The sequence below is a fragment of the Zootoca vivipara genome, chromosome 5, assembly GCF_963506605.1.
Source record: "Zootoca vivipara chromosome 5, rZooViv1.1, whole genome shotgun sequence".
Taxonomy (NCBI): domain Eukaryota; kingdom Metazoa; phylum Chordata; class Lepidosauria; order Squamata; family Lacertidae; genus Zootoca; species Zootoca vivipara.
This window is the reverse complement of record NC_083280.1, coordinates 56,419,269-56,491,357: the sequence shown is the minus strand read 5'-3', so window position 1 is coordinate 56,491,357 and position 72,089 is coordinate 56,419,269. Positions and strand designations below refer to the sequence as shown.

At 43.0% G+C, this 72,089-nt stretch overlaps 8 non-coding genes across 8 annotated transcripts; 5 read left to right on the top strand and 3 right to left on the bottom strand.

The window, feature by feature from the left end:
• The first annotated feature begins 28,776 nt into the window (after positions 1 to 28,776).
• Positions 28,777 to 28,850, top strand: TRNAT-AGU (transfer RNA threonine (anticodon AGU)). The gene has a single exon. It is a non-coding gene; the product is annotated as a tRNA-Thr (tRNA).
• An 808-nt stretch (positions 28,851 to 29,658) lies between these two features.
• TRNAT-UGU (transfer RNA threonine (anticodon UGU)) lies at positions 29,659 to 29,732 on the top strand. Its single transcript has one exon. It is a non-coding gene; the product is annotated as a tRNA-Thr (tRNA).
• Positions 29,733 to 30,117: 385 nt separating this feature from the next.
• TRNAP-GGG (transfer RNA proline (anticodon GGG)) lies at positions 30,118 to 30,189 on the bottom strand. The gene has a single exon. It is a non-coding gene; the product is annotated as a tRNA-Pro (tRNA).
• Positions 30,190 to 31,225: 1,036 nt separating this feature from the next.
• Positions 31,226 to 31,297, bottom strand: TRNAH-GUG (transfer RNA histidin (anticodon GUG)). The gene has a single exon. It is a non-coding gene; the product is annotated as a tRNA-His (tRNA).
• A 7,069-nt stretch (positions 31,298 to 38,366) lies between these two features.
• On the bottom strand, positions 38,367 to 38,440 carry TRNAT-CGU (transfer RNA threonine (anticodon CGU)). Its single transcript has one exon. It is a non-coding gene; the product is annotated as a tRNA-Thr (tRNA).
• A 119-nt stretch (positions 38,441 to 38,559) lies between these two features.
• TRNAH-GUG (transfer RNA histidin (anticodon GUG)) lies at positions 38,560 to 38,631 on the top strand. Its single transcript has one exon. It is a non-coding gene; the product is annotated as a tRNA-His (tRNA).
• A 923-nt stretch (positions 38,632 to 39,554) lies between these two features.
• TRNAH-GUG (transfer RNA histidin (anticodon GUG)) lies at positions 39,555 to 39,626 on the top strand. Its single transcript has one exon. It is a non-coding gene; the product is annotated as a tRNA-His (tRNA).
• Positions 39,627 to 40,908: 1,282 nt separating this feature from the next.
• TRNAP-UGG (transfer RNA proline (anticodon UGG)) lies at positions 40,909 to 40,980 on the top strand. The gene has a single exon. It is a non-coding gene; the product is annotated as a tRNA-Pro (tRNA).
• The last annotated feature ends 31,109 nt before the right edge of the window (positions 40,981 to 72,089 follow it).

Sequence of the window (72,089 nt, the reverse complement as noted above, 5' to 3'; positions counted from 1 at the left end):
TAAGTGTGAGAGGGAGGGAAAGTATGTTCTGTGAAGGGATGCTACTTATGGTATATGCTTTTGAAAAAGCTCAATTCCATGAATGACAAAAAAGAGGAAACTGCAGTCGTGATCCCCGCCCCCTTCTCAAGATCGAGATCAGGTTCCTGATATAGGGATAGGGGCTTTAACACTTTGTTCCCAACTCCAGTCCAGATCACACACACACAAGCTTGTGTTTTGCATTAAATTTTTTACTCTCACTGTATGCAACCAGCCTCAGAATTTCCTTCACTAGGAGGACACTTGCTCAGTGCTTAGAAATGCAGGTGAGATCAGCTATGCAGTTGAGGGGTGTAACTTGTGATTCCATCTCCAGTTCTTTTCGTCCTTTGGCCAGAAAATTAGCAGCTTGAAATGTTTCCCTGCCATTTCCATTTTTCTTAGTCACATCTCTGGGCTGCCACTTGTTGATATGGTTGCTGCCAGAATTGCATATAAAATGGCCTCCCCCTCCTTTTTTTTTTCTTGCAGTGTGGTCATGGGACAGCCTGATGTGTGAAGCTGAGGTAATTTCAAGTGGCTTCCATAAGAAGGCAGCTGTTAGTTTTTTGCCATCTTTTCTCTTTTGTGTAGTGCTAGATTGGTTTTTGTGGTGGTGGGGGAAAGAAGAGGGGAAGAAACCACCAAACCTTTATAGAAGGCATTTATAGGTTTCATTTCAGCTCTACATGGAGACATTAATTCTGTAAAAAGGACATTACTATGAAGGAAAGGGTCCTTGCTCCCTTGGACAAATATGTTTCTGGCCTGTCTGGAAAAATTCCCATAGTCTGGCCCAATTGCACAGGCTGCCAGGACCATCCCTAGAGAGAATGTTTTCCACCAAGCTGCAATAGGCTCGCTGGCTTTTAAATGAGCCTCATTTGAACCCATCAAAAATGTGTAGAATTCTAGCACTGAAAATTCTCTGTTCTTAAGCAATATTTATTTCTCTACATGAGCTACATGCCTTTTTGATCTGCCATGGGACACATTTCAGGTCCTTGTTTTTGAAAACGTGAAATGTCTTCCCTCTTGCTGGCTGAGCTTTCCAGCTGGTCAAGTTGATCCGGAAGAGCCTAAAATAGCTAAGTCCCCATGTTTTAATTAGGTATTCAGCACCTTCAAATTCTAAGATGGGCTTACAAACATGATGCATGCTAAATTCTTACTACTTGCTTTGTGCTCTTTAGCCATTGCGACCCACAAACTGTAAATTCCACAACCAGGCCCTGTCCAAGGCCAAACTTTTAGGAGCTCTTGACATGGCGGTAATGATGGTCCCATCTGTGAACATGCAACAGCGCAACGGCACTTTCCCTCCTGGCACCGTTGGGCCCACCCTCACTTCAATATAGTGCACCCACTTCACAGAACACCAATTCCATGAATTCCCACAAACTACCTCAGATTATCATGTGGGGGACTTGTGTGAGGGAAAATGTAATGCATCCGTTCTGGATGTCCATTCTTAAACCGAAACCGTTCTTAAACTGAGGCGCACTTTCCCTAATGAGGCCTCCCGCTGCTGGTGCCCTTCCACCGTTCGGATTACGTTCTTAGACTGAGGTAAAGTTTGCAAACCGGGACACTACTTCCAGTTTTGTGGAGTTCGTAAACCGAATCGTTCATAAACAGAACTGTTTTTAAACAGAGGTACCACTGAAATTTGGAGTCTTAGGCAGGATTTGCAGATTGAGGGCACTAGGAGAAGGGGACGACAGAGGATGAGATGGTTGGACAGTGTTCTCGAAGCTACGAACATGAGTTTGACCAAACTGCGGGAGGCAGTGCAAGACAGGAGTGCCTGGCGTGCTATGGTCCATGGGGTCATGAAGAGTCGGACACGACTAAACGACTAAACAACAACAAGAAGCTGGCATGCTCCAGCAGTGGACAGGCAGCAGCGCCTCTGAAAGAGATTTAAGCTCACCTTCCATCTGTAGTGGCCTGCCCTCCACATTAGGTTGCCCTAAACTCAGCGCCCTGGCCCATAGATCAGTAGTATTTCCCCCCTTGTATAAGACAGTACCCTAAGTTATTTCTGGAATGAATGTGTGCCCAAGGCAGTGTTTGAAACTGTTATTGCAGAATATTAAGAGCCTACGATTGCTTCTTATTTGCAAATTACCAAATTCTAAAACAGACAATTAACATTGAAAGCACATCCTGACAACATGGATGTCCTTTAGTAGCCCATATTGCTCTATTCCCCAGCCACAATCTTGCAATTAATACAGCATGATGGCAATTCAAACATCTGTTCCCAAAAATATATCTGAGAATATTTAAACATTTTCCTTTGCTTGCATATAAGCTGAGGGATTTGCATGGAGGCAGGGGTAGAAAAAGCAATTTCACATTTTAACTGCACTAGATGAGCATATAAATTGAAATCCAAGGTAGAGAGGATGGTCATAGGCCATCGGTGGGAAAACAAACTTCTCTCGTACTGTTATTTTCTTTTGCCAGATCTTTCCAAAATGCATTCAAAAATAATTTTTCAACACCATGGCCTGCAATTAATGAATAGATATATTTACTGTCTACTTTTATTTCCTCCCAAACTGGGAAAATAATAACAGAAAATAATTCTAGTTACAGGTAGGTAGCTGTGGGGAATCCCATCACCCCCCACCCACCCTCTGAATATACATAAGGGTCTGGTTACTTCTGTTTCAGTGTATCTGAAGAAGTGTGCATGCACACGAAAGCTCATACCAAAATAAAAACTTAGTTGGTCTTTAAGGTGCTACTGAAGGATTTTTTTTTATTTTGAACAGAAAATAATGTTTCATTTTCAGTGTTTCAATATTGATGTGCTTATCAGCTCTTTATAGTCATTTTTTGTCTCTCAAATGTTTACATTAATTCACGAACAATAACTGTACAAGCAATGGAATAGTACAGTGGTCCCCTGGTTTAAGAACAGCCCTGTTTATGAACTATTCAGTATACGAACGCCGCAAAACCAGAAGTAGTGTTCCGGTTAGCGAACATTACCTCGAGATATCACTTTCTTGGGCTCCATGATGGCTGTAGATGGTGGCAGCAGTCATGAAATTAAAAGACACCTGCTTCTTGAGAGAAAAGCGATGACAAACCTAGACAGCATCTTTAAAAGCAGAGACGTCACCTTGCCGACAAAGGTCCGTATAGTTAAAGCTATGGTTTTCCCAGTAGTGATGTATGGAAGCGACAGCTGGACCATAAAGAAGGCTGATCGCCGAAGAATTGATGCTTTTGAATTATGGTGCTGGAGGAGATGCTTGAGAGTCCCATGGACTGCAAGAAGATCACACCTATCCATTCTGAAGGAAATCAGCCCCGAGTGCTCACTGGAAGGACAGATCCTGAAGCTGAGGCTCCAATACTTTGGCCACCTCATGAGAAGAGAAGTCTCCCTAGAAAAGACCCTGATGTTGGGAAAGGGGACGACAGGGGATGAGATGGTTGGACAGTGCTCTGGTCCATGGGGTCATGAAGAGTCGGACACGACTAAACAACAACAAAGAATGGAAGCTGAACAGTGGAAGGGCACCAACGGTGGGAGGCCTCATTAGGTAAAGCGCGCCTCGGTTTAAGAACGGCTTTGGTTTAAGAACAGATTTCCGTAGCGGATCAAGTTTGTAAACAGAGGTACCAATGTACTTGGTATTTTTTTTTTACATATGTTCCTTAGATTGGCAGAAATGCTAAATACAATTTAGGAAAAACAACAACCCTGTTCTATAATGAACATCACAGATTATCTGCAAGTGTACCACTAATGCAAAATAAAAATCTTCCGAGAAAGAAGGAGGGGAAATATATTGCAGCTCCATCTGCCCAGTGGGTTCCATCTTCTGAGCAAAACTGTGGGGGAGTTTTTCTGAGACAAGCTGCTGGCAAGCAAAAATAGATTTCTGGGTGATTTGAAAGGCCATGAACAATTTGATACAGGTCAGTGGGAAGTAAAAGAGGGGTTATTAGGATTTTATATTCTCTGCGTCAATGCTATTGCTGAGAGGAGAGAGAGAGAAAGAAACGTTGCTTGGTATGAGGGAGAGCTCAAGCTCACAGTCTGTAGTAACCTTAAAATGGAAGCAGTTGGTGGAAATGTTATGTGGACTAACATTAGGTTCAGCTATGCCTAGTGCCAAAAATATTTCAGGTTGCAGCAAGGCTTACTAGGGTGAAGAAGCAATGGCTGCTCTCCAAAAGCCAGTAGTTATCCATATCTTTCTTGTCCTGGGTCAACCCTGTCATACAGCAGTGTGAAGAAAATGTGTGCTTCAGGTGGCAGTCTGGGGGTGGGATGGATGAAGGCAGGAATAATACAGCAGCCAGCAAGCTGGAGAGAGGGTCAGAGCACAATGGCTGTTCTCTTTCTTGAGTTTTCTTGAACTCAAAGCTGCAGCTGTGGGAGAAGCAAGGCCTTCTTGGAATGTTGTTGCTGTGAACCCCTCCGTCATGGGCGCAGGTTGTATATATGTGCAAGTAAACCATCTGTCATAAAGACACCACAGTCTCTGCTGTGCCTGATTCCCAAAAGGAAATGCAGACTCTGGATAAGCATGTCTGGAACCCCCCTGGGATCTTGTACTGCTCAGAGATTGCAGGTGGCATTCAACTCTGGTGTCAGAAGCTGAGATCTGTGTTTCCTAAAGGAGGGCTTGTGAGTGAGGTGCGCTAGAGTTGAAATTGAGGGAAGAACAGCAACACTCTTTGAGTGGCTTAAGATAGAGAAGCAGATGACAGTGGACATTTCTGACGGTAAGAGTTGTTTGACAGTGGAACAGACTCCCTTGGAAGGTGGTGGACTCTCCTTCACTGGGTGTTTTTAAGACAAGATGGGTAGCCATCTGCCATGGATGCTTTAGTTGAGATTCCCTCAGAGTCCCTTCTAGCTCTACATTTCTATGAAAGTATAAGCAGCTGTGATTTCAGTGAGACAAAGGAATAGGTCCCACTGGGTGCTTCAGGTAGTAAAATCTCTCAGGCCAACAAAGTTCTCAATGATCAGAACTCAGAAGAGACCACGAACAGGTTAAATATATGGCAGAAAGTGCAAAATACAAGGACTGCAGGAGATCTGTAACCACACTTTTTTAAAAAAATACTTTTTAAGCAGCTGCATGAGGCTGTAAGGTATTTCACTGTGTGAAACCTGTACTGAAGCACACATCCAAACTTTTTTTTTTTTAAAAAAGAAAGTACTGAATAAGAGCAGCAGGGTGACAATCGACCTGAGGAGATTATTCAAGAAGCTGTCCTTTCCTGCCTTATCTGCTGTGTTGGGGATGGGATAGGTTTTTATTTGTGTAGTGCCATCACTGAACATGGTGATTTAGCGAGTAACATATGTCAACAGCTCCAAAGAGTTGGCAGTCTAAATCTTGACCAAGGAAGAGATGACATGGGAGGGGTCAGAAGCCAGGCTGTTGCATTACTCCAACAAAAGTGTTGGCAATAAAGATAAAGCCTATTTTAGAAAGGCTCAGAGATGGGTTAAATTGGAGTAAACAGGATGGTTTGGACAACTGGAGCTGGAAAACCTCATATAATACTACCCTAAATACACCACAGTGGGTTATTTTTCAGGTTACCTGTCTGAGTTCTTCCCATTAAAGCTCTGTTCTGACATTTGTTCTTTCTTTTTTTAGAGAAGAATGCCCTGGAGGAAAAGATAAGCTGTGGAGGATTTTACAAACTCAAAGGATGCTATTCATTTGGAAAGAGCAATTGTTCAAAAATGGCAGCTAGCCTAAATTGACTGGCAGCAAGGCTACCCATTCTCCAAAGGACCCATAGGAAAGCACCTCTCTTTCTTTCCCCACTTGTTATCATACTGTGCCTCGGCTGCAGTAAACGTGGTTTGAGTACAAGCCATGGCAAACTTACTACGTTTTCTTCCCAACAATGGAAAGAAGTGGCTGATGTCTTGGGGTGGTGCAAGGTTTGGTGCACCCCAGATTGAGGCTGAATTCAGTAGGGCTTATTCCCAGGAAAGTGTGCATACAATCTAGGGTTGCCATGTTTCAAAAAGTAAAAACCAGGACATTATGAAAGTGGTTGAACTTTTTTTTTTTAAGGAAACCAATCAAATTGTTGAAAATGAAAAAAAATGTGATTTTTCGATTGACTTGTCTAAAATGCAGGACAAGGTGCTGCCTTTTGGAATCCCCCCCCCAGGACATCAATTCTGCCTTTGAAATCTCAGTAATGTATGGGAAAATCCAGATGTATGGCAGCTCTATTATCACCTAATTCAATAAATGGCTCTGCTGGCTAAGGTGGACAGATGTAAAAGAGGACAGAATTCCCGCATCTTTAACAGTTGGGTAGAAGAGACGATCTCATTTATTTATTTGGAATATTTATGCAAAGTCATTGCCAACTTCCAAAATGTTACTGCTGTTACACAAGCCCACCACATAAAACCGCCTTCCTTTTCATTACAGATCCAACTATTCCCTTTCCCATATAGTTTGAACGCTTTATGTGCTATGCACTAGGATGGAGATCAATGGGGAAGGGGGAAAATCACAGTTAGCTACAGGGCTGCACCAGCTCTCTGTGTATAAGACATAAAAATAGTAGCGAAACCTTTAACTTGAATATACAGTAAAGCCAGCATTTCACACCCAGCACAAGAGAACCACATTTACAACTGTTAAGAGTTCTTCTCAAATTATAATCGGGAGAGGGGAAGAGGTGTGGAAATTGGTTAAAGGCAGAATATGTAGAATAAGTGTAGACAGAACTCTCACAAGGGAGTTGTATATGTCCAAACACTGCTTAAGAAACCTGGATTGTTTCCAAAATCACCAGATTCGATAACACAATGCCTGGCTTTGTAACCATGGCCTTAGTAAATGAAGTAAATTTGACCAGACAAGGTAAAAGTATTTAAAAACCCCAAAACCATTCTTAAGCTCTGTTCTTGCCCAATAGAAGTAGATATGTGAATTGAAGGAAATAATATTCTCTAGTTTAACCAGAAGTCAAACTATTTTTTCTTCTGTTTTCCTGAGCCATGCTCCAGGATAAAATGAACATTGAAAACTGTGAAACAAGCAGAACTTGCTTGTTGCTAGTCATAACTCTTGTAGATTTAAGACATTATTTCACTGTCTCTTCATTAGATTGAGACTCTTGCCAACACACAGCAATATTCCTTCAAGTCTCTATCCTAGTGAGCCGCTGAACGTCTTCTGAAAACATGTGCATACACAGCAGCCCTCCAATGTTGCTTTTCACCTCTGATACATTTAGGACAATAGCTGGTTGCATACTGGACCATAATTCACTTTAGGGATATGAGTCCTGCCATAAACGGCGGGAGTTTTGCCAGAGTGATTTATGAATGGTGGCAGAACACTGAAAGCAAATTCTATTATGTGTTTACTGTGGACTTTTCAGGGCTATATACTGTTATTTATACAGCATTCTCTCATCTCACAAACTGGATAACACCAGGGCTGTAACTGATGAATAAAATTTAGAGTTTAAGCTTTCAAACGCTATTATTGATTGCCTTGCTATTGTATAGAACTTTGATTTAACCTGTTCTGCGTGTTGTGCTCAAATGGCGACAGAACCAGCCGCAGAGGGCGGAATTTGCTTGCACAGAGCATTTTCTCTATAAAGTCAAAAATGAGAACAGCAGAGGCCATGCAAGAGGTAAAATGGCAATGAAGTACACAAGAGCTCATCTAACACTTACTGAATACCGCAGCTTTCTTTTCATTACATATTGGTTTCTTTCCATGCATTTAAAAAACAACAGCCATACCAGTTCCCTTTTTTTGGCCATTATCTTGTGAGTTCGAAACCAAAAAGCAGCATTAGCTTTGCTGCTTGACAACTCTTAGTGCCGTGCATTCTGCTGCCCACCAGAGAGAGTATGCAAAAAGAAGACCAAAGCATGGGGCAAAAATGTTGCCTCCAAGTGCTGGCTGGAGGCCTGTCCCTTCCCAGATGATGCATCTTTTCAGGGAAGTTGGCAAGAAAGGAAAACAACACAGTTCAAGAGGGGGAAAGCCCACAGCTGTTGAAAATCTACAGTGCTTCTGGGAGGCCAACACTTTCTCCTCAGCAGTATCAGAAGTTTGCCAGGAATCTGTAACTGTTGAGGTGTGCCGGTGTAACAGGTTAGGAGAGGTGATGTCACTACTGGACAATAACAAAGAGTGGGGTGTGTGTGTGTGTGGTTGTCTGCTTGAGGTTTCAGCAAGTCCTTAAAGCATAGCTACACATATAAACACAGGTTTAATACAAGTGCCTTCCGGTTAAACTGAATTCAAGAGTGGAGAGAACTGGCCGGCTAAACATTAGCAAGTTTGCTTCTTATTGAACAACTGAGTAGAATACTGCCTGCACACTTCCCAGCAAGTAAAAGGACTAGAGATTTCCATTTTGAACAATAACAGAAAAAAAGAGAAAAGAACAATTGAGAGAAGAGGCCCAGAATCTTGAGGTTAGGCCCATCCAGGTTTCACATAGCTGTGTTTCAGGTGTAACATATTAGGCCCCAGGCAGCATATGATGCTGAGGTAATTTGCCTCTTCAGCTGTTCTAGACACAGAGCTCTGTGGGATCAGGATTCTGAAGGGAAGGGTTTTAAGAAGAGCCTCTGCTTTGCTACAGTGATGGGGAAATGTCTCCATATGTTTTTCCAGATACAGAGGCTCAGATTTTCCTCTTCCAGTGGAGAAAGGATAGATACAAAAAAAGGTGAGTGTTCTACACCTACTATCCAGCATTGTGTTCACAAGAGTTTAGATGGTTGGAAAAGTGCAGATTTTGAAGAGTAGCTGCAGTTCAGTTTGTGTACTGGTTTGGGGCATGCAAACTAGGCTAGGGCCACGTTAAAATGCAAGCCGAAACAATTTTATCTCCCATATTTCTCTCATATTGATCCTATAGGTAGATAATGGCTGCTGCAGCATCTCCCAGTCCTTAATACCAATTATGCTTCAAGTTATTCTGAAAAGCAAGCACAAATTTGATACAATTGCCCTCCTAATAGCTCATCTAAAGAAGCGATTTGCTCTTATAGCTCACCTTTTAAAAGTTTTTATATATCAAAAAGTTAAAAATGATTTTCTTTGTTGTAACAGTGCAGGGAGTAGAAGGTTTGGTTTGGTGGTGAGACTTGGGTTCAATGCTCAACCGAGTTTTGAAAATCACCTGGTGAGCCCAAAAGATTTCTCACGTTGGCATGAAAGAAGGTCTGTATAAATTGTGCCACCCACCCTAAACATGTAGAACAAGTTAACAGGAAACTACAAAGCAGGAATAACTACTAACACAATTTCTTCATACAAAGAGAATTAGTAGCACCCCCTGATAAATCCAACAATTTTTCGTTGGTACATTTGCATATACAAACTTGGAACAGCTTAAGCTTCCCCAAGAATCCACGAGGATGTCAGCTTTGTGCTGGATACTCTCTCTTACAGACCTGCATGCAATTACTGTATGTCCTTTCCAGATTGTACCACACTTCCAAAGAGAAAGCACACTGTGTAGAGGTGAGATCATGGTAGTAGGGCCTGCCATGGACCAATGTACTGTATATTCAGACATTCAACTAAACCCATGTATTACAGGGCAGTGATCCCTACTCCCCTGACCCATATGTGCTAACTCTGGAAAGGGCATTTAATTTGGCATTTTCCTTAGGAGAAGCTACGGCAAAAGCTTGTTTATATTTATATAGGTGAATTCATGCCCTACTGTACTGTGCCTTTTCCCAAGTCTATTTCCCAAGTCTTAAGTTTAATTTCTTGTGCTTTTGTTGTTTTCTCCCTTTGCTTCTCTGTTATTTTAAGTCAAAAAAAAAAACCAGTAGAAAAAGAACATGCACAGATGGTCAAAAATTGAATGATAAATGTGACTCTGAAAGCTAAGGGCAAAGAAACCTGCCTGTTGAGCAGGCTGTCTCCTTAATATAAATCTTGGTTAAGCTACAAGTCTTAGGAAGAATTTAATTAAAATAAAAGCAGGGGACAAGGTGGGGGAAGAGAAATTGGTTAGCAAGATAAAATTATGGAGATGGGAAAGAGATAAGATGAAAAGAGGGCAAGAGGAGTGTAACATACTTCTGAAAACTATGCTTTCAACTCTAATCTCTGCAAAGCCTGATTAAAACAATAGGCATGCACCCAGGTCTTGCAATGGATTACCAGCAGGTAAAAAGCTCTATTTCTGAAGTTTATTTACTTATGAACTCCATTTGGAGAAAGTGGATCTCCCTTCTCCCAATTTCCCCTACTCCTACCTAGAGAACTTGTAGCTGAAGGCCTTTCAGATTTGTACCCCACATGGCCTACACATTAAAGAAGTTTGTGTGCTGATATCTCAGCAGAGCCTACAGTTGGGAAGTGTGTGTGTGAAATGGCTGAAGCTGAGTTGGGAGGCACAGCAAATTTCTCAGAGATTTGGGAGACTGTGGGTGGCATACCATAATGCAATATGATGCAGCTGGGGATTCCTTCCGCCTCTTTTCTATTTAAACAAAGTCTTGTGTTTCCTGAGAGCAAGTGGCAAGGATATCCATTCTTCTTTCCTTGCTGTGTTTCCTGGGGGCTGGGAAATCCTTGTCACATCATCTTTTAGTGAGTGACTAGACTCTCCATGCAGGACTGTATATCCCACAGGCATTCTTCTGGCCTAGTCCCCAGGAAATGTGGATGGAAGGAAAGGAAAAGAACTTGTGCAGAGAGCCTTGCTGCTTCCTTCAAGTGGATGTGAGGAGGCTGGCTGAGAACACAGAAAATGTGGCAGAGAAGTAGGTTTGGGTGAGAAATTTGATTCAGTTTGTATTACTTCACACTTTCCAAAACAATATGTAACAAAACAAGCATTCTGCAAAATCTGCGCTGCTTCAGATTTTGCAACACAGTTATGTAATGAACACACAAATGGGTGTACAAAAATGCATTGTATAAGGAGGGTGACGGATTCTCCCATCCCTTCCAAGAAGGAATGGTGTCACACGGAAAGCCTCATAGATCGCGATGAGTGGACACAATACTAAAGCAGGGGTTGCCAACATTTTTGGACCTGAGGGCACATTTGCAAATCACAGGCAACCTTTCCCACCCATGCTGCAACTCCCTCCCCCGAAATCACCAGCGTGCCAGGATTAGGCTTGCAAAAAAGCTTTCTGTTTGCTGAAGATGTTTCAACAAGACGTTTCTTACAAATTTCTTAGACATTTGCTATACCACCCTCAAAGCACCCTGCTTTACAACATGTGGCATAGTAAAACCTTTTGGGAAGCTGTAAGCGGTGGTGGAGAGGGGCAGATTTCATGTTGCCTCTATCTTATATCAAGGTTTCATCTCATAAGTACAAATCTTGCACTGATTCAGTTAGTTGATTGTTCATGAAGCCCGTTCTCATTTTATGCTGAATGTATGGGGGCAGTGCCAGTGGTTGCAATCTCAGTCCCTGTCACTGCATTGACTGGATGTGTGACTGGAATGTGAGGAAAGGGCCACTTTTAGCACACAGTTAATGGTCCAGAAAAAATAATGTTAAGTAAATATATGATGCTTTTCTTGGCTTTACTTCTGCTTCATGGTAGAAGGTCCTGGTGGAGGTGGAAACTTCAAAGTCCCAGGCCAGAACCCAAAATCCTGGATTTTTAAAAAAAATTGGCAGGTACGCAATCCTCCAATGGTGTTTTTCTTTGAAGCTCCAAGAAATAGCCTTGAAGCGAAGGTCACCATTGGTTTGAATAAACAGTGCATCTTGACATTTCCATCCCATCTTGTACTTTCCCACAATCCATTTGTTGTTGTTTTTTAAAATTGTTCCTTAGTTGTCTTGACTGCTTGTATTCACATCAGTTATCTTAGGAAAAACAAAGCTGCAGGAAGAAAACATAACCTTGAAACTTTCTAAATATTGACAAGTGTTCTGCTTTTTGTATTTCTTTTGTATCCTGGCAAAAGGCAATAGAATGTATCCTTTTATGTTTTAGCGAAGCCCCCCCCCCCAATTCTTTTCTAGAGCCTGTTATGTATTGATGGAAAAAACCTGTTACCACACATGGCATTGAAATACGTATATTTATTTTACAGATACAGTACAATGCTTGGATGATTGTTGTGACCATTGACCCTTTCATATAGGAAAATAAAAAGCCCCTCTACCCACTCAGCTATTCCTGGCAATGCCACATCTGTTCAAAAATTCAGACTTATTTTTGGCAGGATACTAAAAGCAGCCTACTACCTAGGTCAGAAAATTCCCAAACTGTGTGCTGCAGGAGCACAGCAGTGTGCTGCAAGAGAGCTGCTAATGTGCTGTGAAAAATAAATTAAACAAAGACTCTGCTATATATCTGAATTTGTCAAGAGTCCCCTTCATATGATATTTGCAAAGTCGTCAATGACAATGACCCACAGTTTCCTTCAGAAACTTGTACTTTATGTACCAAAATGGCATTCGCATGTACCTCTCTGCACCATCCCACTCACCCACCAATGGATTAGCAGAGAGTTTTGTGCAAACCCTGTAATTGATGACAGGTGAATAGGCACCCTGGCGATGAAACCTGGCATGCTTCCTACTTGGCTGCAGTAGGGAGCATTCTCAGTGGCATGCAATGTTAATGTTTGGACTTGTGGAAACCCAGTTTGAGCATGCCTGTTGAGTTGGAGTGGTACGTCTCATTATATACAAGTGGGCCAGACAGATGGGGTGGAATTGCAGGAGACTAAACAAATGATGTCTCACTGTTGTTCATAAACAGAGAGGTTCCTCATTATATCCTTGCTAGGTATCTCCTGATATGAACTGGCGCTGCCACATTGATCTTCCATGGAATTTAGAGGAGATGCCGCCATGGGCTGCTGAAACAACATATCCCCAACAACCTGTGACATTATATCAAACGCTACAGGGGTGCACTGAATGACCTGCTTAGGCCAAAAGACGATTTTGTCGAGCACTCTTTTCTTTACACCTTCTCCAACAGGCTAGACAAAGCAAGTTGTTTTCATTTTAGGCAACCGCACTGGGTTGTAGTGCAATTTGTGGAGTGATTTAAGTGCAGCCCCTTTAACCCAGACTGAGATCATTTTGATCGGTATGGAACTTCAAAGCACATTCGGTTGATTTTCTGAAACTGTAATCCCAAGGTTGACCTTCCACCTAGCTTTAAGGTTCAAGCATGTACTCTCAGCCTTTTCATTTAGGGCTTCTGATACAGTGGAACCTTGGTTGTGGAACGTAATCCATTCTGGAAGACCGTTCAAAATCCGAAACGTTCAACGACGGAGGCGCAATTGACGGTTGACAATTGCAATGGAGAAATGCACGCCGGAAGCCATTCGAACAGAAGCATTCACGTCCGGGTTTTCGGTGTCCAGGTTCCGAATCATTCAGCTTCCGAGAAGCTCAAAAATCGAGGTTCCACTGTATTACTGAGACTTCTCAACAAACTTCTTTTGGCATTTGAATACAAAGCTTTTGGGTGCTAAGTTATTCTCCCTTGCTCACCAAATGGTAGCCTAAGCCTTTTGCTACCAGGGCTTTTTTTCCAGCTGGAACTCACCAGAACTCAATTCCGCCACCTCTGGTGGGTGGAACCAGGTGGGCACCATTGCCATTATAAGAGAACAAGGGAGGTGTTCATAGTGAGTTTCAGCTCCTCGTTTTCTAGGAAAATAGCATTGTTTCAGCCATGTAATTAGTGTGCTCTGGAGTAACCAGTACAGCATTTTCAGGACAAGCATTTGACCCCTCTCAGCGGTATTGTCTTCTTTAGACTACAGCTCCCATCAGCGCCAGCTACCAAGGCCCAGCTATCAGGGATAATGGGAACTCTAGTAAAAAATTATCTGAATTGCCCTGGTAGCTGTTTAGGAACTGACAGGACAACCCCCCTGCCAATGAATCTCCACAGTGTCTGTTGATTCTCCCTCTCCAAATATTGTGGCAACCTCTCAAAAACAGGCACAGTACTGCTACTGGGTTTCTATAGGGAAACTGTCATTTCAGCTTGGTTTCTACTACAGTGACTCTGGTGCTAAATACATCAAACTGAAGCCGTAAAGACCTCTCATTTATAACCAGAGACCCTGAGGCTAAATTTAATAACAGAGTAAGCACATACAATTGAGACTTGCTGTATGGCACCCGAGTACCTTTGAAAAGCTTGTTTTCATAATGGCTGTGAAAATGAAGGTCTTTGTTATGCATAACAAAAGCTGCCTTTCCTCATTTTTCACCTTCCCTTTGAATTATTATTACAAGACTGTGTCCTTGCTTTTTTTTTTTAATAAAAAAAGAGAGAATGTAACATTTTCCTTCTCCAGAATCTAACAAGGTGCAACCCACAGTGATTACGCATACTATCCTAACCTCCTTATAATATATCATTTGGTGTTATTAACAGCATGTTTCCACTCATATAATTATACAGCGACCAACCAAACTATGCATAGGAAGCTGGATCTAGAAATAATAAATTTTCCATGCATTGTATTAAAGGGATACTTAATGTTTTGGTTGTCTAAAGGGGAAAAATAGTTATCCTATCTGTGCTTCTCATTTAGACTACTTAGTTCTTTCACTTTATTTTGAAGGATTTATTGAATGTGACTTTATTTTGCCCATGTGGTGAAGCCCCAAGACTTCAGCTCTTGAGGATATATGGGTACTATCAAGTACTTCATTATATCACCTATGTACTTAATATGGGATCCAAATGCATGTGGCAAGGAGAGGTTATTACCCATCCTAACATGCCACTAGCTCAGTGGCGGCAGCCAAATGGGTAGTCTTAGCACACTTGAAGCCTGACAACAGTGTCACTTCTTGTTTGCGGTTGATAAGAGATGGAGCAAGGATTATACAACTCTGGAAGAAGTTGCTATTGTTTCTTAGAAGTCATCTGGAGGGAAGTCCTGAGGTGGTACAGTTGGTCCTTTGTGAGGTGCCTGTTTCTTTTTTTTGCAATAGCCTGAAGGGTTTGATGACAGGCAAATTTCATTAGTAAAAGTGAACTGCTCTTTCTCAACCTCTCTCCGTATCTTTCCCCAGCCCTTAGTTTTTTCAATCTCTTGCTGATGGAGAGGAGTTTTCAAGCCCGGCCTGCAGCTCTTATCTCATCCATGTATAGAACAGTTTCAGATGAGCACTTATCACGCATAAGCTGCTGTTCTCTTCTTTGTGTTACATTATGCCATGATATGCATTGGCTTGGATATGCATGAGCATCAGTATGTGTTACTGGGCACCCAAAACATGCCACTCAAAATGATCCTCAATGTATTTTGTGGTGTTGTATTATTGGTGACAGGCAGTACGCACAAATCCATGCAGGTATGTTCATATAGAAAGAAAACATGACTCAAATTTAGTAAGTGTGCATCCAAATCTATCCTAAACTAGGCAACTCTATGATGATTTCATAATACAACTTTTCATATTGGTAAATACAGACTGGCTGCTTCCCGTTTCTATTGAGCTGTGTTCTAGGAAAATGTGGATTGCTCCTGTATGTTGTGTGCTAACACTGGGCCTGATGTGAAAGCACCTTGGGGAAGATTTTGAGAGGGAAAACATGGCTGGCAGGCAGAGAGAAGGTTAAGCACCATCTCTTCTTGACATTCCTCTGTGACATTCCTCTGTGTACATTGAGGTTGGTCTTTATTTTATTTTTATTTATTAAAAGGTTGTGGGGAATGTTACATGCATCCATTTATGATGTCTAGTTTGGCCCTGAATGGATTATGTCTGACTCACTGAATACCCCTCAAAGACTGCCAGACCAATACAGTGATTTAAGACTACCAGACCAATAAAGTAATGCTTAAGACATTTCCTCCCACCAAATATAAATCTGTTGGTTTGATTTGGCTAAAGGAAAAATAGATACAGTATGGTAAAATAAAAAAGGAGAATTCCCTGGATGCCTAGATCCAGGTTCGGGGCAAGTACTCTTTGGTGAGAGAACCCCAGCAGATACTTAAAAACACAAAACATGCAGCAAAGTAAAGCTTGGAAATACAGGCTGTTATATCTTTAAAATATCCAATTCTAAGCTGCTTTCCAAGTTCCCACTTCCCTTAGCATAGAAAAAGACCATGCGTTTGGTAACTTAAAAGTGGTTTATTTACAAACTCTTCAACGGTCAAAATCATGTGCTTCCCCATTCAGCAGCAATAAAAGATAGGCAGTATAGCTTAGGTTCCAAAATGGTAAATATTTCTAAATTATTTGTATAGAAACACAAAGATGGAGCATCCAGCTTAGACCTTACTGGTAGGGTTCACATGATGGAATGGGTAGAACAAAGGCTGGATAACCCTTCCTCCCAAGGTGAGGTGGACTGACCTAGCTAAGCCTGGCAGGACAGCTTACTTTATGGTCTTAACCCCTTCATGCATTAATTAGCCTTAAGCATGTGTTATGTATTAACACATAGGCTGCTGTTCTCACTCTGGGCCACCAGTATGCAAATGAAGGATTGAGGGCTGCTGTTCAAGGATTGGTTAGTTAGTTGGAATTTGTTACTGTTACTAATTGCTTGACATTATATAAGGCAGCAAGCTACGCTTACAGAGAGAACATGGAGCAGTTATAACTGCTGTAATAAAGAGCTGTTGCTTAAAGAAGCTGTGTCTGCCGCCCATCTTTCCCACTATACAACAGCATGTTAGTTATATGAGACTGGATGTAACCCAAAAATTAGATTTCCTGATCCCCAGTGTAATTAGAATTGTTCAATTTTAGATTGAAATGGGAACAACGTAAGAGTTGGTTGTATGCCTGTTACTCAAAGCAACGGCTACTTCAATATCTGCTTTGAAGAATGTGTTGATTTCACCCTTAATTGATTTGATATTGAAAGTTGTGGTTGTTGAGAACAGTATATGAAGAGTTCTGACCAGAACAGTGAAGTCTGGACACAAAATTTCAACTGCATTCTTACATGTCAATTTCTTCTCCATTTCCCTGCCATAGTAAATTTATCTATCACATTTCCACCCTACCCTTCCTTCAAATGATCCCTGGTAGTTATTTTATCTCTCAACAACCCTATGAAGTATCTCAGGCTGAAAGTTGCTCACAGCCCATGAGTGAGATTCATGCAATCTAAACCCAGTTCTTCCTGGCCTGAGTCCAACTCTCTAGTCAGTAAACCACACCAGCTCTCTAATGATGAGCACTTCTGACCATGGAAAATGTGTAAGGGCAATGTGGTTCCATTAAATTCTGATCCATTTCATGGTTCTCATTATATCACTGTTGGGTGAATTGTGCATTACAGATGGTAAAGAAAAATAATGCTAAAAGCGGATGGTAAATCAAATAGCAATTATAAGAAGAAACAAAATACAGTGGTACCTCTGGATAAGAACTTAATTCGTTTTGGAGGTCCGTTCTTAACCTGAAACTGTTCTTAACCTGAGGTACCACTTTAGCTAATGGGGCCTCCTGCTGCCGCTGCACCGCCACCATGCGATTTCTGTTCTCATCCTGAAGCAAAGTTCTTAACCCGAGGTACTATTTCTGGGTTAGCTGAGTCTGTAACCTGAAGCATCTGTAACCTGAAGCATCTGTAACCCGAGGTACCACTGTGGTGTTCATATTCTTTTTAAGTGCCTGCCAACTCTTAGAATCAGGGGCGTAGTCAGGATCAAAACTGGGGGGGGGGCAAGCCATGGTCGTTCAGGGGCGGGGCCGGGAGGGGAGGGGCCACGAAGTGGGAATGTGGGCGGGGCTACAGGGCCAGTGGGCCCGATGAAATTGTGGCGGCGGCGGCGGCGGCAGCGGCAGCGGCCACCTTGTGATTCTGGGGCTGGCAGCGTTGGCAGCTACCCTGCTTGGCTGGAGAGGACGGGAGGGTCGGGCAGGCGAGAGGGGGTGGCAGGGCGGGCGAGGTAAGGCACGGCCGCAGCCACGACGGCTCCAAGGCGTTGCTGCATATCAGCATAATATTTCAACCATGTCATGGGTTCAAGCCCCACCTTAGGAAAAAATTCCTGCATTGCAGGGGGTTGGACTAGATGACCCTTGTGGTCCCTTCCGACTAGAATTCTATTATTCTATTGATATATTACCATAGCATATGCATCATTCTGCTTTCTTGAATTGTCCTACTCCTAGGCATAGCAGCCAACTCCTAGAGGCCTAGGTGCCTCTCCCCTCCCCCCCAATTACTGGTAAATACCATATTTGAAAGAGTCATCCCCCTATGTTGATGGGCTTTCTATGTGGGGCTTATCTCCCCCCCCCGTATTTTATTAAGGATGGAAGAGGGAGGGAAGGAAGAAAGAAATAGAGAGAGGGATAACTCATATTTGCGGGTGTCTCTGGGTGACGCTGTGATGCTGGAACTCTGCAGCAAGAGGAAGATACCGGTACGCCTGTACAGGAGCCTTGTAAGCAGCTTTCTCTCTGCTTGATTTACAGCAGGCACGTCCAACAGGTAGATTGTCTGTGGTAGATCACTGGTAGGTCACTGGCACCCCTAAAAAAAGCTCACCCAAAATTTTCCTCCTCCCTATAAAAAGTTGAACTATGACCTGAAGCCCTAAACAAAAATGAGCCTCCCTCCCTCCTAAAAGAAGCTCAACAAGTTTGACCTAAACCCAAAAAAACAGGGCTTCCCTTCCTTAAAAAAACTCAACAGCTTTGACCTGAATCCCCCCAAAGGGGGTAGATCACTCCCAGTTTTAAACTCTGTGAGTAGATTAGAGTCTCTTGGGAGGTGGCCACCCCTGATTTACAGTATACAGATGCAGGAGGAGGGGCAGACTGGAACACCACTGCTTTTTATAAACATCACTGTGTCTGTCAAAGCTACAGCCCCCCTTTCTTATTCACTTCCTTTTAGCCTTGCAGAGCCACCTTAGTCAAATTGAATCCTCTGCACCCTCATTAAATCGTCAATAGTACTCTTAATGCGATTCCTGAATGCTCATTAACAACTCCCACTGGAGAACAATAGGGTGAATTGGTCAGCTATCGAAACTTGCCTGGGGATATCTGCTCCATTGTCTTAACTGCTTAACTACTGGTAGCCACTTTGCTTTATTTATTTGATGTGTTTTTGTTACAGCTGTGTCCCCCCCCCCCAGCAAGCGGAGACTTAGCTGCTCTTGCTAAAGCAAAGCCCTTTCCACTTCAGTTTTTGGAGGGGAAAAGTGCTGGTTATGGTCTGTAAAATACATTAGTTTTTTTGCTTCTGGGGGGGGGGCAGCTGCCCCCTCCTGCCCCCCTGCCTACTCCCATGCTTAGAATAAGACTTACGGGAGGAAAATGCTGATTGATCATTAGTGATAATATGGCTATCTTTCACCCATGAATCATGAATGCATCAATGAAAATAACTCCTGCAATATAGATTCAGCCAAGGTCAAATCACGGAAGGTCACTCTGCACATCATCACGGTAAACCCATTCAAAGACTCAAGTGTTTGACTAGAAGTCTAAGGAGTCCAGATTATATTTTATGCTTTATTGGTGGGTCAAGAGGCTATTGACCATGGCTGAATTAATGAAGCACTCTTCCGACTGAGAGCTTTGCTTACTGAAATCAATCTATACTTCATTGGTTTCCCTAAACCATTGTGAGTACATAGGAAAACTAAATAGTAAACTAAAACTAATTTCTTAAGACTTCTTGCAACCATGCTGCTTTCCGAAAAACTAGAGAAATTGGTTAATCTAGCTAGCATTTGCCATTGATGTTACTGTTACTTCTTTCAATTTGGTGAGATGTCAATGCAGAGGAGGGGGCAATAATAATAATAATAATAATTTATTATTTATACCCCGCCCATCTGGCCGGGTTCCCCCAGCCACTCTGGGCGGCTTCCCAAAAAACAGAAATTCTAAAATACAAAAATCCATCAAACATTAAAAGCTTCCCTAAACAGGGCTGCCTTGAGATGCCTTCTAAAGGTCTGGTAATTGTTCTCTTTGACCTCTAGTGGGAGGGCATTCCACAGGGTGGGTGCCACTACTGAGAAGGCCCTCTGCCTGGTTCCCTGTAACTTGGCTTCTCGTAATGAGGGAACCGCCAGAAGGCCCTCGGAGCTGGACCTCAGTGTCCGGGCAGAACGATGGGGGTGGAGACGCTCCTTCAGGTGGAGAACAGAACGATGGGGGTGGAGACGCTCCTTCAATAAGAGGAATCTGCTTAAAAACCTGTGTGGCACCCAAAGTTCGAGCAGCTGGTTACTCTACTTCAAATGCTCGTGTACCTTCTGTTCAAGGCAATTCGTTGCTATAAAAGCAGAAGCTTTTGGGGCATGTGGAAATACTCAAAGTTTGCACTTTGCCCTGACTATTAATCCAGGAATTGAAGCAAGGGCAGGATATGCCAAGTTCTAAGTTTCCTGGGGGGCATCAAATCACAAATAAGATCCAGTGCTATTAGAAATGTTTCTGCAGTGGGCTTTCCTAAGTACAGGAAGCACACAGCATAGGACCAGAGACAGAAAAAGATGAGACCACAACACCAGGAATTTCATTCCTTCAGTGACCAGCCTTTAATAAATTCGCAGGTAATAACCCTGGTGGTATAACCATGAGGAGCAGGGAGCAACAGAGACTGCAACCCTATGAACACAAAACTCACTTCCAGATGACCTGCTCATTATGCATTCTTCCTGAAATGTTTGCTCAAAATTTGCAGGAAGGTCTACTATTCACTGAGCATGCATTCATGTTTATTTGTGGCAGGGTAATACGTCATCACATCAAACAGGTGTTATCCCACACTTACCAGTGCCCAATTCACTTTAATTGCACAATGCTGAGTAAGCATGCTTAAGTTTGTGCTGTACTTAGCCCTTCAAGTATGCCAGACGTAAACAAGCTCCTTAAAGGTAAAGGTAAAGGAACCCCTGACCATTAGGTCCAGTCGTGACCGACTCTGGGGTTGCGCGCTCATCTCGCATTATTGGCCGAGGGAGCTGGCGTATAGCTTCCAGGTCATGTGGCCAGCATGACAAAGCCGCTTCTGGCAAACCAGAGCAGCACATGGAAACGCCGTTTACCTTCCCGCTGTAGCGGTTCCTATTTATCTACTTGCATTTTGACGTGCTTTCGAACTGCTAGGTTGGCAGGAGCTGGGACCGAGCAACGGGAGCTCACCCCGTCACAGGGTTTCGAACCGCCGACCTTCTGATCAGCAAGCCCTAGGCTCAGCCACCTTCAAAAAGTTGCTTGAGTGTACCTTCAGTGTCATATTTTGTTAAAACTGTTCTGGACTACCTAGGGATATGTGCACTGAGGATTACAGGAAGCTGTCATATTGCGAATGTTTTTTGGCGTGTGAAAGTGGTGTGAGATGAAGGCAAATTCTGAGACACATTGGTAATTGCTCAGGGTTTAGAAGGAAGCAGTCTGCTTCTGAGGTGTTTAGTGTACTCAGGGTTTACTATCAAATACCATTCTGGTGTGCAAATTTACTATGGTAAATAGGCCACTGAGGATAGGCATAGCAGCTAAATGGTTCTCCTGCTTACAGGCAATAAACCTGATACCACTGAATCTGTCTCCATCCATTCTGCTCAAAATGCTCATTGAATATTTGACATTCAGCATAAGTATTTGATATCCAAGAGAATTTTGCTATTTGATTTCAATGCTTTGATATTGGAAACTTTATATTTGACATTATTGGCTAATATGCAGTTATATTTTGTATTTGACAACTTCTGTTAGAACTTAGACAATATTCAATATCTGACAGCTTATGCCATTTGACACCTGATATTTGATGTCTGATAGAATTTGGCAGGCAATTATATTTTACTTCCAGTATTTGATTTTGTTTGACAATGTGCATGTTCTGTTCTACAAATATTTGATTCTCTCCTGCCATCTATTGGGGTAGGGGCAGCTGAGAGTCAGGATGAGCCCTTACTTGCCAATATTGTGATAAAATTTTTGCTATTCATGCTAGAAGAACTAAAACAACCATATAGAATGGAGCTGCTAAGTTTAGATCATAAATACATGTATTTGAAACTTTCTTACAATGAAATAAGTTGGGTTTACTTTCCAAGTCTATGTATTTAGGACTGAAGTGCCAAACGCAAGGGAAAAATTCATGTCAACAAAGCAGCCACGAACTTGGCTTTGCAGAAACTGGAAATGCATACACTGAAATAAATGGAGGTTTTGCCAAAATATAAAGTGATGTTGATGAGGTTAGAATCTGGCCAGGAGGTTTGAATCCTACTAAATTGATTTGTGTGGTTATTTCCTCTGACTTTAGTGGTGAGAATGCCAAGCAGGATTTAGTTCAAAGGATGATAAAAGAGCAATAATCCACTTGTTTCATGCCATGCCCATAGTTTGGTTTGCTTGTTTACTGGAAATCTACTCCGGGCTGTGCTAGGATCCTGCTTCTCAAAGGATTTCCCTTAATACTTTGTTTGGTTACTGCTTCATGGCACTTCACTGATTGTCAGTTTTCATTGCTACTGTTTCCTCTGAAATAAATCTTTTTATCCTTGATGTCTCATTAGAAAACAGAGAAAAGTCTTTAGAAAGATGTTGCTAATATTTTTTATGACATCTATCCTGTTCTGCTGTAGGCCGTAGGGTATGAAACAGGGCTTCCTGACAGCTCAACCTGCAGAGAGCAACAGGTTGCTCAGGACCAAACTATACATTACACTGGCTATATAGCATAAAACTCTCTCTTTTGCTTTCTTAATTACAGATGCAGGGACCCCTGGTAGTTACTGGGACTGCTGAACTACTGGGGAAAATTCTGGAGAGGATCATGCCACATTTCAGGCAGGGCATTCTTGAAGTGTATTGACATGTCAAAGTACTAAGCAGACTTAATTTTCTGTGATAAGCTACACTTCAAGGGTTCACCATCCATTACAGTACAAGGGAACTGGCAGGGGAAGAACAGTGTATGCTTGATCCAAAGAATCATGGTGGGTTGGCCACCTTCAGAGGTTTGAGATCCACCAGTGGGGCTGAATGAGTTTTGCTACTGGTAAGAAATTGAGAATATTACAGGTGTTGGCTGTTAGTGGCTTCCAGGCTTCTCAGAGGCATCTGGTTGGCTATTGTGAGAATAGGATGCTGGACTAGATGGGCCTTTCTCCTGATCTTGATCCTGCTCTTAATGTGTTCTTATGATAAAGGAAACAGGTGGATTCCTCCACTCATCCTCAGTCACTCACACAAGTGGCTGTTTCCAGCGGCCTAATGTCCTTTTGATGAAGGTTTTAGGTGTTTATATTGTTAACTGAATATTGACATTTAGTTGAAAACAGTAAGGGGGTAGAGTTGCTACCTATCTGTCAGAGGGTTGTCGTGGCTACTCTAGAGTAACTCTGCTTGAGTCCAGTTTGTCTTTAAAGACTTTTATTGTGCAAAGTATTTACAGTGCAGAGACAGCTTAAAACATGACCTCTCATTCCGAATCAGAATCCGGCAATGGTATACATCTGTTCTAACGCCAGCAAAGTAGTCGGGGTACCCCAAAACGCCTCCCCCTTGACCTGCATCACGATGCTCTCCTTAATTCTTGCAACAGAAGAGCGATGCCCTCTCAGCCTCCTCCCTGTCAAGGCAGTGGCAGGGCTCTCCAGCATCCTTGAGCCCTTGCCTACATCCCCCCTCCCATCGATGAGCTTTCCCATCGTTCCTCACGTTGGCTTCTCTCTCTCTCCGAGTCTCTCCCCTCCCCCTTGGCTGCTTCAGAGCCACTGCTGCTCCCTGTGCTTGGCGAGGTGGACGTTAGGATGGAGAAAAAAAGGATGATGGGGGCTGGCTCCCTGTAGGGAGTCACCCTTACACTATCCACAAGGCTGGATGTGCAGGCAGAGCTGGGGATGGCAGAGAAGTGAGGAGAGCTGACAGCAGACAGAGAGAAGGAGATGGCCGGAAAGAGGGAGAGTTCAAATGACAAGATATGGCTGGGAATCATGAGGAAGAGAAGAACAGTTGAGACAGGATGCTTGAAACAAAACAACAATTAAAACAGGAGACTCAAGTCAAGAGATCAAGGAAATGCCTCTGTAAACATGTTTACACAGCTGGTGGAATGCCAGTACAGATGGGACCTCTCATATTTCAGGAGGAGGTGCATTCCACAACACCAGAGTCACCAATGAAAAGGTCTGCCTCTGTATCACCACAAACCAATAGCCTTCATGCTGTAGTAAGACCAACCAAGTTCCATTCATTGATCTTAATGCCCTTACTGGGCAATATATGGCTGTGTGCAGCAAGCAACACAGAAAAATAGTACCTTCAGGGCTATGCAATGAGGTCCAGAAAAGGAATAAACCAGGACTGGACACTACCTTTCTGAATAAATGAACTTTGCATAACAAAGTGATGAAAAGAGGAGCAAGTGCTTCTTTTCTGGAAGACATTGCATGCTTTGGGACTGTTATTAGTCATGCTTATGGTACCTACAGGGAGAATCATTGGAAAGCAAACTTACCACAAGAAAAGTCCCCTCCCCAGCACCTAAAATGGCTCCATGCTAGCATAGCATCAATGTCCATTCTTTATGTTCATGAATAGAATGATAATATTCCCAAGCAGTATGACTCATTATTTGGCTCTGATTCGGTATTATATGGTCATCGTAATTCTTTTTTCTCAGGGAGCTACTTGTAGACGTTTTGCACCATCTTTGATCCTAGGCATTTGGAATTGTTGTTGACATTTCCTCATCAAACAATCCCGGAGCAGGGCAGTCTCAAGCACACACACACACATCACAAAAACCTAAGCCGTGTTGAAAAGAGCTTGATAGGAACCCTTTTGCTGATAAAGCAATGAAACAGAACTCTTCTATCCATACTAATGGCAGGACTATTCACAATTTTTTTCCAGCTCCAAGAGTTCTTTCTGCGCTTGGGATCAATGGGACGTGAAATCAGGTAATGACTAATTTCAGTGAATTAATACAGATGGCAAAAGAAACACTTTAAAGGAGTGCCATGTCTTGCATTTAAAATGAAGGACCCTTTGCCCCTTTTCTTATTTATTACAAGGCATATATGCCATGCAGCAGATCAATAAACCATTAGGTCTGAGCAAACTGAGTCCCTTATGGTCTCGGATAGGATATAGAGACAGACTGATTCAGCTAAATGGAAACCAAATAGTGCTAACAGTAGATTTCTTCTCACCTAGCAGTTGGAAGTGGACACTCTGCTCAGCAGGCCCCAACCAATGAAAGGGCAGAGATAAGATTGATCTAGCTACAAATACTTGACAGCAGCAGTTATGATTTAAGCACATTCATTTTCAATGGAATAACGCCATGCAGAATGCGATAACCACATACACTGAAGATGGACCTTGGTTTGTTTTGCAGCTCTGCTAGAGGCTGCAAGTACTTTGGAAAAGTGATTTCAGCCTCATACATAATTCATCTGCAATAACTCTGCAGTAAGATATAATTTCGAGAGGCAGGAAGCAACAACAATCAATGCTTGTTCAGCACTCCCATCATCACCATCTTAAAGAGGAAGGGTCTCTATCACCACAGTTTTCTTCAGTCCTTGGGGCCTGCTATGAGAAACCCAGCAGGCTGTGACCAGATAATTTCCTGACATTCAGGCCAAGTGCAAACATCTTATTCCAAGAATCTTCACCTTTACTCAATGCACTGCTTGGGATCGGAAGCTGCTCTGTTTGTTCAAGCAGCTACGAAAGTCAAGGTTCTCAAGAACTCAGTTGTGATCCAAAGTAGGATTTGTCTGTTGTTGTTGCTGTTGGGTTTCGCCCCCTCTCCCCTTTGGTCCAGAGTTGAAGCTAATTTTTATCTGTGTGGATGGAAATAATGGAAGATGTGGTTTTTCATGTTGATTTTAATCATTAAGAAGGATGCCTTAACAAAGATATATACCAGGAAGGATGTGTTTCTTTTGGCATTGGACCCAAGGATCATACAAAAAGAATTGCAGAAGAGATCAGAAGAAATAAAGGGCTGCTTGATATCTCTTTTTTATTATTTTATTGATTTTCCAGTACCGTTCCAATACTAGCCTCATTATAACAATACCAATTTTATCCAATTAATACAAATATTAATGCCGATTATTCAAATGTCAAATTATACAATTTAATTAAACTGGCTCCCTTGCATGCTAGAGTAGATAAGTTCATTCTTCTACATTTTTTATGCATTCCAAAGTTTTAATCATTTCCATTCCATTCCATTCAGATATAATAATCCCTTATATAACAGCTATAATCTTTTGATTTCAATTCGTGTTGGTATAATAGGTAATTTATAAAGTTTCAAGTGAGGAACTTTAGCTGTAATCCTTATCCTTTCCTGCGTGTGACAATTTCCCCCCATGATGTTTTTCCGTCCATATATAGTGTTGTATCCTTTATTCCTGCAACTGTTGATGGTTCCCGTCATGTCTTGGGAGAAGCTGTTATTTATCCTTGTTCACATTCCTTTGTGGATAATGGAGGTTAGGGAGGATTTCCCCCTGTATTTTAAAAGCATAGCATTTCTTCCCCCCTTCCCTCTCAGTTCCTTTCTCTCTCACACAAAGTTCCAGTTTTGTTAAATTCCATATTATATACCAATTTCCTCCACCCTCACTTGTGCAGATATTTTAAAATAAAACTTGCATTCTGGGGTTTGGGGTGTGTGTGGGTTGCCGTATCATAAATGTAGAGAAAAACCTTAAGTAAGCAAACAGTGGGCTCTCCTCCCGCCATTGTCTCTTTCACCGAATGAAATCTGCTCTCAATCCAAACCTTTCACATCCTTGTAGATGGGTTGTTTTTGCAGTTTCTTATCTCATCGTCTCTGGCATGTGCCTGTAGTTTACTCCAATTAAAGTCCAATTAACAGGATGACCTGTGCTTCCAGGAACAGGATCGGGGTGGGGGTGGGGACTGTGGCAGTTGGAGTGCTCTGTGCACCCAGTACTTTTGCTTGCCCTTGCATTCCATAGGGAAGCGAGTGCCAGACTGCCAGGCAAACTGCGGATGAGAGACTGATTCCTCTTCCAACCGAAGAGGGATGCAGATAATGAAATTTCCCCATCATCTGATTATCTCTGTCTGCCTCTCTCCCGCGGTCTTGGGAGGGACTCCATTCCTGGTGCACCGGAAGCAGGAAACCCTGGCTACTTGATATCTCTTAGGTCAATACGGTAAGAGCCACTTTTCTTTCTGAGAATGCACTGCTACTTACATCAAGCTGGAAGATTTATAAATTAAGCATTGCCACCCCTTTGGTATTCTAGGCCCAAGTCTGCTCTGATCATGTTTCCACTTGCTTCATTGAGCAGCAGCACTCTGGAGCTTCTCTGAGCTGCAGCCAAACTCCTTGCAGGTCTCACCCTGGTAAATCCAAGCAGTGCATCCTCCGTCCCTGGAGCATTTCAGTGTATATAAACAGAATTAGGAAAGAAAACCACCCTACTGCCTCTTTAAAGTCAAAACATTGTGAAGTCAAAAGATGCCCTATACTTCAAACCCTTCTTTTCAGTAATTCCCAAACTGTGCTCTTGGGCAGAGCTGTGCGCCACAAGAGTGATGTGTTCCCCACTTCCGCGAGTGCTGAGAAGTTTCCGGAACAGCATTTCCCTGGGCTTTGTTTCCTTTGGAAGCAGAAAAGACTGGATAATTATGATGTTGGGTTTTAGACTTTTTGTTTTGTTTTTGCAATATTTGGGTTTACTTACAGGGCCGACTCTAGGTATAGTCCAGGTGGCGTGGGGCGCCAGAGGCGCTGCGCGACAAAGCCGCATGGAAGCCATGCTGCGCGCTGGAAGGGCGGGAGCGCGGGAGCGATCTCTGTGCCTCAGCGCCAGGGCGCCCGACCTGCTCGAGACTGCCCTGTTTACTTACAAATATAAAAGTTGACCACAGCTTAAGGACTCCTGCAAATAGAAAATCCCATGTTGAGTTTATTCATTAAGATGGATGCCTGAACAAATATATATATATCAGGAAGGATGCATACCAAATAAAGATCATACCAAATAAATGCACAAGAGACCTGCCACATCATCCCACTCTGCCTCATGGTTAGCAGCGGTGATGAAATTGTTGGGAAGTAAGTACTCCAACCCACCCCACCCTCCACTACTGCCTACAAGTAGAAAATCCATAACCTCATCAGCTGCCAGGAGAGAGGCATCTGGTTCCTACAGTGGCCAACCAGATACCTTTCTCCAGGGGTCTGATGAAGGTATGGATTTGCTACTTGTAGATAGAAGCAGACAGTGTGGTTGGTGCATTAATTTTCCAAACATGTAGTGCTTGACCTACCAACAATTTAATCGCCGCTGCATAGCAGGAGGAAGAGGGGGAGGATGTGGCAAATCTCTTGTGCTTGAATTTTCCAAACTTGCATGTTGATCTTAGAAAGCATGTATATGGAGATAAGATGGATTCTTCCAGATGTGGGTGGTATATCTTCCCCCTTCCCACACAGATCTGAAACATGACCCTGTCACAATAAACTCTGTTTTGGAATTTGATGGGTCCAAATTCCAAAGCAGATTCACATTCTCCAAGCTAGACTGTGGTCTACTTTGCATCTGCACTGTCACCAAATTCCATGAGATGGTCCAAAACCTGACCATGTTCCTCTTTTAAAACCAAGTACTAGCCTCCAGGGGCAGCTGAAAAACAGGAGATCTGGGAGTGATGACCAGACATAGGATCATGAAGACATGCCCAGCCCAGAGACTTTAAGGAAGTGCATGATGCTTACACACTTCTCATCTCCAGCTACCTGGAAGTGAGTGGGCCAGACATGCGGCATCAGGCACCATGGCTAAGCTGGCTAAAGCGCCTGTCTAGTAAACAGGAGATCCTGGGTTCGACTCCCAGTGGTGCCTCAGGTATTTAGTATTTTGCCCCCTGTCCATATAACAGAGCTCACAGCACCTTTTGCTGCTCACTGAAGGAAGAAGATAAAAACTCTGACAGGCCATGATGGACATTTTATGTTACTCACTTTCTTTGTGAAGGAAAACCAGAAGTTCCACCTATCCCAGCATAAATTTAAAAAATGCAATTGAAAGGCTTAGCTTGGGATTTGAACCTGGGACCTTTCACATCTTAAGCAAGAGTCATACATTCTAGACTAAAAAGGTAGTCAGGAGGTTCCTCTGCATTTCAGGCCAACTCAACAATTCTATGATTTAATGTTCAATGTGATTTTTACCAAGCCTTCTTGGCAAAAGGGAGCAGATGTTACAAATGTGTGCTTTATTGCTTCTGTCTTCAGGTAGCAAATAGAGCAGGTTTGTGGGGTGGGTGTGTATAGGGGGGCATAGTTCAGCAGAGGCAAACTCCACTCTAGTATGCTAGTGATCCAGGGTTCAACACCCAGTGATGCCATGGGTGCTAACTCTTTTGGGCCCAGCAGGTGGGTGCAGCCGGGTGGGGTTTCCTGAGGGCATTTTGCCACTCTCTGAGGTGAGAAAAGAAATTCATAAAAGTTGCGACTTCCTGCCGTGACTCGGGTTTGAACCGAGGTTGCTGCTGCCACAACGCAGAGTACTAACCACTGTACAATCACGGCTGGGATGGCACAACTGCCTTTAAGCAGCTTCTAAAAGCAAGGCAAGATGTCTGAAGGATAAGTCTATTGTGTCTTGGATGGAGCCTATGTGGAGCAGAGAGTAAGAAAGGAGCTAAACAGGCACCATAGCTTAGCTGGCTAAAGCACCTGCCTTGTAAGCAGGAGATCCTGGGTTCAACTCCCAGTGGTGCCTCTGGCTTCCTCTTTTGAAGCAAGGCCAGGGTGTTCCTATAGGATTGTAAGGTATGCCCACCAGCTCTTCCCTGTGACAGTGAAATGCCCTGTGGGCAGTGCTGGATTTACATATAAGATAAACAAGCTATAGCTTAGGGCCCCACTCTCTTGGGGCCTCCCAAAAAAATTAAAGGAAAAAAAACACCTGGATGTACATTTCCAAAATATAAGATAAAAAACAAATAAAATAAAACCTACATACAGCAACAGTGTTTTTTTGTTGCGTAGGCACCTATTTGTTATGTGCAAATGGCATCTCAACCTGGTTTGCAGAAGGCCTTTTCCTACTTCCTGTAGTGGGAAAAGAAAAGTACGAAAAGAAATCCACAAAAGTTGCTTGTTCCTGCCATGACTCGGATTCGAACCGAGGTTACTGCAGTCCCGGTGCAGAGTACTAACCACTGTACGATCATGGCTGGGCTGCCATGACCCTCTTCAAGCAGCTGGGTCTTCTGAAAGCAGCTGAAATGTCAGTCTGTAGGTGGCTTGCTCAAAGCTTGTGGCGAGCAGGGATTGAAGGAGCTGCTGAGCAGGACCCAATAGCTTAGCTGGCTAAAGCAGCTGCCTAGTAAGCAGGAGACCCTGGGTTCGAGTCCCAGTGGTGCCTCTGTTTATTTGTTTTGAGGCAGAATGCAGTGCTTTCCTTTGGTTTCCAGTGGTGTTCAGTGCAGCCACTCTATGGCTGCAGAAGGACCATGGAGATGTCTGGAAAAGAAACATCCCACACTTTTGCAAACACAATGTATAATGGTGAAACCAACCTTTCTGCTGTGGACAAGGCTTCTCCAGGATTTGACCTGGGATTACTCATACCATAAACAAGAACCAGACCCCTAGACCAGGAAACAGAGCAGGGGCAGAAGCAACATGGTGAGAGGGAGAGCCACTTTCCTTGGCTACCACAAGCTCCCTTAATTCAAGTGTGGACACAGCCTCCTGCTCGTTTGCAATGAAGGCAGATGTTCCACTAGGGTTCAGGGGCTGCTTTACACCTGTGGGCCTGGCTTGCCACAGGGAGTGCTCTGACCACAATGCAGAGGAGCAACTACTATAGGGTCATAGCTGTGCCAATGTTGTCTCTCCCCCTGCCCTCATCAGTATCTAAATCTTCTGAGGGGAGGGTGGTGTGTTCTGGCAAGAAGTCACAAGTTCTTGAAATCCTTCCTGGAAATAGGGAGCAAGTATTGCAAATGTGCTGCTTAGCTTCTGTCTTCTTGTAGCAAGTGGACCAGGCTTGCAGTTCTCCCTCCCTCTCCCTCTCCCCCCCCATGTGTTTAAGTGACGAAACCTCCACTCTAGTAGATGATCACTGTAGAAGGTGAACTTGAGTTCACTAGCTTTGGATGCTAAGCCTGTTGGATCCAGAAGTTGCATGCAGCTCATTAGGACTGACAGAAGGCATTTTACCACCCCCTGAGGAGAGAAAAGAACTCTGCAAAAGTTGCAAGTTCCTGCCGTGACTCGGATTCGAACCGAGGTTGCTGCGGCCACAACGCAGAGTACTAACCACTATACGATCACGGCTGGGATGGCACAGCTGCCTTCAAACAGCTTCTAGAAGGCAGGGCAAGATGACAGATCAGCCTATTGCATCTTGCTTGGAGCCTGTGTGGAGTAGGAAACAGAACTGCTAACCAGGCTGCATAGCTTAGTTGGCTAAAGCACCTTCCTTGTGAGCAGGAGACCCTGGGTTCGACTCCCAGTGGTGCCTCTGGCTTCCTCTTTTGAGGCAGGAGCAGAGTGCTCCCATTTTCTTGCAAGGCATGCCCACCAACCCCTCCCATGCTCATGGAAAGAACACTCTGTTCCTGTTTGCCTAATTTGGCCTACATTGTCCCCATGCTATCTAGAGGCATATGATTTTGTGTATCATACCTTTTCTCCTCCAGATATTGACTGTATGTGCAGAAGATGGGGTTATGGTCTGTTGTGCACATGATTTCACTGGCTGCATTATTAGGGGGAGGCCGTCGTCTCCTTCATGCATTTACACCGCAGTGAAGTAGTCTTCTGATGGAATAAAATCCATAGCTACATTTGTTTTTAAGGGGAGGGCAGGAATATAAATGTTTGCTTTGGGATACATGTACTGTACTGTGTTGTATGTTCCTCCTTGTTCCTTGAACCTTCCTAAAAGCAAAATGGTAAGAAAATTGGTTTTTTAAATACACCCCCCCCCCACACACACCAGAGAGAGATTAATGTGGCATTCAATAGGAAGAGGCAGACCAAATGTCTTCGAAGGCAGCCTTTTTCTGGGTTTTGCCTTTCTCATCAATACTTTTCAATCTATTTGGCTGAGAGGCATAGCTATTCAAAGGCCCTCAGTCACCCCAACCTCACCTGAAGGGTGCAATCTTTGAGCTGGCACCCTTGTAAATGAATTCTTTTATTTCGCTTTCCAAAGCGTAATTGTTACTGAGCAGAGCCTCTCTCCTATTGCTGTAATTTGAAATGCCTCTGAAAGGGAAATTTAAGGGCTGTGGAATGTTGCATAAATATGATCACCCAGCAATCAAGCTTTTCAAATACAATGGCTTGCCTTTGATAGTTCCTGTCGCTTTGTTTCACACTTCCATAGAGCTTTAAGGCTGCATCTGCACTTGAGCACAAACCTATGGTTCAGGGACTCAGGTATTATTTCCTCCCTCTATCAGACCACCTCTTTTAAAGCCGTAGGACCTTATCTATACTGATCTTCAGTGTGAATAGTAAGGTTCCTGGACCACCATTATTTTTTTATTATTCGTATAATGTTCTCCAAATCGCTGCCTTCCTGCACTCTGCCCCCCCCATCAGGATTTCCTTTTCAGGTATCCCTGTCATACCTGCCAAGTTGCTGTCAGAGAAATAAGGGACCAGGCGGAAGTAGCAGACCGGAAGTAGCGCTGCCGCCATTTTGGAACTGGGCAGAGCATGCTCAGAAGTGACATTTGATGCTGCTTTGCTCAGTTCCAAATTGGCCACCATGCCAGAATAAACCGAAAAAAAACAAAAAAATCTGTTTTTTCGGCTAGGAACAGCTGGAAAAACGGGGATTTCCCGGGGAATATGGGAGACTTGGCAGCTATGATCCCTGTATGAGAAAATATGGTACTATAGGCAGCTTGCTATCCACATTAAACACCAGAATGGATGAACTTGTAGTCACAAGGAAGCAATGACTGCTGTTTGAATTTGTTTTAATGGATAATTTTTATTTGTAAGTAAGAAAATGCAAGGCATGGTTGGCATTCAACACTAGCGCTACTCAGAGTAGACACAGCTAACTTGATTCATTAATTTCAGTGAGTCTACTCTGAGTAGAACTTTGTTGACTAGAATCCGGTATATTTTTATTTTTTATTTTTAAAAATGTGTTTTTAAAAAACAAGCAAAGCCTTTGTTGCTTTAGTAACTACTTATCTTGTTCAGCATGGTGCTGTAAAGTTGATAGAGCTTCCACCTCCCTTGTACACCCACACTCATTCTGTTCTTTCTCAGTAATGAGAGGATTAGTCTGCCTATGGAAAAAGGCCTCAATTTTTCTTCTTTTCAGCACAAAACAATTAACTTTGCTACTCAACTACAGCTGAGGTCTTTCGCTCTTCCAGAACAATCCTATTTATAATCTTCTGAAATGTAAGTCCTGTTGAGTTCAATGGTACTTACTCCCACTCAACTAAATATAGGATTGCTGCTTTAAAAGATTAATGCAATTTCTATGTCCAACACATGTATACACTGGAGCTTAATTGGAAGTTCATGGACAATGTGTTGCTGTCACTTGAAATAGCTGCCTGCTTTCTCTTCCTCTGCTTGCCCCACATAATATTTGGGCTGCAGTATGGTGGGCCCTAGGAGGCCATTCTGGGGGATGGAGGAGAGATTAGAGATGTAAAAATTCCAGAAATTTTGAAGCTTGGGGGAAAACCTGTTTTCCCCCGGGAAAAAAATGGAAATTTTCAGAAAAATTGAAAAAAATGCTGCATTAGCACTTCTTTTTTCTTTTCCTGATTGAAAGTCATTCTGTTACTTTAGAAACATAAAATATAACTATGGGCAATTTTAATGGGCATACTGTAAAATTATCACAACTAGCATTTTAAAAATATAGTGTATCCAAACAGGAACTGAAATTTAACTTGTCATTCATCACTGTTTGCTATGCAACATGCACACTCCACCTCCCATGTTTTTCCCATGGGACTGTATGTATTTCCTCAGACTGATATGTGTGGTCCGTTAACCACTTTAGCTGCTATTATATGTTTAAATTAGTTTATTTAAATTTTAAAGACTGTTTTACAGCATTTAATGTTTAAAATATTTTCATTTCTTTTTTTCTTTCATAACACTTTTCTGATTGCCACGACAGCATATATACTTTCAGGCCCTTTTTGTTGCTCTATATTTTCTTCCCGTGCTTTGAGGCCTACTGAAGAGGAACAGAACCAATTCATACCACATGCATGCAAAAACAAAACTGAAACCTTTTTCTTTTCTGGTGACAACAGCACCTCCTAAAGGAAGAAATGTATCTTGTTCTTGCATTGGAGAGTTCAGTTTGTAACCTAGGACTTGCTTGTCCTCACAGAAATTAGAATAAGCTGATACCATACATATTTTTTTAGAAATGATTTATAAAATATTTGAACCCCTTATCTTAAAATATTTTATTCATCATGTTAAAATAAAACATTGCATAATCTATTTTTTTATTTTTCCAATTTTTCGGGAAAAAACAAAAAAGGCTTCAGGAAAGAAAACAGAAAAAAACCCGGCTTCCCCTCGAATTTTTCCGGTTTTTTCCCAGGCCTTCACATCTCTATAAGAGATGGTGAAGAGAAAGGAGAGGGAGATGTGACCTGGTAAATGTCTTCCATGAAATTGTGCTCCTCTGATGTCAGAGAGAGCAAAAAGGATAAAAGCTGGAATGGAGGACAACTTACGCTAGCCCTAGGCAGTGTATTGAAAACTTGAGAAGTAACTGTAAGACAGACTAAAATAATCGGCGAGGCATTCAGATTAATTACAGGAGGACTGACTTTCAGGCTGACAGTGCTTTGTGTCTTCCAGTGGAGTTTTGTGTTCTTGTCCTCTGCCTCCGGGGAAAGCTCTGCTACAAACAGTAAGAAGTGGTTTTACCGAGGTGCCACCACACAAGCAGAAAGCGCATCAGAAGTGTGTGGGCGGTAACCTCTAATATTTTGTACTTTTAAAAGGCCATATGCCAGATCAAGCAGGACAGATACCGTAGTAGCAATCATAACCAACAGCACAGCCTGTGTGCTTAGGTTAGAACAGGCACTGAGCAGATGCTGCAGCATCTCTCCTCAGAAATTAAGCCCACCAACCCTCCTCTCTCTCTCTCTCTCTCTCTCTCTCTCTCTCTCCTTCCTTCCATCCATCCTTCCTTGGGATGGAAGTTCAAAAGCTTGCAGTACTGATGGAATGTGATTCAAAGGTTTCACTTTGGAGTCTCTCTCTGAAGTGCTTTTGTTTGAGGGTGTCCACCTTAAGGTCATTTACCATGTGGCCTTGGGGGCAGAAATAATAATATATATTATTATATATATATTATAATAGAAACAAAACAATCAGAATTAGCTGTCCTCTCTTACAACAGCACTGTAACGCTGTGCTTGATGCTGTCTTCATAAATGAAAGATAGGACACTTTCTGATGATCGTGTAACACAATTTTTTAAACATTTGGTTGGAATCTTTTATTGGGGTCCTTCTGACTGCTTCTCCCCCCTCCTTGTAATTTAAACAAATCAAGGTGTTATGCATCTTAGTTCTGTGTATCTCTCAATAACTCACAGGGAGGCAATTTAAGATAGATTGTTTTCTTGAGGGAGTATATCTCCGAGACACCTAATTCAGATAAGATGGCCTAATATTAGAAAGTAATCCAAAAATGCATTTCATAAAGGCGATGGGGAAAGCGTCTTCCATTCCATATTTGCATAGGGAGAAAGTGCCCCAAGTTCCTTTCTTGATTACTGAGATATTGTTTTGTAAACGAAACTCCTGTGAAATGCCATTCTATTCACAAACGAGAAAAAGCCTCTAAAAGCAGTTGAAAGGCAAGGCAAATAATAGTATCCAAGGGAAAAATTAATCTGAATAGTTTAAACGCAAGAGAGGCGCTGGGCTAGCTCTGCAGTCAACGGCAGAAGTGGCTGCCAGGGAGCCAGATGCAAGGGCAGTCGAAAACATTTTTCACCACTTGGCTTTGGGCTCCTATAATTGTCACTGGCAATGGAAAAAAATCCACAGTGTGGTTAAGTATCACCACAGGATATAGAAACCGATGACTTACAAACAGAGAGCGTTTTAAAAATAAGTCAGATTTGCTTAGGCAGAGCTGAGCCAAAGGAGAAAAGTCAGTGCAGGTTTTCTTATGCAGAGAAATAAGGTCTAAGAAGTAGCTGTTGGCCACCCCCCAGACTGTCAGTATTTTGTGGGAGGGATTCAAGAGCATACCAGGAAACTTAGGTTTATGCAATTAAAGTGGATTAAATCTCTCTGTTGTCCTAGAGCATAACAAATCCACTTTTACAAGAGACAGGCATATTGTTGTTAGAAAAGTGATGGGGAAATGCGTTGAAAAGTGTGGGGTGAATGAATGATCAGGGACAGCTCAAGACATTATGCTACCTGAGGTGAAGGACAAGCTGGTTCCCTCTCCTAAGACACATATAGAAGCCAATTGGATTGGCAGTTGAATCTTACTGGTGAAAGGAAAGTTTCTCCCACTGTACTTGAGGGCAGCAGGCTACAGTAGGGGACATAGGGAAGACAACATGGCACTCACAGCTCTGTCACCTCCCCTCCCTTCAGCTTCTGCCACCTGAGGCAGTTGCCTCAGCCTGCCTCATCACAGAGCCAGCTCTGTGAATGATTTAATGCGGAGACATGTAAACACCCTGCAAGCAAATCAGATTGTACAAGTTCCTAGCTTCAGAATAAAGATGAGGCATTTCCCCAACCTGAACTTTGTCCATTTGACTTTTGAAAAAGCAACATGCTGCCCAGTGTTCCAAGTTCCCCCTATTTATAACTTTTTAGGAGAGAAAAGAGCCACACTTTTCATGTGGTTTTTCTCTGAAAAGCCAACACAAAACAAAACTATGTTGCTTCTGTAATGCGGAACACTGAGAGACTCAACAAGCCTAGCTCATTGGCTCAGTTAGCATGAAAATAAATGTACTCCCCTCCTTCCCCACCGCAGATGCAAGAACAAAGTCTCCTCCCACTCTTTTCCCTATGGATGGATTCATTCTCTGTAGGCAGTGGTCGTACCATGGGCCCTGCATTGCTCTTGCTTAACTTTTGAAACAGGTGCTTCGTGGTTACTGTGGCCAACATATCTTATATTAGGACTAGGGATGGGCAGACCTGTCAATTTTGGGTTCTCTCTGTTTCTCATTTTTCTAACCATAAGTTCACATTTCCACATCAGTTTCCATCTTTCTTTTTTTTAAGTGCACAGAAAATTCACCAGCATTTTACTGTGAATTTCTCCCAATGTACACATTTCTGCAAAGCTTTCCTCCCTCACTGAATGATTTATTTTCACCAATATATGCACACTTATGCACACTTTACCCTAGTATATACATATTATTTGCCTGGAGAACCGCATTGCAAAATTCAGAGAAATGCGAATTTCAAAGAATGGCTGTTTCTCTATTTCAGAAAGTGCAAATTTGGCAGTTTACCTTTAAATGCAAACTAAATCAAATTTCTCTCTCTCATCCCTAATTAGGACTCATTTGCTCAGTCTGGAGAAGTAATAGGAACACAGTCCCTTCAATGACTATGTGGGCCTGTCTGCATGCATGTATTGCCTAATTGTATATCAAGCTGCAAGATCAGGCCAGGCTGGATTTTTCTTTAAAGTCAGCAATCCTTCCTTCAGAAGGCAGGAAAAGATAGAAATTTAGTTGTATAGGGAGGGAGCGCTGATAAAAAGTGATGTTCAAAAAAAGTGGGGGGGGGATGAAAATTATTCTAATTGTATTGTTATACTAGCTGATAATGAAAATTTCTTTTCTGCTGAAAACAACATAAAAGCTGAACTTGGCAAAAGTTTAGCTTACACCTAGTTATTTTAGAAGAGGGCAGTCTTGAGATGATTAATTACTCATCACAATTTGGTGCTTAATATATATATATATATAGAGAGAGAGAGAGAGAGAGAGAGAGGAAGGAAGGAAGGAGTATAAGTTGAATGTGAATTTAAACGTTCTGAGGACAATGGCTTGGATCCTAAGAATAAGTTAATTTAAAGAAGATGATGAAAATAAAGTTTAAAGTGGTTTCTTTTTTATAAACAAAAAATAGGGGCACTCTTGGATAGGAAGGGAGTGGGTGGGTGAGTATGGGAGAGAGAGAAGTGGCCCCCTTTCATTCCTTCCCCCTTCCTTCCCAAATGTTTTACCCCCCCCCAAAAAACACTTGAAGCTCCCCCTCAAACATGCAACACCACATACTTTGCTACATTCCTCAAATGAAAATATCCTCCTTGAGCAAAGGCAGGGATTGATGGCTATGCCTCCAAGAAAACAGGAGCAGTCTGCTCCCGCCTCGAAAGAGGAAGCCAGAGGCACCACTGGGAGTCGAACCCAGGATCTCCTGCTTACGAGGCAGGTGCTTTAGCCAGCTAAGCTATGATGCCTGTTCAGCTCCACTTCTGCTCCCTGTTCCACATAGGCTGTGGCCGAGACACAATGAACCTATCCTTTAAGCATCTTGCCTCGTTTTAATAAGCTGCTTGAAGGCAGTCATGCCGGCCCAGTCGTGATCGTACAGTGGTTAGTACTCTGCGTTGTGGCCGCAGCAACCTCGGTTCGAACCCGAGTCACGGCAGGAACTCGCATATTTTGAAAATTTATTTTCCCCTCTCGGGGAGTGGCACAAAGGCTCCCTGTGAGCCACATTGAGCTGCAGCAACACTGTCAGGGCCAAAAAGGTGACTGCTGGATGTTTCAGTGAGAATGAAATCCAGGATCGAATTTCATCTGGTTTAGCTACAGTATATACAACCCAGTAAATATGGCTGATTTGCAAATACAAGATAGGAGCAATATGGTGTTGCCATGCAGGTTTGTGGCAAGTTGCTTTTGATTGTGGGAATCACAACTGATTGAAATGCAGAACAGTCCGCTCTCTGGCTTGTTGATCTAGATGTACGATTCTGGCTCTGGATATGAAAGGTCTTGAGTTCAAAATCAAAGATGCGCTGGCCGTTCATTTAGATCCAGATTTTTCAAGGTGTGGCTACAGGTCTACTGTTCCTTACGTACTCACCCAGAGAAATCTTTTGGCCAGCTAGCCTATGGCAATAGTCACAGCTGCTATTGCCTCTCCATACTGACAGAGATGTTCTCCCCTACCCTGCCCACCAAGACCTGGCCATGTAGTGAGGATATTCGAGAGGATGCATGGATTTTGATTTAAATCCAAATCACAGCAGGCAGGTGGATTTATATTTTTCAGTGTGAACAGGAACAGCATGTTGTTTCCGTGAGTATGGGAGGGGTTGGTGGGAATGCCTTGCAAGAAAATGGGATGACTCTGCTCCTGCGTCAAAACAGGAAGCCAGAGGCACCACTGGGAGTCGAACCCAGGGTCTCCTGCTCACAAGGAAGGTGCTTTAGCCAACTAAGCTATGCAGCCTGGTTAGCAGTTCTGTTTCCTACTCCACACAGGCTCCAAGCAAGATGCAATAGGCTGATCTGTCATCTTGCCCTGCCTTCTAGAAGCTGTTTGAAGGCAGCTGTGCCATCCCAGCCGTGATCGTATAGTGGTTAGTACTCTGCGTTGTGGCCGCAGCAACCTCGGTTCGAATCCGAGTCACGGCAGGAACTCGCAACTTTTGTGGATTACTTTTCCTGCCTTAGGGAATAGACTTTGGCAAGTTAAGGCAAATCTGACCACTGGTTCTCTTGTTTCTACTCTGTAGCACCCATCCACTATCCTTTTGCAGTGTGGCTGTCTTTTCTTGAAGAATTTTGGGTTTGGAATAATCTCCCCTTTTTTCCTACTTCATGATGCAGATCATGTGTTGCTTTTTTCTCTGTTGGATCTCATCTGATTGGAAATATTTCCATTGATTGGTTATATGTTTTTAGATGATTGGGTTCATTTGGCTTAATTGATATTGGCTTGTATGTCGAAACACTGGATTCTATCTAATTGGCAATGGTTTATTCTTGAATTTGGGCTCTTCAGTTGCATTGGTGTTTGGAGTGGGGCAATAGAACACATTAAGGTCATACTATGTAACCTTGAGGAATTCCAAGGTTGTAAGCATACAAGAGTCATCACCTACACAGTAGAGTAGGAAGATGGGGGCGGTGAGGGTGCACCGCCCCGGGCAGCGCGATCCCAGGGGTGCCATCGCGGCTGCCTCCCTGCCCGCGCTAGGCACCCCGCCCCAAAATGTGTGCCCCGCCCCTGCACGCGGCACGCCTCGCCCCGAAAACGCATGGTGTTACCCGCCCCCAGAACACACACCACGTCCCTGGGGGCAGCACGCCTGCTCTCCGCCACAGGCTGGCAGGCGGCAGGTGTTCTGGGTTGTCCGCAGGGATGAGCAGGTACACTAAGGTGAACACAGTGCTCATCTCATCCCCCACATACCCAAGGCTCACCTGGGGGGGGGAGTGTAATGCAGTCCTTGGCTAGGAAACAGGTGTGATGACATACCCAGGGGATGTGAGTGGGCTGCTTCCCCCTTATACGATGAACAAACTCACCTGCCCTTCATCCAATATGTAGGCTCTCAAGTCTTCTTCAGGGGTGTGAGCACAAATGCGTGGGATGATTCTTTTCCACAGAACGCAAGCAGGCATCTCCATGGTACTTCTGCAGCCATAGAGTGGCTACACTGAGCACCACTGGCAACCAAAGGAAAGCACTGCATTCTGCCTCAAAACAAATAAACAGAGGCACCACTGGGATTCAAACCCAGGGTCTCCTGCCTACTAGGCAGGTGCTTTAGCCAGCTAAGCTATTGGGTCCTGCTCAGCAGCTCTTTCAGTCCCTGCTCACCACAAGCTTTGAGCAAGCCACCTACAGATTGACATTTCAGCTATCTGCTTTCAGAAGACCCAGCTGCTTGAAGAGGGTCATGGCAGCCCAGCCATGATCGTACAGTGGTTAGTACTCTGCACCGGGACTGCAGTAACCTCGGTTCGAATCCGAGTCATGGCAGGAACAAGCAACTTTTGTGGATTTCTTTTCATACTTTTCTTTTCCCACTACAGGAAGTAGGAAAAGGCCTTCTGCAAGCCACATTGATATGTACCTCAACAGCCAGGGCCATAAGTAGGGAACAAACCCAGACTCAGACTTCAGTCACCATAGCTGCAGTACTTAATCCTGCAAACCTGCACACCCCCCCCCCCCCCGACTGGTTGTGCATCAGTCACAGCAAAAGGCCAGATACTGCACACAGGCAGTGGCAGACTTTGGGCTTTAAAATTCAGCACGACACTTTGGGATGCCTAAATTTGACACTCCCCCCCTTTCACCTTCCATTGTTCACCATTCTTGAACAATGGCACCCAGTGCAGGTGAACCAGTCACACTCCCCTAAATTCACCTCTGACACAGGACCCATATGATCTTTTCAGAGGCACAGGGAAGAGCTGGTGGGCATACCTTACAATCATATAGGAACACCCTGGCCTTGCTTCAAAAGAGGAAGCCAGAGGCACCACTGGGAGTTGAACTCAAGACCTCCTGTTTACAAGGCAGGTGCTTTAGCCAGCTAAGCTGTTGTGCCTGATCAGCTTCTTTCCTACTCTCTGTTCCACACAGGTTCTGGCCAAGACACAATAGACTTATCTTTCCTTGTTTTTCGAAGCTTCTTGAAGGCAGCTGTGTCATCCCAGCGGTGATTGTAGTAGTTAGTACTCTGCGTTGTGGCCGCAGGAACCTCCGTTCGAATCTGAGTCACGGCAGGAACTCACAGTTTTATGGATTTCTTTTCCCACTCCAGGGAATGGTAAAATATTCTTTGTTAGCCACAATGACCTGCATTCTATTGCTAGGCCCAAAAGGGATGGTTTCTAAGGCACCAGCTGCAATCACACCTAGAATCTTCTGTCTACTAGGCAGGCACCTTGGCCAGCATAGCTATACTGTAATACTGAAGCCTGGCTTATTTGCTAATGGCAAATAGCACTGAAGTGGTGCTGCCAAGTAGGTTTGTGGCAAGTTCCTGTTTGAATGTGGGTGTCGCAACTGTTTGAAATGCAGAACAGAACCATATCTGGTTTGTTGATCTAGAGCAGGCATCCCCAAACTTCGGCCTCCAGATGTTTTGGACTATAGTTCCCATCTTCTCCGACCACTGGTCCTGTTAGCTAGGGATCATGGGAGTTGTAGGCCAAAACATCTGGAGGGCCACAGTTTGGGGATGCCTCATATAGAGTTATGACTCTGGCTCAGGATGCAAATCTCAGAGAAGTTCTGCCCACAATGGGAAGTCTGGTTGTTCATTAAAATCCAATTTTTTTAGATGGGTGCAGCTCTGAAGTTCCTTCAGAAAGTCACCCTGGAGAACCTTTTGGCCAGCAGATCTGTGACAGCAGACCCAGCTGTGATTGCATCTCCAGGCCAGCATGGGTGTCTCTCTCCTCTCCCACCATCTGCTGCCAAGACCTGGGAATGTAGCAGCAAATACTCTGCACTGTGACTGCAGCAACATTGGTTTGAATCCAATCCACCAAACAGGTGGATTTACATTTTTTCATTGCACACAGGAACAGTGTTGTCTTTCTGTGGGCACAGGGAAGGGGTCATGGACATGTCTTGCAAGAAAATGGGAACACTCTGCTCCCACCTCAAAAGAGGAAGCCAGAGGCTCCATTGGGCATCAAACCCAGGATTTCCTGCTCACAAGGCAGGTGCTTTAGCCAACTAAAGCTGTGATGCCTGGCCAGCTCCTCTTCTATCCCTGCTCTACACAGACTTTGGCCAAGAAACAATAGACCTACTTTGCATCTTCAGAAGACCCTGCTCCTTGAAGGCAGTTGTGCCAGCCCAGCCGTGATTGTATAATTCTTAGTACCCTCTGCTGAGGTCACAGCAACTTGGATTTGAGTCATGGCAGGAACTGACATCTTTTTAAAAGTGGCAAAATGTCCTTTGTAAGCCCCATTGAGCTCCACTCCAGGGTCCAACAGTGTTAGCATCGAAAGCACCAGAGGAAAATGGACCCAGGATCACCTGCATACTGGAGTGGAGCTTCAGCCAGCTTAGTTACAGCGCCCCCCCCACTGAAAGCCTGGTCCACTTGCTACCTGAAGACAGGGATAAAGCAGCACATCTGTAACATCTGCTCCTTTTTGCCAGGAAAGCCTGGTGGCAAGCTCTCTTGAACAAGGGCAACATGATGACCCTAAATGCAGAGGAATCTCCTGACTGTCTTGTTGGTCTAGATGTATGATTCTTGCTTAGGATGTGGCAGATCCCAGGTTCAAATCCCAAGCTAAACCTTTACATTGCATTTTAAAAATTTATGCTGGGATGGGTAAAACTTCTGATTTTCTTCCACAAAGAAAGTGAGTAACATCAGGGGTCCATCATGGCCTGTTGGAGTTTTTATCTTCTTCCTTCAGCAAGCAGCAAAAGGTGCCGTGAGCTCTGCTGAGCCACACTCATAAGGACAGGGGGCAAAATACTAAATACCTGAGTCGAACCCAGGATCTCCTGTTTACTAGACAGGCGCTTTAGCCAGATTAGCCATGGTGCCTGATGCTGCATGTCTGGCCCACTCACTCCCAGGTAGCAGGAGATGATCATTGTATAAGCAACATGCACTTCCTTAAAGTCCCTGGGATAGACATATCATGATTCTATGTCTGGTCATCAGTCCTGAAGCTCATGCTTCCCAGCTGTTCCTGGAGGCTAGTATTTGATTTTAAAAGAGAAACAAGGTCAGGCTTTGGAGCATCTCATGGAATTTGGTGGCATTGTAGATCCAAAGTAGACCACATTCTGGCTTAAATTTTAGTTCAGAAGGTGGGCTAATGTGAATCTGCTTTGGAACAGACAAATATACTGTGCATCTTATTAATGCTGCAGGGTCGCTTTTGGTGTTCGCGTGGGGAGAAGAGATACCACCCACATCAGGCTGAACATTTTATCCACACATGTGCATTCTAACATCACCAGGCATCTCTGGAAAATTCAAGCCTGTCTGTCATTAGTATGTGTGGCATTTTGGCCTCATGCTAAGTACCCTTCTGTTTTCAATCTGCTGCTGAACAGAGTCTGTGCCCGTGGTTGCTTGGGTGGATGTAATGGAAAGCATAAATACTTTAGGCCAAGGATGGAGGAAGCCGTGACCTTCCGGACAGTGCTTGACTCTTCAGTCCTATTCCCTTTCAGGGCACTCACAGACTGACTAATTCAGGGTTAACCAACCAAGTGCCCTGCATGTGTGGTTGGACTCCAATTCCCATAACCCAAAGCTAGCAGTGTGGCCAAAGGTAAGGGTTGATGGGAGATGTGGAGGGTCACAAAAAAGATGCAGGGGGTGGGAGAGATCTTTCTCTGCCAAAAATCTTCACTGCTGCTGCTAGTGAGGGAAGACAATCCTGGGCAAGATTTATTTATTTGCTGAATTTATATCCCACCCTTCCTTGCCAAGGAGCCCGGGGTAGCAAACAGTAGTGGGTCTGGCATATTTACTATACCGCTTTCAGTGAATGCTGAATTCACACTTGTTTTACCCTGGCCTTTGACACCTGAGATGTGTGCCTGTTCCTGTGAATTCAATCTGTTTTAATTATAAATTCTAAATGGTTATACCCACATTGGGACTTGCTGGTGAAGGAGAATAATTTTTTAAAAATACTACAACTATTACTACTACAAAAATGGACTGACATGTCTGATTTGGTAGAAGGCCGTGACCTATGCTCCATTTTTACTTACTTATTTCTGCCATGTATTGATTGCAATTCCTTACATATTAAAAAAACACGTGTAGCACAGAATGTTAATGGCATTTCTCTGGTTAGCAAACATCCTATCTAGAGTTCTGATGTCAAGAATGCTTCGCATCATTATCATCTTCATGATATTTCTGGCTGCTAATGGCAGAAAAGTGGGGTAGACTATTGCGGCCCTTCAGCATGCAAACGCAACACAATCTTTCCCTCGTTAATGTTTAAGGCATCGTTTTCCTTTCATCCGTGCTGGAGGAATAAAAAAGAAAAACAAAAACAAAAAGCCAAGGAAATTAAATCATTAAAAACTCCAGTTAGTTGTCACAAGGGACCATAAACACAATTTTTCACTGTTCCCGTGCAGTATGAAATCATGGAGAAGACTCAACTGGGCAACAGGAACATGCTGTTCTTCTCGTTATGTTATTTCGGGGGAAAAAATGCAAACATGTTTGGAGTTTCTCTCTTGATCATCCCTCCTTAATTTATTTGACATTGGCTCATAAATAAGATGGGAAACAGCTGCTCAGGAAGCTAGCAGTGACATTGGTCATAATGGCTGTAATTTTAAACTTGAAGTCAATTGAGCTCATAATGTCATTGGTTCCAGTGAGATCCGCCTACTTCATGTCACCTCTGTCCAGCATGCTTCTTTTGAAAGTAACACCAAAATACATTAAGCATGGTCCAAAGGAAAAACAACCCAAGAAATCCCACAATTCAGCTCAAGCAGTTATCGCTGCATCCATCTCTCACCTTCCTCCTCAAAAGCAGGCGTGGAGAACCTGCAGGGCAGGAAGAGGTGAGGCTGTATGGCTTACCTGCTTTCCCAACACCCAATGTTCCCAATATGAATCCAAAGCAATCTCATATGCAAGATACTTTCATATATTGGACACATTTGGCTTGCTTTAAATTTGAAATGTGAGTCATAAAACACATCCAGTTTGGACAAAACAGGGCAACTCAGTAGTGGTAGGAAGGTTCGTTCTTTAATTTTTCTTCTTTTAAAGTACTAGGGCTAAACTGAAAGTGTGATGAGCAATTACATTCACCTCTCTGAAAATTTGCACTTACATAAAATCCATACTAATCCATGGAGGCACAAATTGTGAATATGGAGGAAGGCCTGTCGACTCCTAATGTGAAACATAAAACTGGTCCTTCCATGTCAGACCCATTTTATATTTATTCCTGTATCCTGTCTCTAGGGGCAACAGAGGCTTTTTTGAGTAGTCTGCACAGAACCACTGGGCTATTATGGATTTAAGCTGTCAATAATCATCCACTTCTGGCTTCCTGTAATAAGACATCTAGGGATGTATACTCTGACAAGTTTGGCTAATAGCCACTGGTGGATTCGGAACCCACAGCTTTAATAGAAACCTGTGTTTCTATATAGATTCTGCTTCTTTCACTACATTTGGCACTCAGGAACAGGTGCAAAATACAGGCACAACAGTTATGAAGATAATGGCGTCTTTTGCATTTAATAGTTCCCAGAGGGGTAGCCGTGTTGGTCAGCTACAGCGAAGGCAAGAGTCTTGCAAGTCCCAATCTGTGCTCTGGTGTGGTTGAGGATACAGAAGAATCTGTACCTCCACCAGGCTGTGCTGGCAGAGGGAATCTGCTGCCATGGAGGCCCTTGGTGCATTTGCTGAAAGTATGGCGAAGCACATGTTACAACCACCAGTATTCTGGCCACATACGGCAGCATAAGGCCCCCAAATGGGGCATGTTATTCATCTCCATACATCTCCAAAAAGCTAACGAAGAACAAATCTAAAAAATTCAGGGGTGCATTAATGCAAATTAAACATATTTCGATTGCACTTTTCTGTTATTAAACCATAACATTCCATGGAAAAGGAGATGCCCAAAGCAAAGCTTCTTGGTTTCACGCAACTCTGTTGTGCAGCAAAGCCAGCTTCCTTTATGTGTGGGTTTACAGTGCATATATAAATCAGCAACATTAACTAATGAGAGATACACACCCAGTTTCGCTGCAGGGATACTACAATTAATCATACCAGCATATGCAGACTACTTAATGTGTCAGCTATAATGCATTACTTCTTTGAGATGTCATGGCATATGTTCTATTTATTCTTCCACTACAGTAACTGTATCATGTTTTTTCCTACCACATTTAAGTGAAATAACTGTCAGTTTAAGATGTCCAGAATAGTGTTGGCTAAACAGAAGAAAATAAATATATGGATGACAAAAGCAAATGAACGATGCACCCAGAATAAACTGAACAACAACTGAGGCATGTTGACAGGAAACAAAATGAGATTTTTTTTCATTCTCTAGAGATCCTAAGAAGAGACTTGCTGGATCAGACCAAAGACCCAGCTAGACCAGCATCCTTTTCTTACTGTGGCCAATGAGATGGCCATGGGAAGCTCCAAAGATGACTCGAGTGCAACAACACTCTCCTTGCTTGTGATTCTCAGCAACTGGTATTCCGTACATATTGCCTCTGACTGTGGACGTAGAAATAGGTGTACTCTCTATGAATTTGCCTAATCCTCTTCTATAGTTATCCAAGTTGATGGTCATCACTGCAGATCACGGGTATGAATTCCATAGTTCAATTATGTGGTGCATGAAGAAACAATTTCTGTTGTCCGTTTTGAATCTCCAAACATTCATTGGGTGGCTCTGTATTCTAGAAATATAAGAGACAATTCCCATCCACTTTCTTCACACCAAACCACTATCATGTTCCCCATTTTTCTAATCTAGAATGCCCCAAATGTTGTTACTAATAGAGCAGGGATGGGGAAATCTGTGCCCTCCACGTGTTCTTGGACTCCAAATTTCATCAGCTCTAGCCAGCATGGCAAATGACCAAGGATGTCCAAGAACATCTGGAGGGCACAGGTTTTCCCCCTCTGCTCTAAAGAAATATGGATGATCCAGTTCTTTATTTCTGCCTTATATATTTCACAACTTTCTTTGCTGGATTCTTTGGTAGACGTTCTTGATCTTATTGGCTTCTGAAGCTGTAACAGTTCTCAGAAGAATAAATGTGGAAGATCTATCTTAATGCTCTATGTTAAGGGTGAGCTGATTGAACTGCATTCCGCCAACATAACGAGAAATCGAGGGCAGTAGGTTCTACAGCTCATAGTTCAAGAATAGCTCTACAGATTGATTTGAAACTTGGCAGTGTAAGAAACAGACATTTGCGGGTGGTCCAGGCCAAATCTTTGGTAGAAAGGTTAATAAATGGCTTATATCAAATGAGTTAAACATTGGATGAGTTATTCTGGCATTTCCACACGTATCTTGTGCTTTATTTCCATAAGCTTTGCTTAGGTTGGACTTTCTGTGAAGATTCCTTCATTTGTACTGAGTATTTTGGGAAATGGTTTGTTGTGATAGGTCAAGGGGAACACCTAGTATTTGCCATTATTTAGTGATAATGCAACCTGCTTGTAGTTTTTACTAAAATGGCATTTTCCACAATGAATGTTAAACTATGGAGGAAATTCACACACATGCTCAGTATGAACAAGTGTTGCCTAGTAGCAACAGCTTTAAGGCAGCCCATCTCCTAAGCTGAATTGTAGCCTTTTGGTGGGATCAGCCTCTTCAAAGTAAGTGAAGGTGGCTGAGCATCAGAGTTCTTCGGAAGGGTAGTACAGAGATGGGAACTCTCCATTAGCAGCCTTGGAGCTGGATGGTTGGCTATCATTTGCCTGTATCTTGAAATAGACTCACAGAGTCCATGCATCTAAAGTTACTCTACTGGTAACCAATGTCATTCACATCACAGCAGTCAAGGCTGGTTCATTGGGGCAAGTAGGGCACTTCCCAACCAACCTCAGTTTGCCTTCAGTCAGTCCCCCACCTGCCCTGCCTTCTTACTTACAACTAGCCCAGGGGCTGACACTGTCAGCTTCCTCCTCTTGAGAAAAATGCATTAAAACTACCAGAGAGATTCAGGATATATATGGATCATGGCTAATGTCATGTGTACACAGCTTCTCAAATCAACAGCTGAGTTTTAGAAGAGGCATATTTTAAGAAAACGAGAACCCATCTATTTGGAGGGAACATAGGAGGCAGAAGGAATATCTTTGAGAGGAAATTAGAAAGGTCTAGGCTTAGCACAGTATGGTTTGTGTATATCTATAATGAACATTCACCACCCTCCAAGGTTTGTGACAAACAGCTCTTATCCATCATAACATTGGCTGTGTTTGGAAATAATTTCAGGGGAAGTACTCTTCTGAATTAGCTAAACGAGGCAAGGTTTGCTAGATGAGCAATTATTTTCACACAAACAAATTAAGCAGTATGTCTGGATGACTGAGATTGAGATGAACCTCAGCTGGCCACAATTAGTCACTTACTTGCTGTTGACACATAGTTTACAATAATTGGCTGCCTATTCCAGAGAACTGATGTATACAATTAAGAGAAAAGCAGCATCTAGTCCTTTAAGTATGATAGCAAGCAGATATTTCCTTTGCAGAAGAAATATAGGCAAGTAAAGGATTCCACTACAGACTTCCTGGTATATGTTTTCAAAGGGTTTTTAATATAATCTGGCACGAAGTCTCATTATACCTAGGCATATTTAAGCTCATATATCATAAATGGAAAATGTCATTTAAACAATTTCAGATTTGATTCAATACATCCAGCCCTTGGTGGCTGCTTTAGGTTTTGCATGATCCTTGGGTGCTTCCATACTACTTTGAAATTGCTGCACTCCATTCACTTACTTTCTGGGGCCATCTACATGATGCCATTAACTTTTTTTGTTGTCCTATGATTTCCCCATGCTTCTTCTAGGGTTGCCAGACTCAATAGAGGACAGGACTTCTGTGCCTTTAATTGCTCTGCTCTCTTTTGAGTCTGGGAACCTTAAAGAGAAACCAGCAGACCCTTTGTTTTATTTCCAAGCAAAGGGTCTGCTGGTTTCTCTTTAAGGTTTCCAGACTCAAAAGAGAGCAGGGCAATTAAAGGCACAGAAGTCCTGTCCTCTATTGAGTCTGGCAACCATAGCTTCTTCCATATCCTTTTCAAGAAGACTTGCATTTTGGGCAGCTTAAACTCAGTGCCAAATTATGTGCCCTGCTCCTTTCCAGTGGGACAGGCATCAAAATATTAAGGGTCTCTCCCTAGCAAGCTCTGTTATTTTGACCAATAGATAAGATGGGGGTGGGGAGCTGAACACCACATCAGGTGCCTTATTCCAAGCCAGGTCATTGGTCTGCCTAGCTCAGTGCACTGATTGGTAGCAGTCCTCCAGTGCCTTAGATGGGAGCCTTTTCCAACCCCACCTTGTGATGCTGGACATTGAACCTTGGACTTTTTGCATGTGCTGTACTGCTGAGCCATGTAAATGTGTACACATCTAAATTGCTCCTTTCCTAATACTGAGATTGACTTGAACATATATTACAAAAATAACACACACACACGCATAGCTAGCCAAGTGAGGAAAAAATACCCAGTCAAGCTGCTTGAAAACCAGCCGGTCATTAAGGTTGCTTTTGATAAGTATGAGTAAATTGAATGCAAGATAAGGTTTAGAGTTTACTGCTTGCTGAAATTGCTCATTAGAAGCAGCAAGGTTTGTATCTGACAGAGCAAAAACATGCAGTATGCACTTCTGTTTTTAGTGCATCAAGAAAACTGGATACAGCAGATTTTTCTAATGAATGCATAAACTGTTGGCCAGCAAGATGGTGCTGTGAGAAGAATATTTGATGACAGTAAGGCTGCCTCATTTGAATGCAATGAACATCACCCGTGTTTCCATGTAGCTAAAGAGAATAGTGAACTGTGGATCAGTTGATACTGCCAGATGTCTCTGCTGTTATTTTGGGTGACCCTATTAGCCAGTTTGGCTGGGTTTTAGTTTGATTAACGTAAAGAATGAGGTTGATAAGAGTAATTTTTAAAATCGCGCTAAAGCTAATCTTGAGATAATGCAGAATGTCCTTCAATTAATATTTGGCAATCATATCATGAAGTGAACATGAATCAGAATGAGTTTTTGAGAACCTGGAAATGAATTATATTTTCATCACTGCAACATGAAAATGTTCCTAGGTTATGATTTGTCACCTTTTTCTTTTTTAAAAAACCCGCCACTATAGACTGAGTGCCTTGTAGCAGATGCAGAGTTCCTTTCAAAGTATCAGTAGACAACAAAGCCTGAAACTACCTAAGGCAGGCTTCCTTAACCTCGGCCCTCCAGATGTTTTGAGACTACAATTCCCATCATTCCTGACCACTGGTCCTGCTAGCTAGGAATCATGGGAGTTGTAGGCCAAAATGTTTGGAGGGCCAAGGTTGAGGAAGCCTGACCTAAGGCAAAGTGTCCTTTAATATGAACAGTCCCTTTCCTTAGTGAAGAGAATGTTCCTCCATCTGGCTAGAAATTATTCAACTGTCTAAGGTTACTATCACATTAACAGCTTAAAATGCAGCAATGTCATTTTCCCCTGCTGCATTTCATGCCACCTTTGTACGCTATTCTTCACATCAGAGTTGAGGCAGAGATGTCTTCACCTGACACCCATGACCTTTTTGGTCCTCTCCTGCGACCCCCTTCAGAACTCCAACTCATGAAGCTGTCATTTGCACGTGCACACTCATCTGTGCATGTCACTAAAAGGCACATCTCCCACGGCAATGCACTGCACCTATGATAGCAGTTACTGCGCTTGCAAAAGTGTACTCTTTTGCAAAGGCAGCTGCTGTTCCCAAGTGACTCCTTAGTACACATGCGTGCATTATGACAGTAAATACGTATACAGCTGGATTTTTAATGGCCTTTTTAGTTCCACAGTTCTGGCAACCAAACAGGAACGTGAAATCCTGGCCTGTAAAAATTATTTCTGGATGGAAACCCTACCCCAGATGGTCCAGACAAGAGAGAGCTCTGAACAGTTTCATGACCTGTCATTCATGAAACATGTAGTTTAAAACATTTGCTTTAGATTTGTGTAGCAAGCTTAATTCCTTGCTGCTCCAAAAGCATTGTGCAAAGTGTTCACTCAATATGGATATTGTGAGATGAATCATGGCAGCCCCTGCATTGTATCACACTGGCAATTCTTTGGTTTTAAGTTGTTTTAGCCCATGGATTCCCTGCTTTAAATCATTGTTTATTATTAACTATATTTATATGTTGCCTTATACCTGAAGGTCTGAGGGTGACTTACATAGTAAACATTTTTCCAGTGTATCTGAAGAAGTGTGCATGCACACGAAAGCTCATACCAAAATAAAAACTTAGTTGGTCTTTAAGGTGCTACTGAAGGAATTTTTTTATAGTAAACATTTTTTTTTAAAAAAAAATACAGTAACAACTAGGCAGTCACACACACACACACAAACACATTCGTAATGCATTTTGGAAACCACAAATTAATAAGTAGGTTAGAAATGCCCTAAGTAATATAATAATATAAACATTGGCCCCTTAGGCCACTCACCACATCTCAGTTGTTTAACCGACCCTGCAGGGTGGTTTTGATGATAAAGTGGGAGGTGATATCATACAAGCTGCCTTGAGCTTCTTGGGGGAAAGGAACAGTAGCAGTATTGTGTTGCTATACAAAGCCCTGAACAACCTGCTTCTAGGACTGCCTGACCCCTTATATCCCAACTAAATTGCCGAGATCACCTGGATGAGTGCTGCTAGTTGTCCCCCATGTTGCAAAGGCCAATTGGCTTCATCCAGAAGCCAAGCATTTTGTGTCGTCAGTTCCATGTTGAAGAACATTCTTCCAGCAGAGATTCGGCAGGCAGCCTTGCTTTTGACTTTCAAGCATAGACTCCCCCCCCCCACCTGCCAACAGGCTTATGCAGTTGTCTAAAATGTCCCTAGAGTAGCCAGTAATTTTAATGATCATTTTGAATTGTTTTTAATATTTTTATATTACTGCACACTGCCCTGCTGCTTTTATGAGAGGGCAGAAAATAAATACTTTAATGAAGAATGTCACACTTTTCTCTCAACTTCTAGTGTTAGAGCGAGCAAAGGGTTTCAAAACTAAAATGCACCTGAAGTCATAGCTGTCAAGTTCTCCCTTTTTTTAAAGGGAAATTCCCTTATGCTAAATAGGCTTCCTCGCGAGAAAAGGGAAAACTTGACAGCTAAGCCTGAAGTGACAAGAGTCTGGAGAGTTAAGGCAGGAGAGGATTCAAAAACCCTCGGCCACGCAACCCTGAATGTAAAAGTTAGAACCCACCCCACTCCACCATCTCTTGCTCTGAACATGAACACACGATGAAACAGAAGTGGCCTCCTCCCAACATATCTTGCTTGGTTCACAGAATGGGCATATTTGTTTGCACAAAAGTCATGTACAGCTCTAAGTTTTAACATTTTCTCCCCCACCCCACCATCCTGCAAGTGGGCTAGAGGAGAAAACGAATAGTTCCTGCTAATTCAGAAAGGCAATTTATTTTCCACTTCTTGCAGAGATTAATCTCATCCACCTCCACCAAGACATACAGTGGGTGAATTGTAGGCAAAACAAGCATAGAAGGGAAAATGAATGTTTCCTTCTCTGCATTGGCTGCTTATAAAATATTAGTGTATTTTTTCCCTCCAGCTGTATGCCAGGAAAAATAGTTCCATGTCTGGGGCTGATTTCTTTGTGTAACATTTGGTATAGTATGTACTCTATAAAGTATTTGATTCTTTTGCTAGGGTTTGCTGGGCCTTTGTTGCTGCACCTCATGAAGGAAGCACACCAGCTGCTATCGACCAGCTCTGCATCTCCCCATGCAGATGGGCAGGGAATGGGGTTTTGGAAAAGATTTAGTTTCACTGCTCCCCAATGACTGAATGAATGCAGCTGGGGGGAAGGCAATGTAGAATATCCCGTGCCAACCATGAAAGAAGACAAAGACTGTGGAGAGTTTATTTTGGGGGTGCACAGAAAGAAGATCAACTGATAGATTTCTGGGTGATCTGAAGTAGATTGGAAAGTATTTCTAGCTCCAACCAACAACCAAAATGACACCACCCAGTTATACAAACAACACAGTGGAGGTTTCGTAAATCAGAGGTGGACAGAAAGAAGACCTACTGAGATATCTGAAGCAGACCTTCTTCCTTGAGAAGAAGGATTGGTTGTTAAACCAATGTGGAAATGGTAGCTCTGTGAGGGCTCTTACCACCTGTAACAAATTACAGTCCCCATGACTCTATGGGAGAAGCCATCACTGTTAAAATTCAACTACGTCAGACCAACACGGCTACCTGTAACTAGAAAAATGGCAGGAGAGTGCTTTAAAGCCCTAAATGGGCTTGGTCCAGTATACCTGAAGGAGCGTCTCCACCCCCATCATTCTGCCTGGACACTGAGGTCCAGCGCCGAGGGCCTTCTGGCGGTTCCCTCACTGCGAGAAGCAAAGCTACAGGGAACCAGGCAGAGGGCCTTCTCGGTAGTGGCACCCGCCCTGTGGAACACCCTCCCATCAGAGGTTGAGAGATAAACAGGTACCTGACATTTAGAAAATACCTAAAGGCAGCCTTGTTTAGGGAAGTTTTTAATCTGTGATATTTGATGTATTTTAATGTTTGTTGGAAGCCGCCCAGAGTGGCAGGGGAGGCCCAGCCAGATGGGTGGGGTATAAATGATAAATTATTATTATTATTAATAAATGTAAGGTGGAGATGTGGCCTCTGACTCACCCAGTACTGTCACCTAGTCATCTAGCCCAGTACTGTCTTCTTTGGTAGTGGACACAGGCCTTTCCAACTGCTATACAGACATACCTCGGTTTAAGTACGCCTCGTTTTTAGTATTTTCAGTTTAAGTACTCCACGGACCCGTCTGGAACAGATTAATCCACTTTCCATTACTTTCAATGGGAAAGTTCGCTTCAGGTTAAGTACGCTTCAGTTTAAGTACTCTACGGACCTTCTGGAACGGATTGATCCACTTTCCATTACTTTCAATGGGAAAGTTTGCGTCAGGTTACGTACGCTTCAGGTTAAGTACAGACTTCCAGAACCAATTGTGTTTGTAAACCGAGGTACCACTGTACTGGAGATCTTTTCAAAGTGCAGGTGCCAAGGATTGAAGCTGAGAGCTCTACCAATGTTAAACGGGTGAACTAAAATCGTACATATTAATAACATCCCCCTGGCATAAGCTACACTTTGTTCCATTTGCATTTTCAACACAAATCTTGTAATGTACACTCTACTGGAGTGGCTGCTGACCATCATAAAATCCAGCTGCTATTCATTGGTTATAATTTCTTTAATGTACCCACTGTTACAATTCCTCCAATATTTCATATTTGGTACACAGACTGCTTTCAAATTCTCTCAAGTGCACTGTGGTTTAATAGCCCCAATTTTACACATGGGGAACAAAGGCCGCAAGAGAATGGCTTGGCCAAACCTATCATATACGGTAACTCTGATGAATAGTCCAAGCTCTAATTGATCGTCCCCCTGGTTCACCTCAGCCATCTGTTCACTGGGCCATGTTGGTTTCTCCAATATAAGAGAATTAGGGGCAATTCTGAACATTCTGAATAAGCTTGGGGGCAAAGCGCAAATGAGTAGCACTTCCTTCATTTCCTTGGTTGTTCAGAAGGACCAAAGCTGATTCCATGCACCTTCTCAAAGTAGGGCTGCCTAAACTTTTTGGTTCTGAGAGCTGCATTGATAGTCACTCCTCTGAGGGACACATGTCAGTAGCAGGAGTGGTGACTAAACATGTGCACACACACACATGCACACTCACCACCTATAAAGCACGCATAATTTCATACTGACTTACCATACAGTAGAGTACCTGCAAACCAGGGATACGGAAAGCCGTCTAAGCATCAGGGGACAGGGGATGCTCGGCAATTTTGCATCTCATTGCAGGGTTGGGGAAGGAAGTGGAATTGTCTTGGGACTCAGGAAACTGAGCCCTAGGACCTTCCTGCGGTGGCATCATACTAAGGAGAGAAGAGCTGCCTTTGCAGAGTAAGCCAAGTGCAGAGTAAATTGAGGCAGAGGCAACCATTTTGTGGCAGGCTGGTGGGCCACCCTACAGCCTCACAAAAGGGGAACAAAGGAATATTGCCAAATTATTGGGGTGGGGTGATTTAGGTGCACAAACAAACTCTGCAGGCCACAGGCTAGCCATTCCCTCCTGAAAGGCAAATGCTGGTGGTGTTTCCTCCTCAGGAGCACTAGAGTCTTAAGAATGTGTATTGACAGATGCTTCAGATATACTTATCTAAACAAGCGTGAGAAGAGGAAGCACAACTTATTTTGTACTCCCCATTTCTCCCATCTTTGGAAAGTTCAAAGCCATTCCCAACAAAACCTCCCTTTAGTCAGAGCTGGAAGAGGTGAAATGTTAACCTTTGAGAAAATTGGATGCTGTGTTTTTGTTTATGGTAACCTAAGATGCTAATAAAAGAAGTATTAGTCAAAAGTAAGACTGGAACACCGGGACTTGAATATCCAGTTGTAGAATATTGAGCCTTTGTTTTCCACTATGAGTTCCTGCTAATTTATCTTCAGTTGTAAATCATTAGTTTTATGGTTACATAACCATAACCATGGGCACTCAGGTGTGCATGTCTGAGTGATGGGTCTAGATAAGACAAGGATTGCTTGCCCTGGTTGGCAACAGCTCTCCGTGGTTTCAGTCTTTTCCATCACCCCCTACTTGATCCTTCTAGCTTGAAAGTCCACCAGAGTTTTTTTTTCAAAGCTGATTTTCCAATGGCACAAATTTTCCATCAGGCGCCTTACTCTAAAAAAAGAAAGAAAAGTGTGCTTTGCTGCTTGCTTAGATCCTGAACTAGTGGACGTTTCCCCATAGGAGTCAGTAGTTCTCATAAGCAGCTGCATTAGTTCCGCAACAAACAGGTGTAAAATCAGGACTACTTTAAGGGTATTTTCAGGGATGTAATGAAGCATTAGCTGCCTGAAGAGGAAGGTGAAGAAGAGGAGGTTCTGGCCAAAATGAAGAAGGGGTTTTCATATGGTTAAATATGGACAGTGGGTACATTTTAGCCATTTTACATGGTGTCCCTGACACTGAGCATCATTTAAGTGCTCCATAAACACACATGTCTAATGTGTCTCGTTCCCGCTCCCTTCATTTTTCAAAGTGGACATTATCAGCTTTTGACCTGGACAAATTCCAACTCCACTTTTGCTGTCTAACTGCACACAAGGAAAGGAAAGGAAAGGAAAGGAAAGGAAAGGAAAGGAAAGGAAAGGAAAGGAAAGGAAAGGAAAGGAAAGGAAAGGAAAGGAAAGGAAAGCCCTTCCACAACTTTGTGTACTGTTGCTGCTGCCAGATGTGATCCCTGAGTGTGACAAGGGTTCAGAATGTTCACTAGGGCCAGTTGCAGGGAACAGGTGATTGCCATGTTATGACAGCTCCAATCGCTACTGGTCTCTTTCCAAGCACAATTTCCAGAGCTCTTTCCAGACCATGCCTGGCACCATTGCTGTCTGTTTCTGGCACCAGGCAAAAACGTCCTCCTTTACCCAGGCTTATGGTTTTTAATGAGGAGGGTAGCTGTGCTCCTTGGGTAGGACTTGTTCCTTTTAAATATATTGTTTTCATCCATTCCTGTTTTTATCTGATTTTAATGTCTCTGTTGTTTTATTTTTACTGCATAACTTGCTTTTAGGCACTTCAATGCATAAATGTGACAAATACATAAATACTTGTTATTCAAAGTACTGTTTTTTGGTTTTTTTTAAATTTCATTTGTTTGGCAATTCTTAGCCTAACTTTCATCATATAATCCCAGGGTGGAGTCCCAGGAAGCGAAGCTTGCCTAGCTAGAGAAGTTTGTCTGGCTGGGCTCATGGTTCAGGGAAAGGTTGATTGGCATCTTGGGGCACCGCTGCAGAGCCAGCCTTCTGACAGCAGCATTGCTACAACTTTCCAGGACAGTTTGGGGCTGAAGCAGGTGGCAAAGTCATGGCAGTGCTGGGACATTGGCAGGAGCACTGATTTGGCCCCGCTGGTGTGCCTGTGCCACCCTACCAGAACCAATCTGGCATGCCTGCCAAAACGCCTGTGCCTCCCAACCTTGTTGGCCCACTGCTGTGCCCTGTACAAGCCTGGCAAGTGGTAGAAGAATAGTTCTGCAACAGGTCCCTCTCCTGTTCCTAGTGCAGTGTCTGAACAGTCAATTACTTATTACCTGCTTTGTGAATGTGACAGAGCAGTTCTGAATGCTAAAGCATATCAAGAGGGGTATTACAAGTGTTCATACCATTTTCCTCTGATCCTTCTCAAAAGTTTGCTCCTTCCTAGAGAAGAAGCTGCTTATTGCAAACAGCAGTTGCCTTCCCCATTTCTACTGTATTGATGCTTAGTAATCCTAAAATTGCATATCAGTCAATGTAGATTATATATTCTGTTCTTTTTTGGTATCCCAGGATGTGTGCATTTCCATGCTTGTCATATTTAATTTTCACTTTATTGACCAACAGTTTGCTTCAACCACTCCTGTCAATTAAAACTGCGAAGTAGACTGTTGTCCATAGAAGCTCCTGCCACAATTAAATTGGTCTCCAAGGTGCCACAGGACCTTCTAGCCCAATCCTTTTTCTATTTTATATGACAGCAAGTACTATCAATTCCAGGGAAATTTACTTTTAACTAAAACGTGCTTCGAATGAGATCGCCGATTTCCAAGGATTATTTCAGGCTACATCTATTGAGAAAAGCACTGAATTTTTTTAAATGCACACGCAGAAAATAAATAAATAAAAATAAATTGCTACTATTAAGGCAAGCATGAATCTGGTCTGAACAGCACTCTTGCATACTCCAGGTAAAAAAAGAGAGAGATGTTATTACTTGGCTGTGAGAGGGAGGTGTTTTTTTTAAAGGCAGATTTGTTTTGAAGCACTGTCATTTCATATTTGCTTCTACAGATGGAGAGCACTTTTTAATTAGTGAATTTCTGAGCAACCACTTTGAGCAAAAATCACACATATGACAGATTGTAGTAGATAAGGACTCAATCAGAGATCACACATGGGCTAGGCAATCTCAGAAAATAGTCCAAAGGCATTTAGAAAATGTAAAGGGCACAACAATAAGTTTGAAAAACACACACACACCTAAGAACAAATTAAGAAGGCAGTCAATAATACAATTCAATCCAGCACTCTAACCATTACACCCCTTTGCCTCATGAAGAAAGTGGCATGCAGCTAGAGGTTGGTCAGGCCCCTTGCCATGGATTCCACATTCCCAACCATTGCTCACTACACTGGCTGTCTATTTCCAAATTGTTTTACTTTGAAGTCTAAATTCACCATGGCTAAATTATAAAAATACATCACAGGCATTTATTATACAACTCTATTGTGTTATCTCTCTCTCTCTCTCTCTCTCTCTCTCTCTCTCTCTCTCTCTCTCTCTCTCTCTCTCTCTCTGTGTGTGTGTGTGTGTGTGTTTACTTTTTAACACATCATTGCCTAAATCAATCATTTGGTTAACGCTGGCATAAATGATTACCCTTGAGACATTTCTTTGGTCAATGACTGCTGAAAAATATGTTAAGGTCAACATCTGTTATCAAGTATTATTATAAGTCTGCCTCTCTCCCCCAAAGAATTATCTAAAACTGTTCAAAATTCTTAATTTGCAGCTTTGCAGATGTCCTTTTCCTATTCTGGAACCAGAAAATTGGCAAGCATGTATAAAATAACAATGTGATCCACGTTCTCCTTGGCTGCTGATGTAAAACTTTGGGGGAAAAATTCCTCAAATGAGGATCAAAACAGACAATGCTGAATGCATATAAGAACATTTAATGCACAAATGAACTACTTTTTTTCTGCAGCAATTGACACGCTTCAGTGGAGGACTTCTACTGCATCCTTCTGAAGCAGGTGCCAGACAGGGCTGGCTGTGGTTCCAAGATATCAAAGCAGCAATGGCTGGGAGTCTGCAGGTCTACCTGGAAGCTGATATGCACCAATATTACCACCAGAAGAGATGAGGGATTGGGAGGGCAGCATTAAAACCCAGTGGAAATATGGAAGAAAACAGTGTAATGAAGCAGAGACAGGAGAACAGACTCTGAGGGGTGAATGGAATACCTGTAGAGGTGAAAGATATGAGCTGTAATGCTGTCACTAAAGTGGAGTTAAGCAAAAGATTGGCAGGGCCAGCCCTACCATTAGGCTGTGTGAAGCAGCTGTGCCCGGCAGCAGCTGTTGGGGGCATGGCAGCAAGGTGTTGAAGGCCATGGACAAGCCATGGGGCCTGCTCTGTGTCCTCTAAGCTAACCTGCTGCTCTTCCTTGAAGTCGACGATATTGTCCTTTCCAGATATGTCAGTTTTGCTTTCTCTTACTTTCTCATTTCTTTAATCTTAAAATCAGTTCTCCACATTTCGGTTGGTGTTTCTTTTTCTTTTTAAGTCCTCACGAAAATTCACCAGCAAGTTAGTGCAGATTCCTTCCAATATACCCCCCCCCCCCAATTTCCCTCAATAGCATGCATTTCTGTATGCCGTTCTTACAAATATGTTTTTTAATGCACACTTCACTCCAGTATATTTAATTTTGTACATGTTACTTGACTGAAGGACTGCACTGCAAAATTCAGAGAAGTACAAACCATGAAGGACGGCTTGTGTATTGTTTCACTAAGTGCAAATTATGGAAGGTTTCCTTTAAATGTGAACTGAATCACACACACACACAAGTCCCCACCTGCCACCAGTGTTGAAGTAGGATTCAACTGTCTCTCTGGTCAGCTTCTAGACATGGAATGTGGGGGGAGGGGCATGAGAAACCATCTTGTCCTTCTCAGGCAGCAAAATGTGTTGGCTCAGCCCTGAATGGGAGAAGAGATTATAGAAGGGAAGGACAGACGTTTCTGGTTGATGTAATTGGTGTCCAAATGGACAAATGCAGGTTTTAAGCTCATCCTCCCCCCCCCCCCCCCGGTCCCAGATCCCATGACCGATGCAAATACTTTATAGTAAGAGTGGGTAGAAGGGGCTATACTTTCTGCTGGGGCTATACTTTCTGCTAGGGCTATACTTCATCCAGAGTAACCTCAAAACTAAGTAAACAAGTCAGCCAATAGTTTCTGAAGTGAGTTAGCTATTTAGGACATGTGTTCTCCTCTTTTGTGGCAACATCATTGAAGCTTTGCTCAGGTATGCCTACGGGCCCAAGCCTGAAACCTTTGGAGTTTGCACTATTTTTGATCAACAAATCTCTTTAGGGTTCATTAAAGGCAAGCTTCCTAGACACTTCTTTTCTTACAGCTGTCTTCTTAGCTAGATTGGAGGGGCATTAGCACAAACCATTTCTGACAGCTGACAAACATTTTTCCCCTCTCTGAGGTGTGAAATAGCAGCGCTATTTTGTTCTGCCAAATTGCCAGCAGAATGGGAGGAAATAAATCCCATGGAGCCTGATTCTTAACTGCTTCTAATTTAAACCTTTACTAGCGGAGAGTTTATCCACGTCCCTAGCTTGGACTAACTTAGGGGCACAAAGATAAGTTCTCAGAGGCAGATTGCATGTAAATGTCAAGTGAGCAATTTTGTATTGAAAGGGAGAAAGGATGTCCCTGTTTTGTACTCAAGGCAGGTTGCAGGAGTGATGTCATGAGCTTCACCTGGGAACTGAACACCTTGTGATGGGATGTCGTTCCGTCTCCACCTAGGGGTGTTCCTCTGAATATTATGTAAAGCATTTTTCTTATAGGGAAGAGAAGAGAACAAATTTTCTTATAGGGAAGAGAACAAATTTTCTTATAGGGAAGAGAAGAGAACAAATTTTATCTGCAGTGCATTGTAAGGCAACACATATTGTTTTTATTAATATTTAGTTATTTATTACATTTTCTTTTCCCACCTGAAACACAGCATACACACACATACTGTATATCTTCAGATGGCTTGAAACCTTTAAAAGGTAAACTGAAGCAGTATCACATCACTACAATCACACAACTTGCTTACTAAATAATTAAAATGAAACGGTTTGAAAAAATAGGAAACACTGCAGATGGGGGGGGGGAAAGGAAAGGAAATCCCAGGTCAGCTTGAAACATTCTTTGAATACCTGCTGGGATTCATTCATTTTTAAAAGTAGACCACTCCGTTTGGGTATATTTTCTCCCAGATTCTAACTGGTTGTTGACCATATGGAAAAATATTCTTGATGGTGCTACCCAGACAGAGTGGTGATGGTGCATAATTTGCTTGGCTGCCATCGGTGCACCAGAGATGCCTTTAAATGGACTCTTGCTTGTGCTTAATCAGATTCCTCCTGAGTTTTCCATCACTGCACTTAAGTTTGTTACCCCTGCTGCTTTGTTGTTTGCACTTTCCTGAAACACCAACGCTTTTGTATGCAGGGATAGCTCTTCCCATTCTCCCTCTCCTCCTTTCCATCACTCAGCACCATATTTCATTTTTTTTATTTCATTCTTAATTGATGTAACCCTTTCTACATTGCTACACACAGTGCAGTTTACAAGCCATAGAAACAACAAAACACACCGTACAACAAAGACTGAACACTATAACCATATGATCCCATGCAAAAAAAATTATGTAAGCATATATTTCTCTCTCCTTACACACTCTCAATCCCCATCCCTGCATTTGAAAATCACTCTACCAAGCACATCCAGCTGGTGTCAGGAGAGTGGCTCTGCAGTTCCTCCTCTATGTCATTTTATTGCCAAAGTAGATGTCTGAGAAGAAGCTGTAGCAGCAGTGACAGTCCTAGAATACTGCTCCTTCCTCTCTCAGTTGATAACTGGATGGACTCTGGCTCATTTGGCTCTCCAGATGTTGCTGAACTGCAACTCCATTCAGCCCCAGGAAGCATGGTTTATGGCTAAGGGTGATGGGAGTGGTAGTTCAGCAACATCTGGAGTGCTAGAGGTTCATTACAAAAGAGTATGCACCTGCCTTGGTGTTATAGTGTGGTCATCTCCCACTAGCTGCCTCACATATATTCAGAGTGTGTATTCCAGTCAATGTGGCAGAGAATGTATTACACTTTAAAATGCACTACTGTCAATACCAATCTGTCAAATGTTTGCAAATAGTAGCAGAGGCTTTATGGAACAATACATTTACTAATTTGCTATTAACCATACTGCATTGCATTCCGAATATTACAAATAAGTTTGACTAAAATATGGCGAATGAGAATTTTGCAGAGATATTATTTTGGTGATAACTAGGGATGGAGGTTTCTGTTAGTTTCTGTAGCCATTCTTCTAACTAATGGAATACAGTTATACCTCGGGTTACAGCTGCTTCAGGTTGCGCTACGCGCCGAACCTGGTAGTACCGGAACGGGTTAATTCCGGGTTTTGGCGTGCATGCATGCACACAAGTGCTAAACTGCGCTTTGTGCATGTACATAAGTGCCAAGTTGCGACCTGCGCGTGCGCAGATGCAGGTTGTGAACACTGCGGGTTGCGAACGTGCCTCCCACCACAGATCTCATTTGCAACCCGAGTGTCCACTGTATGCAGAAATAGCAAAACTTACCAGAAGAATAAGAAATCAAGATAACAAAGTCTTTAAGTGGGAATGGAAATCATTTATTGAATAGTTACAAACTCATTGTAAACATATTAAGACATTTGCAGGATTAATGTAAAAACGTGCAGTATTGAAAGCATATATGTAAGGGAGGGCTTATATATAATATATAATATATGAAATTGATGGAAATAAAATATAAAATAGATTTCAATTGGGATATGCAGGAAAATAGACTAAATATAGGGAACCGCAGAAAAAGGAGAAAGTTGAAATATGGAAAGATGATTCTGTTTGAAATGTTTGTCATAAATGAAAATAATAAAAAATAAAAAATAACTAGGGATGAAGGAGAAATGGGGTTCAGTTACAGTATATTTTAATGTGAACCTACTCGATCATACTTGCTAAAAGAAACTGAAATTTGCACTTCTCCAAATGTTGTGATGCAGTTCTCCAGCGAAATAATGTATTCACAAAGACATACTGTATATTTAGGTAGAGATGTACATACAATGCATATATCAGTGAAAATAACATACAAAAATTGGAAACGAATGGAAAAATGAGAAACAGGAATTGACAGATTTCTCTTTCCCTTGTGGTGACAGTGACATTTCTTTAAGGTTTGGACTTTTCACTGAGTCCAATGGGGAAATAAATCAATTTTTTCCATCCCAGGTGGCTCCCAAGACCCCACCAATCTAGGCAACAGTAGCAAAGAAAATTGTTTAAAAGTAGACACAGGACTGAGATGATGGAAGGCCAGAACCCTGATGCCTCCTACTTCAACGTTGGGTCAATTATTTGATGCATGGAGAGATCAATCATTTGAGGGGATAACCTTTTCTTATCTGCTCTATTCAAATCAGTGGAGGGAGGTGATTGTGTGTGTGTGTGTGTGTGTGTGTGTGTGTGTGTGTGTGAGAGAGAGAGAGAGAGAGAGAGAGAGAGAGAGAGAGAGAGATGTCCACCACTGGCATGCTCTGGGGGAGGACTGTCCAAGGATGAATGTGGCTTTTTGGCACTTGAGATATATTGTTTAGGGGAACCCCCCTCCCATTTCTATTGACCGCAATTTGTTTTTAACTGATTTCAATTCTGTATTTCAAAATTATTATGACTTGCCTTGGGACCATATCGTGAACTGTCAAGTCTAAGTAAGGGTTATTAGGGCAAAGCAGAAGACCACTGGGAAAGACCTTGGACAGCTCCCTGTAGCTAAGACTAGCCAGAACTACCCAACAGTGACGCAGGACGTGGGTGGCATTGTGGTCTAAACCACTGAGCAGGGGCGTCTTGAGCAGGTCGGGCGCCCTGGCGCTGAGGCGTGGAGATCGCTCCGGCGCCCCCGCCCTCACAGCATGCAGCATGGCTTCCGCACGGCTTTGCCGTGCAGCATGGCTTCCGCACGGCTTTGCCGTGCAGCGCCCCCCTTGCCAGCCCGGCGCCCTGGTACTCCGCGCCACCGGGACTGCACCTAGAGCCGGGCCTGCCACTGAGCCTAGGGCTTGCCGATCAGAAGGTCGGTGGTTAGAATCCCCATGACGGGGTGAGCTTCCATTGCTCGGTCCCTGCTCCTGCCAACCTAGCAGTTTGAAAGCACATCAAGTGCAAGTAGATAAATAGGTACTGCTCTGGCGGGAAGGTAAATGGTGTTTCCGTGCGCTGCTCTGGTTCGCCAGAAGCAGCTTAGTCATGCTGGCCACATGACCCGAAAGCCGTATGCCAGCTCCCTCGGCCAATAAAGCAAGATGAGCACTGCAACCCCAGAGTCGCCAGCAGCTGGACCTAATGGTCAGAAGTCCCCTTTACCTTTACCTTTTTACCCAACAGTGAGCTGTTGCCTCACCAATGTGCTACACCATTATGAAGATTGGCTGGCTTTATAGCTCCTTCACAAGGGGTGGGTACCTGTTGATTAACAATCATTTCCCTATTCTGCACCTACAGGTGCCCAGTGTAGGCTGCCTAGGAGGGATGTTCCTGAGTGTGGAGGAGTTGAGCAAGGCCACATCCATTGGCCTGGATGGTCTGAGATTGGGAGGTGATGGCTTTAATCTGCAGGCTGAGCAAGAGTGAAACAAGTGGGCTATATTGCTGAGATGGGGAAAATGTGGCCTCTCACACGTTGCCGGACTGCAACTCTCTTCATTGGCCCTGACCATTGGTCATACTGGCTGTGGGTAATAGGAGTTGGAGTCCAACGGCATCTGCAGGATCACAGGTTTCCCATCTCTGCTGTATTGCTTGGTTGACCAGGCTGAGGCAGAAGAACTAGTTGCATTTGTTTATTCCAGGTCTTATGCTAACTGTCACCACAATGGCATGTGTTGCACACACCATTTTCCTACTCTAAAGGAGGAAGAAGGCTGGGGGTGTCTCTGCATAGTTTGCCAGGAGAGGTCCCACCAGCAGAATCCAGGATAAGTAGCTCAAGTGTTGCCTCTGTGTGAATATCAAAAGCCACTGGCAGTTTCTTGTGGAAGTTTGCTTATCTGTTAGAGTTGTGTAAATGAGTTTTTTTTGGGAAAATATACATTTCTCACTGACAGACGTTTTCCCTTCAAACCCATGAAAGAGAAAGTCTACACAGCCCAAGAGAAGTTTGCTTCTCAAAAACTGAACAGTTCCTGCTTTGTGCAGAGCTGTTTCTTGCTGATCCATTCAGATCAATGAAGTTTCTCCAGCCTTTGGAATTTCTGGCAAGGAGCAAGGTCTTTGATTCCTAACCTCTCTGGAAACTGAGCTGACAGGCACTTCTTGTTCGTTTCTGACCTGGCTATTCCTTTTACTCTGCAAATAGTTTTTCTCACTCTGGAGAAAATGAGCACCTTAACACTCTTTTTCAGGGTTTACACTCCAATTTTTAAAAATTGATTGGTTTATTGTTTCAGTTTTTATACCGCTTTCTAAATGGCAAGCCAGAGTGGTTCATAAAACATTTAACATAAGATACAAAATTCTCAAAACTAAAACCAACATATCAGAAACATTAAAACCAACAGCTGCAAGAAAATACATCCGATAGGCTGTGCATTAAATCAAACTCTTCGCACTTTCACAAGGATTCAAAGGCCCTAAAGACAAGATGCATCTCGGGCAAGCTACAGAACTGAAGTATGGAAGACTCCTGATACAGCTTGAGAGGCACCAGGAGGGTGCCACCACCATGAAGGCTCCACACGGCTCACTGTCCCATCAAGCACTGTTTGGAGTATAGCCACAATGCCCTCTCCATAGATTTTAATTGCTAGGCTGGGAAACCTGCTTCTCCTGAAGTAAAACTCCCACCATCCCTGCCCTTTGGTTGTGTTGACTGGTCCAATGGGACTTGCAGTCCAACAGTTTTTGGAGGACCACACAATATATGGAAGGTTACACTAAATATGAATGGTGTGAATATAAATAAAAAGAACTCAATAAGTTCATTTGTGCTTCAGATGAAGAAAAATCTACATTACCCAAAACATGCAACACACAGGGAAGAAATAAGCTATCTCTGCATTAATCTTCTTTGTGTTCTCCACCTAAAATCTCCCATTGTTTGCATTTTTAATTGCTGCAAAGGAACAATAGGGACACTTGCCTCTGAACTAAAATTTATTGTTTTTGCTCCCTGTGGAGTACCTTGTGTTGATTAACACACCAGGTCATCTGATGCAATGTCTGATTGCAATTTCATGCAACCCTCACTATAGTCACAGCAGAATAAAATTATTTGTGGTTGTTGTTTAGTCGTTTAGTCGTGTCCGACTCTTTGTGACCCCATGGACCAGAGCACGCCAGGCACTTCTGTCTTCCACTGCCTCTCGCAATTTGGTCAGACTCATGTTGGTAGCTTCGAGAACACTGTCCAACCATCTCATCCTCCGTTGTCCCCTTCTCCTTGTGCCCTCAGTCTTTCCCAACATCAGGGTCTTTTCCAGGGTGTCTTCTCTTCTCATGAGGTGGCCAAAGTATTGGAGCCTCAGCTTCAGGATCTGTCCTTCCAGTGAGCATTCAGGGCTGATTTCCTTCAGAATGGATAGGTTTGATCTTCTTGCAGTCCATGGGACTCTCAAGAGTCTCCTCCAGCACCATAATTCAAAAGCATCAATTCTTCGGCGATCAGCCTTCTTTATGGTCCAGCTCTCACTTCCATAATCACTACTGGGAAAACCATAGCTTTCTTTCTTTCTTTCTTTTTTTAATAATTATTTTTATTAAGGATTTTTGTGGGTTACAAAGGTAGTGCAGTGTCTCATGCACCATTTTTACACATCAATTTTACTTGTTGAGACATTATGAGGAAGGGGGGAAAGAGGTGGGTGGGATGGGGAGACCATAGCTTTAACTATACGGACCTTTGTCAGCAAGGTGATGTCTCTACTTTTTAAGATGCTGTCTAGGTTTGTCATTGCTTTTCTCCCAAGAAGCAGGCGTCTTTTAATTTCGTGACTGCAGTCACCATCTGCAGTGATCATGGAGCCCAAGAAAGTAAAATCTCTCACTGCCTCCATTTTCCCCCCTTCTACTTGCCAGGAGGTGATGGGACCAGTGGCCATGATCTTGGTTTTTTTGATGTTGAGCTTCAGACCATATTTTGCGCTCTCCTCTTTCAACCTCATTAAAAGGTTCTTTAATTCTTCCTCACTTTCTGTCATAGACAGTTGTAGAGCTTTGTCAAGTTCTTTTCTTGTTATTTATTTATGGCTATATGGATTAGACATACTCACGGTGAACATGCTCATAGTAAATAGTACACTCATCTTTTGATAAACCTTCCTCATGGATGAAGCAAGAGTGTGTTCAGATTTACCTACATAAATGTTGTTAGTTTGTTGGCTCTAATGTCCATTGATATTGCATGGAATTTATTCCCAGTTAGCACCTGGATGTTGCTACTGCTGTTATCTCATTCAACTAAACATGATTGCCATTTCAGGAGGCCAGAAGGGAGGGCAGAAACTGAATCTGAAATGTGATAGTTTACCTAGGTAAAGCATTAAAGCTAGGATTTAACTTTTGTTGTTGTTGTTGTTGTTGTTTAGTCGTTTAGTCGTGTCCGACTCTTCGTGACCCCATGGACCATAGCACGCCAGGCACTCCTGTCTTGCACTGCCTCCCGCAGTTTGGTCAAACTCATGTTTGTAGCTTCGAGAACACTGTCCAACCATCTCGTCCTCTGTCGTCCCCTTCTCCTAGTGCCCTCAATCTTTCCCAACATCAGGGCCTTTTCCAAGGATTCTTCTCTTCTCATGAGATGGCCAAAGTATTGGAGCCTCAGCTTCACGATCTGTCCTTCCAGGGAGCACTCAGGGCTGATTTCCTTAAGAATGGATAGGTTTGATCTTCTAGCAGTCCATGGGACTCTCAAGAGTCTCCTCCAGCACCATAATTCAAAAGCATCAATTCTTCGGCGATCAGCCTTCTTTATGGTCCAGCTCTCACTTCCATACATCACTACTGGGAAAAACCATAGCTTTAACTATACGGACCTTTGTCGGCAAGGTGTTGTCTCTGCTTTTTAAGATGCTGTCTAGGTTTGTCATTGCTTTTCTCCCAAGAAGCAGGAGAAGAACATCCTTCTTTGGTGTCATTTCTAGAAGGTGTTGTAGGTCTTCATAGAATTGGTCAATTTCACTTTCTTCAGCACCGGTAGTTGGTGCATAAACTTGGATTACTGTGATGTTAAAAGGTCTGCCTTGGATTTGTATCGAGATCATTCTGTCATTTTTGAGATTGCATCCCATTACAGCTTTTGCCACTCTTTTGTTGACTATGAGGGCCACTCCATTTCTTCTACGGGATTCATGCCCACAGTAGTAGAAATGATAGTCACCCGAACTGAATTTGCCCATTCCCTTCCATTTTAGTTCACTGATGCCCAGGATGTCGATATTTATTCTTGTCATCTCATTTTTGACCACATCCAGCTTACCTCCATTCATGGTTCTTACATTCCAGGTTCCTATGCAATATTTTTCTTTACAGCATCGGACTTTCCTTTCGCTTCCAGGCATATCCGCAACTGAGCGTCCTTTCGGCTTTGGCCCAGCCGCTTCATCAGCTCTGAATCTACTTGTACTTGTCCTCCGCTCTTCCTCAGTAGCATGTTGGACGCCTTCTGACCTGAGGGGCTCATCTTCCAGCCTCATAACTTTTATATGCCTGTTGTCTTTCTCCATGGAGTTTTCTTGGCAGGGATACTGGAGTGGCTTGCCAGTTCCTTCTCCAGGTGGATCACGTTTAGTCAAAACTCTCCACTATGACCTGTCCATCTTGGGTGGCCCTGCATGGCATAGCTCATAGCTTCTCTGAGTTATTCAAGCCCCTTCGCCACGACAAGGCATTGATCCATGAAGGGGAGGATTTAACTTTAGGGCTTTCAAATGTAAGCTTCATATACTATTTTCTGACCCTTGCTGCTGTTTTCTGGTTCAGGTTTCCTCGCAATTCTGAATTTTCTCCTGGCTTCCCCCAAGAGCCTGGTGGTTAGGACTCTGCACTGAACTGATTCCATTAAGAAAGGAAAAGTATAAATCACTCCGTGCAGGGAGGATATATATTATAGAATCTGTGGCAGTGGGACACATTAAAACAGCCAAATATACAAATTCATAGGTTGTATTTACACCTTCCACCTTCCCTTCCAGATTCCTGACTCCAAATGTATGCAGCTGATGGGAGACTCTTACAGCAGCCAAGCCAAACAACGGAAAAAAAGTAAGCCTGGCAGTCAACAGCTGCTTGAATCATTCATATGTGGTAAGCCATTTCTGCCACTTGGGTGAGACTAATCCCATAAGCAAGGAGGAGTGGGAGTGACATCTATCCTTAATTCATTAATTTTAAAAAGTGGGGGGAAACTGTAAAAGCCCACTGGGTTATTTTTCTATGTAGTATTTTCTCCTACCAGTTAATGAGATATGAACGATATTATTGGGTGGGACACCAAGGGAACTGCTTGATGCCATAATGTGCTGACAGACTGACATGTCAGGTTGAGTTACATGAACAATGTTCTAATATTACTGTCATGATCAATGGAGAAATACAAAAGGGAACAAGGATTCCTAAGCATGCAATTCTGCTGCAGAGCATTTCTTAAGGCAATGCAGCTACCTGGACATGTGATGGCATGCTTTACTAACCTTCAGGATCATCTCAGTCTTTTTACAGATTTCAGAAAGGGAGTGAGCATGTTCTCAGTATTTATTTAAAGAGTGTGATGAGGGAAATTCAGCACAGGCTGGAATGCACTGAACAAACTCTTAGCTTTCCTTTGGCTTCTTTGCTAGGGACTGCATACTTTCTTCCGTCCAATCTGTGGCTGTCTGAAACACAGCACAAAAACTCCTCAAAAGGTAACATTGAGGCAGAACATTCCTACACACATCTTCTTCCTTTACGCTGCTGTTCATGGGAAGACGATTGCAAAGAATGAGGAGAGAGAGAGATGAAGAGCCTACTCAAAATTTATGGAACAGGATTTGCTCAAGGGTTAGGATAATTTACTGCCCTGAGCTTACTTTAAAAACCTAATAGGATTAAATTTTTCAGCCTGCCTTTTAGCAACACAATCTTATGCATGTCTACTGAGAAGTAAGTCCCACTGAATTCAATGAGATGTACTTCCAGGTAAAGTGTATGTAGGATTTCAGCCCTAATTTATTATTTCTCCCCTCACCCTTGATCATTAAAGGGGAAACCAAAACTGCAAATGAAGTGATATTTTTATTTATAAAAGGATTTGAACACTGGCCAATTACTCAGGGTGTAAAAAGTACATTAAGTAAAGCTTTTAAATAATATAATTTAGGATCAATATGTATTTTAAAAGGCGCAGGTCATGGCAGAATGGAGCTAATTTTTTGTAAAGGAAAAGAGAAAGCTGCATTCTGAACTGAGAACTTGACACCCAAATGAAGTTCAAAGGCAATAATTACATATGTATATGTAAATGAAAATAGCCGAAAGCAGGATGCATGGCCTCAAAACTGGTGATGACAACCTTGTTGTTCAAACAATTGTGGATTTAAATGGGCACTGATAATTCGTCGTCGTTCCCCGACATTACATCTATAGGGTTGCCATATTTCCAAGTATAATTCCTGACACCCACAAAGGTTTTTTTTTTAAATGGCCTCGGCCCTATATACCTGAAGGAGCGTCTCCACCCCCATTGTTCAGCCCGGACACTGAGATCCAGCGCCGAGGGCCTTCTGGCGGTTCCCTCACTGTGAGAGCAAAGCTACAGGGAACCAGGCAGAGAGCCTTCTCGGTAGTGGCGCCCGGCCTGTGGAACGCCCTTCCATCGGAGGTCAAGGACATAAACAACTACCTGACATTTAGAAAACACCCCTAAAGGCCCTCTGTGATATTTTAATGTATTTTGGTATTTGTTGGAAGCCGCCCAGAGTGGCGGGGGGAACCCAGCCAGATGGGCGGGGTATAAATAATGAATAATAATAATAATAATTAAAGAAACCCACCAAAAATTGTTGGGCTTTTTTGGGGAACAAACCCAAATTGTTGACACCATTTTTACACCCAAGGAAAACAGGACATGTCAGGAATTTTGCTGATGTATGGCAAGTCTAGCATCTATAAAATAAGTAGCAAAAAACATGCACCCCCACCCCACTCAGACACCATCTAGAGCAGCCTTCTCGGCCTGCAGTTATGGTTGGACTACAACTTCCATAATCCCTGATCATGGGCCATGTTAGTTTGGGAAGATGGGAAATGGAGTCTAAAAAAACTTGGATGGCAACAAGTTGGATAGGCCAATAGAGATAAATTTCTATAGGCATGGAAATCTCAGTGTGAGTTGGAAACAGACCTACGCTGCTCAGAAATC